The sequence below is a fragment of the Oncorhynchus mykiss genome, chromosome 13 (genome assembly GCF_057628025.1).
Source record: "Oncorhynchus mykiss isolate SJ-2025 chromosome 13, ASM5762802v1, whole genome shotgun sequence".
Lineage (NCBI taxonomy): Eukaryota > Metazoa > Chordata > Actinopteri > Salmoniformes > Salmonidae > Oncorhynchus > Oncorhynchus mykiss.
In genome coordinates this window covers 54,216,950-54,285,895 of record NC_143034.1, presented here as the reverse complement: position 1 = coordinate 54,285,895, position 68,946 = coordinate 54,216,950, and the positions used below count along the sequence as shown (strand labels likewise).

At 42.7% G+C, this 68,946-nt stretch overlaps 6 protein-coding genes and 1 pseudogene across 20 annotated transcripts; 6 read left to right on the top strand and 1 right to left on the bottom strand.

The window, feature by feature from the left end:
* The first annotated feature begins 8,771 nt into the window (after positions 1-8,771).
* pik3r6b (phosphoinositide-3-kinase, regulatory subunit 6b) lies at positions 8,772-22,934 on the top strand. 12 transcript variants are annotated; one of them, XM_090196749.1, is made up of 20 exons: positions 8,772-8,884; positions 10,883-10,971; positions 11,182-11,268; positions 11,428-11,519; positions 11,651-11,719; positions 12,002-12,137; positions 12,297-12,366; positions 12,650-12,827; positions 12,973-13,117; positions 15,915-16,001; positions 16,116-16,479; positions 16,759-16,852; positions 16,981-17,100; positions 17,281-17,391; positions 18,091-18,196; positions 18,309-18,382; positions 18,621-18,711; positions 18,809-18,861; positions 19,163-19,263; positions 19,416-22,934. In XM_090196749.1, the coding sequence occupies exons 2-20, from the start codon at positions 10,935-10,937 to the stop codon at positions 19,564-19,566; spliced, it is 2,166 nt and encodes a 721-aa protein (XP_090052875.1). In that variant the 5' UTR covers positions 8,772-8,884; positions 10,883-10,934; the 3' UTR covers positions 19,567-22,934. The 12 variants fall into 12 exon arrangements, with proteins under 12 accessions (XP_090052875.1, XP_021413897.3, XP_090052878.1 ...); XM_021558222.3 differs by having other exon boundaries at positions 11,999-12,137; XM_090196752.1 differs by having other exon boundaries at positions 8,801-8,884; positions 10,883-10,967.
* Positions 22,935-23,110: 176 nt separating this feature from the next.
* Positions 23,111-26,873, top strand: LOC110485191 (major facilitator superfamily domain-containing protein 6-like; annotated as a pseudogene).
* A 1,457-nt stretch (positions 26,874-28,330) lies between these two features.
* Positions 28,331-38,990, top strand: zgc:171844 (bMERB domain-containing protein 1). Its single transcript, XM_021558217.3, has 6 exons — positions 28,331-28,596; positions 32,846-32,969; positions 35,413-35,486; positions 36,239-36,353; positions 37,228-37,298; positions 37,454-38,990. Exons 1-6 carry the CDS (start codon positions 28,518-28,520, stop codon positions 37,573-37,575), a joined length of 585 nt encoding a protein of 194 aa, XP_021413892.2. The 5' UTR covers positions 28,331-28,517; the 3' UTR covers positions 37,576-38,990.
* Positions 38,991-46,377: 7,387 nt separating this feature from the next.
* On the top strand, positions 46,378-53,548 carry tom1 (target of myb1 membrane trafficking protein). 4 transcript variants are annotated; one of them, XM_021558212.3, is made up of 16 exons: positions 46,378-46,875; positions 48,202-48,286; positions 48,388-48,466; positions 48,578-48,727; positions 48,843-48,977; positions 49,133-49,261; positions 49,513-49,629; positions 49,778-49,911; positions 49,995-50,022; positions 50,132-50,255; positions 50,342-50,405; positions 50,943-51,012; positions 51,335-51,403; positions 52,086-52,145; positions 52,379-52,418; positions 52,575-53,548. In XM_021558212.3, the coding sequence occupies exons 1-16, from the start codon at positions 46,824-46,826 to the stop codon at positions 52,670-52,672; spliced, it is 1,434 nt and encodes a 477-aa protein (XP_021413887.2). In that variant the 5' UTR covers positions 46,378-46,823; the 3' UTR covers positions 52,673-53,548. The 4 variants fall into 4 exon arrangements, with proteins under 4 accessions (XP_021413887.2, XP_021413890.2, XP_021413889.2 ...); XM_021558215.3 differs by lacking the exon at positions 49,133-49,261; XM_021558214.3 differs by lacking the exon at positions 51,335-51,403.
* Positions 53,549-55,337: 1,789 nt separating this feature from the next.
* gcat (glycine C-acetyltransferase) lies at positions 55,338-60,845 on the top strand. The gene is made up of 9 exons (XM_021558211.3): positions 55,338-55,659; positions 56,375-56,505; positions 56,612-56,713; positions 56,846-56,992; positions 57,368-57,522; positions 57,674-57,756; positions 59,210-59,381; positions 59,909-60,030; positions 60,465-60,845. Exons 1-9 carry the CDS (start codon positions 55,440-55,442, stop codon positions 60,614-60,616), a joined length of 1,284 nt encoding a protein of 427 aa, XP_021413886.1. The 5' UTR covers positions 55,338-55,439; the 3' UTR covers positions 60,617-60,845.
* A 314-nt stretch (positions 60,846-61,159) lies between these two features.
* LOC110486535 (DNA replication licensing factor mcm5) lies at positions 61,160-66,002 on the top strand. Its single transcript, XM_021558209.3, has 14 exons — positions 61,160-61,528; positions 61,831-61,957; positions 62,162-62,290; positions 62,430-62,602; positions 62,740-62,895; positions 63,038-63,207; positions 63,305-63,476; positions 63,579-63,690; positions 63,921-64,064; positions 64,154-64,396; positions 64,520-64,632; positions 64,789-64,917; positions 65,024-65,294; positions 65,487-66,002. Exons 1-14 carry the CDS (start codon positions 61,359-61,361, stop codon positions 65,586-65,588), a joined length of 2,211 nt encoding a protein of 736 aa, XP_021413884.3. The 5' UTR covers positions 61,160-61,358; the 3' UTR covers positions 65,589-66,002.
* Positions 65,995-68,644, bottom strand: hmox1a (heme oxygenase 1a). Its single transcript, XM_021558210.3, has 7 exons — positions 68,432-68,644; positions 68,274-68,325; positions 67,977-68,088; positions 67,587-67,802; positions 67,220-67,492; positions 66,418-66,466; positions 65,995-66,331 (listed from the first exon to the last, which is right to left on the bottom strand). Exons 2-7 carry the CDS (start codon positions 68,321-68,323, stop codon positions 66,216-66,218), a joined length of 816 nt encoding a protein of 271 aa, XP_021413885.2. The 5' UTR covers positions 68,324-68,325; positions 68,432-68,644; the 3' UTR covers positions 65,995-66,215.
* Positions 68,645-68,946: the final 302 nt, after the last annotated feature.

Here is a 68,946-nt window from a genome sequence, read left to right as displayed (position 1 = left end):
TCAGCACAATAACTGTTCGTCGGGAGCTTCATGAAATGGGTTTCCATGGCTGAGCAGCCGCACACAAGCCTAAGATCACCATGCGTAATGCCAAAAGTCGGCTGGAGTGGTGTAAAGCTCACCGTCATTAGACTCCGGAGCAGTGGAAATGCGTTCTCTGGCGTTATGAATCACTCTTCACCATCTGGCAACCGACGGACTAATTGGCTTGGCGGATGGCAGGAGAACACTACCTTCCCCAATGCACGATACAAACTGTAAAGTTTGGTGGAGGAAGAAAAATGGTCTGGGGCTGTTTTTCATGGTTCGGGTTAGGCCCCTTAGTGCCAATGAAGGTAAATCTTAATGCTACAGCATACAATGACATTCTAGACGATTATTTGCTTCCAACTTTGTGGCAACAGTTTGGGGAAGGTCCTTTCCAGTTTCAGCATGACAATTCCCCCGTGCACAAAACAAGGTCCATACAGAAATGTTTTGTCGACATCGGTGTGGAAGAACTTGACTGGCCTGCACAGAGCCCTGACCTCAACCCCATCGAACACCTAATCGCCCTATAGCAGTGCCAGAGCTCACTAATGCTCTTGTAGCTGGATGGAAGAAATTCCCCGCAGCAATGTTCCAACATCTAGTGGAAAGCCTTCGCAGAAGAGTGGAGGCTGTTATAGCAGCAGAGGGGGGACCAACTCTATAATAATGCCCATGATTTTGGAATGAGATGTTTGATGAGCAGGTGGCCACATACTTTTGGTGATGTAATATACGTGAAAGCTACCATCAAGTTCACACAACACAACTGTAAATATGGTACGTGTGCACAGGAAAGGTTTCGGTGAGTAGGGCAATGTATTTTAATTATTCCATGTCATCACATTCCTGCCTTAAAGATGCACTTCCGGGATCTTAAGCACAACAAATATGTAACATATTGCACAAATTGGATTTGTAACACATCACAGAAATTGCTAAATTCGTATGATACTGTATCATACAAATTGCACAATTCCTAACATCACACGAAATAGATGATGTCGTACACAATTGGATGACATAGTACACAAAAAACAGGGACCCGTTTTGGTTCGTTAGCATCATTTTCAAAACTACTGGCTGAAATTATACAACAGTTTCAGAGTGATCTTGAACTGCCATTACATCTAAATATCTCCTCATCTCATGTAGGGTATGAACTTTACCCTCGGAGTGCTTCCTTAGTCACGTTCCAAGTAGTCATAATAGGGAGGCTCTTTTCCTGTTTGCTCTGCCACAGGTGACCCTCAGTTTCCTATTTACATCTCAGTCCCTGTTGCATGGCAACAGTGACAGGGCTGTCTTTGGACCCCAGCTGTACTTCACAATGACATCTTCCTGTCTGCACACATGAAGAAAGAGACCCTCCAGGCTAAATATAGAGCCCCATGGGGACCCAGGTCTGTGTGGGAGGTCACAGCAGCTTTACTCTGGGCCTAAGGCTCTTATTTAATATATGCCCAATCTGATCATCAGTCTGTGGATTAACAAAGAGCCAGGGGAGTTCACACTGCTAAAACATGGAAGTGTTCTTTTCTGATAGACTTCTCCATCACCATTTATTTATTACAGCTTTTAGTCATCCACAGAACAAACACTTGTGGTTGCAAATAATTAAGAAAAAAATGCCAATGTTGTTCAACTACTGAAAATCCTGTGATGCTTCTGCAGGAAATGATCTAAGATGGAGCACACCTCGTGCATAGAGGACCGTATGCACCACGCCGTGGACAGGTGCCTTTATGGCCTGGGCCACAGCTCTCCCAACACATAGCCCTGGAACGGTAAACCTCATCACTTAGATTTACTGATCTAATGGTCTTTGAAAAGCACATCTCTTAAGAAGGAAGTTCAGTCATCTCAAAATCCAAATGTAATCTCCGGATATGATTAATCAGTGTGAAATTTCACCACTTTCACGTCTGAATTGTAATGAATGTGGTGCATTGGTTATGTAGTCAATCATCTGTATTTTCATTCATAAAAAATACTCCCATTGTTGTGAAACAGTGTTAAAATGTTGGGTCATCTAGTTTCGCCATGAGTCAAACGGGAAAGGAAAGAGGTGACACAGAGGTCACACGTCAAACAGGAAATTTAGATAATTTCTAGGGAATTTCTAGGGCCTAAGTCACTCAAAATGAACAAATCTATGAAGCATCAGGCTCTATCACAGCACTCCTGAGTGACAATCAAGCAATAAGGCACGAGGGGGTGTGGTACAGTGCCTTGCAAAAGTATTCACCCCCCTTGGCGTTTTTCCTATTTTGTTGCATTACAACCTGTAATTTAAATGGATTTTTATTTGGATTTCATGCAATGGACATACACAAAATAATCCAAATTGGTGAAGTGAAATTTTAAAAATAACTTGTTTAAAATTTTTAAAAAAAAATTAAAATGGAAAAGTTGTTTGTGCATATGTGTTCACCCCCTTTGCTAAGTAGCCCGAAAATAAGATCTGGTACAACCAATTAACTGCAGAAGTCACATAATTAGTTCAATAAAGTCCACCTGTGTGCAATCTAAGTGTCACATGATCTCAGTGTGTTTTTCTGTGTGTTTAGCTGCCCTGTGCATAAACCGCTGTAGTTTAGAGGAACCAGTGAAGAGAGATCCACGAAACTTCATCATCAAGCTGCAGCAGATTCTGAGGAAAACACGGGAGGTATGGCTCTCCATGTAATGAACTGTTCTACATCTGTGTAATTTACTGTAGCTGTAATGTAGCTGTAATGTAGCTGTAATGTAGCTGTAATGTAACTGTAATGTAGCTGTAATGGAGCTGTAATGGAGCTGTAATGTAGCTGTAATGTAACTGTAATGTAGCTGTAATGTAGCTGTAATGGAGCTGTAATGTAACTGTAATGTAGCTGTAATGGAGCTGTAATGGAGCTGTAATGGAGCTGTAATGTAACTGTAATGTAGCTGTAATGGAGCTGTAATGGAGCTGTAATGTATTTCTATATTCTGTAGGTTTTTGAACAGTCCCAGGATGAGCTGGTGGTCCCACTGGCTCTCCTGTTCTCTTCCACTCTTCTGCAGGTGAGCCCAGATACAGTAGACCGCCACACCACAGAAACTCATCATCACCACCAACCATGACCAGAAACCCACGTGAGGACAGACTCAGTCCAGTCCAATGTACCGTAGTTCTCAGATGATCCAGTAAGTATCTCTCCTCTGTTTCAGACCCCTCACTTCTCCTCTGACTCTGGGGTGCTGCAGGAGGCCTGTGAGGTGTTCCACTGTTTCCTGTCCTGGCCAGAGCCCTGCTGCAGCGCCAGCCGACACCTGCTCTCCCTCATCCAGCAGGAGCTCAGGGTGCCAGGTATTGAACCCTAGACTCTATACAGCCTTCCTGTTGGTCTGGGTCTCATTTCATCTGTCACTTGTCACTGTCCTGATTCAAGTTCCATTTTCTTCCACATGGAGGCACTGTTGTTTAAACCAGATCTCTCCAACACTACCATCCTGTAGGTTTTCACTCCAACCCTAATCTAGCACACCTGATTATAATAATCAGCTGGTTGATAAACTGAATCAGGATAGTTACTGGAGTTGGATCAAAAACCTACAGGAGGGTAGTTCTCCAGGGACAGGGTTGGAGAGCCCTGGTTTAAACAATACAAAAGGTAACACCATCACTTATACTGTATTTCCACCAAGTATCTCATTTCAAAGACTAGTGAGAGAAGAACAAGGATTGACCACCACCACCAATCACTCCAAAACTATGTACGTCAACACAGACCATCCGTGATTAAATCATTCAACATTGCTCCAACTTGATACATTTAAACACAAACCACTGTTCTCCTCTTTGTTGTGTGTGTGCTCATAATGTATGTGTGTGTTCATAATGTGTGTGTGTGACTGTATTAGGACGGTATTGTTAATGAGCCTAGTTGAGGATGTCCCTCCCGAGCTCATGTCTGTCTCTGAGCAGCTGAGTGGTGTCTGTCACTCCCAGAGGGACACCTCCATCACCCTGATCAAACATGCCTTCCAGGCTGCCCTGGGGACCAAGTACCCCCTCCAGATACTGCATCATGCACTGCAGGTATGTCCTATTATATGTGATTCCTAAATGATGTGTTCACAGTGTCACGTCTGCTCCTGCTCTTCCCACCCTTGGCGCTTGAGGATGCCAGGCTGCCCTGCATCACGCACTCCTGCCATCTATTATGCACACCTGTCTTTCCTCGTCACGCGCATCAGCGATATTGGACTCACCTGTTTATTACCTCCCCTATATTTATCAGTTCCCCTACTCTGTTCCCTGCTGCTGCATTCCTTTTTATTTTTTTCCCTGTGTTACTCGTTTGCTGATGCTGTTCCTGTCTCGTTCCATGTCTGTTCCTTGTTAAATGTTTGACTCACCGTACCTGCTTCATCTGGAGCAGCTTGTGACTGCAGTAACAGAGGCCATGGAGACAGCAGCCTCTACATGGGACACAGCCAGAGAGAGTCCACTGCAGAGGCTGAAGGGGCTGGTGGAAAGAATTTGCATGCCCCCTCCAGACTGCCATACAGGCCCTGGTGAGAGAATTTTACTACATGCTTCATCATAGTCTCACCATCTGAGGGGTTCCTGGAACAGATAAGCTGGTCAACTTTGGGCAAACAGGACTGACTGGAGATGATTAGAGAGAGATGAGGAAGTCAAATGTTGAGTAATGAGAAACTCAGTGGCACGTACAATGCTTGATCCTACTTGATCTGATTTAGTCTTGGTTCTTTCTCTTATTATTAGGAAATGCCCATACACTGACGCTGCCCTTAGCCAAATGTCACATGTACTCCTGGGATAAGGACAACTTCGGTAATGAGCTTTTCCCATTGCTTCTTTCTCCATATTCAAGACAGTAAATTTCAAACCCATACTGTAAAATCTGTATAGCCTTTGTGTCTGTGGATTGTCAATGATGTAATTCTGTGTATTCGTTCAGACATTTTAAAAGACATTCTTCAGAGTGAGCTGGACCGGCTCCCAGTCTTTAACCTTTACAGAGACAAGGGAGAGGAGGATGATGAAGATGAGGAAACAGAGGAGGAAAACAATAAAGAACCGATACACAGAGCACCGGATCTCCACTGTGTCCACCTGCTCCAAAGACTATGTTCTCCAGCTACTCCCTGACCTCCAGCTTGTCTGTGCCCTCCACCCTGTCTGTATGTGTGAAAAACATCAATCATGTTGACTCAATCATCCATTTACTGGTGTAGACAGATGTGCCTGTATTGAATTTCCTTGTATCCTACAATGTTTCACAGTGTATCTGAATACAGTGTTGAGATGTAGTACCAGTCAAAAGTTGACACACCTACACATTCAAAGGTTTTTCTTAATTTGTACTATTTCATACATTGTAGAATAATAGTGAAGACATCACAACTATTAAATAACACATCATCGAACCCTGGAATGAGTAGGTGTGTCCAAACTTAGAATACACAAGGTGCAATACCGAAATTTGGTCGTGCATCAGCTATTTCTCTTGGTACTGTATATCTATCAGTCACTCAATTTGATTGATAAATTTGTCTAGCCATCTATCTAAACTTGTAGTAATCATGGTCAAATTCCGACCCTTTACTCAGGGGCCCCATTGGTTCTGACTTAGCATATATGGACAACTACAAATGCCTAGGTGTCTGGCTAGACTATAAACTCTCCTTCCAGACTCATATTAAGCATCTCCAATCCAAAATTAAATCTAGAATCGGCTTCCTATTTCGCAATAAAGCCTCCTTCACTCACGTTTCCAAACATACCCTCTTAAAACTGACTATCCTACCGATCCTCGACTTCAGCGATGTCATTTACAAAATAGCCTCCAACACTCTACTCAGAAAACTGGATGCAATCTATCGCAGTGCCATCCATTTTGTCACCAAAAGCCCCATATACCACCCACCACTACTAACAAATTGATATCGTTGGTCACTCTAACTCAGATATCATATTAACAGGTGAGTGAGTGAGTGGTGGCAGTGGGACCACCTTCCCTGTGTGTCTAGACCAGGATTAGAAGAAGATCATCCAAAGTGTCATCAGGTACAGTATCAATTAAACCAACCACAGGCCTGATCATGTGCTGCCAATATACAGTATATTACAGAATTATTTTACGTGACATGTTGCTGACCCAATAATTATTCTGTTGTTGTACAGGTGTGAGGTGTCATTGTGCTGTAAACCAGGCAGCGGTTTTGACTGGAGGTCTCACAGGAGCCGGCCTGGTCAGGTCCAGCCACTGCACCCCTCCTTCTGCTCCCTGCTCTGCCTGCCCATCACCTCCTTCTGCTCCCTGCTCTGCCTGCCCATCACATCATTCTGCTCCCTGCTCTGCCTGCCCATCACCTCCTGTGGCGCTCAACCGTCATAAAACACTGGACTAGGCTACTCTCTCTCCTAAACCACTCAGACATGAACACCCACATGTCCTAATAATAATGTATTCCATTTAGCATGAAGCTTTTATCCAAAGCAACATGTATGTGTACATACAGTTGAAGTTATAAATTGACATACACCTTAGCCAAATACATTTCCACTCAGTTTTACAAAATTCTTGACATTTAATCCTAGTAAAAATGCCCTGTCTTAGGTCAGTTAGGATCACCACTTTATTTTAAGAATGTGAAAAGTCAGAATAATAGTAGAGAGAATAACTTATTTCAGCCTTTATTCATTTCATCACATTCCCAGTGGGTCATAAGTTTACATGCACTCAAGTAGTATTTGGTAGCATTGCCTTTAAATTGTTTAACTTGGGTCAAATGTTTTGGGTAGCCTTCCACAAGCTTCCCACAATAAGCTGGGTGCATTTTGGCCCATTCCTCCTGACAGAGCTGGTGTAACTGAGTCAGGTTTGTAGGCCTCCTTGCTCGCACATGCTTTTTCAGTTCTGCTCACACATTTTCTATAGGATTGAGGTCAGGGCTTTGTGATGGCCACTCCAATACCTTGACATTGTTGTCCTTAAGCAATTTTACCACAACTTTGGAAGTATGCTTAGGGTCATTGTCCATTTGGAAGACCCATTTGCAACCAGGCTTTAACTTCCTGACTGATATCTTGAGATGTTACTTCAATATATCCACATAATTTTCCTTCCTCATGAGGCCATGTATTTTGTGAAGTGTACCAGTGCCTCCTGCAGCAAGCACCCCCTCAACATGATGCTGCCACCCCCATGCTTCACGGTTGGGATGGTGTTCTTTAGCTTGCAAGCATTCCCTTTTTCCTCCAAACATAACAATGGTCATTATGGCCAAACAGTTCTATTTTTGATTCATCAGGCCAGAGGACATTTCTCCAAAAAGTACGATCTTTGACCCCATGTGCAGTTGCAAACCGTAGTCTGGCTTTTTTTTTATGGCGGTTTTGGAGCAGTGGCTTCTTCCTTGTTGAGGGGCCTTTCAGGTTATGTAAATATAGAACTCATTTTACTGTTGATATAGATATTTTGTACCTGTTTCCTCCAGCATCTTCACAAGGTCCTTTGCTGTTGTTCTGGAAATTATTTGCACTTTTCGCACCAAAGTACGTTCATCTCTAGGAGACAGAACATGTCTCCTTCCTGAGCGGTATAATGGCTGCATGGTCCCATGGTGTTTATACTTGCGTACTATTGTTTGTACAGATGGACATGGTACCTTCAGGCATTTGGAAATTGCTCCCAAGGATGAACCAGACTTGTGGAGGTCTACAATTTTTTATTCTGAGGTCTTGGCTGATTTCTTTTGATTTTCCCATGATGTCAAGCAAAGAGGTACTGAGTTCGAAGGTAGGCCTTGAAATACATCCACATGTACACCTCCAATTGACTCAAATAATGTCAATTAGCCTATCAGAAGCTTCTAAAGCCATGACATAATGTTCTGTAATGTTCCAAGCTGTTTAAAGGCACAGTAAACTTAGTGTATGTAAACTTGACCCACTGGAATTGTGACACAATGAATTATAAGTGAAATAATCTGTAAACAATTGTTGGAAAAATGACTTCTGTCATGCACAAAGTAGATGTCCTAACCGACTTTCCAAAACTATAGTTTGTTAACAAGACATTTCTGGAGTGGTTGGAAAACAAGTTTTAATGACTCCAACCTAAGTGTATGCAAACTTCTGACTTCAACTGTACATTTTATGTATGGTCCTGGGAATCAAGCCCACTACCCTAGCATTACAAGTGCCCTGCTCTACCAACTGAGCTACAGAGAAAGTTGTATTATTTTGCTAATTTGGTGTTCTGTGTACTGTAATAGTCAACTCAGTCAAAAATATTTGGGCTGCATTATCTTTTCTCCTGTTTTATTTTTTGCCAACCTTGAGTGGATGCCTTGTGATGCATTGTACTTGTGTGATGATGTCTAGACTAAACAAAAGGGATTTTACTGTTGTGGTGCTGTGAGAAAATGTGTTTCACTCAAGATATTGTTCAGTCCTCATGGGCTTCCATGGGCATTGCTAGCAGTGCACTGTACATTTCTTATCATGTCTGAAGATTCATTAATTGAAATGTTCTCTATGCTATAGTGTCAACATTTAACTTTTCAACTATGAATGGCCCTGTAGACTCCTCAGTCCTCATTGACAAGTGTACAACTTGAATAAATACATATATTTAAATAAAGAAATCATATTTAACAGGATTCCAGACTGTTTAATTTATTTCAGCTAAGCAATAACATAAAGGAAGTGAACATTGTGTCGCGCGTCAACCTGCCTACATATTACAAAGAAGGTGTGGCCAAATATATTGTTTACGTTTCTGTAGCCAACTCGATTAGCCAGGAGGGCTGACGTGCGATCCACGTACCTAAAGGGGCTACTTGATAGAATGTGGTTAGTGAATTGTCTTTTTTACCAAACGTCCATCTTCGAAAACAACTGTGTACCGTGTAGCTGCTGCTGTTCATCAGTCAATTCGTCCACATCCAGTGTCAGCGTACAGTGACAAAATGCAAGGCAGGTGCGTCTCTGTAGGATTGCTACTGTATCATTGTATTATAGGCTATACTGTAATAGTAAAGTGTATTTGCACCACCTGTAAAGCAGACTTTTGCGATAGTGTTGTAATAGTGATTGCTGCAATGTAGAGTTTTCTGTTTTTACATCTAGAACTCTAATACATATATGTTACTTTTAATGATCTCAGTCATAGATCACTGCACATTGATATCAATGTCACTGTTGCTTATGACAAGTTTTTTGTAAATAGCCTAGGTCAGCAATGGTTTACATGTAGGCTTATGCTGAGGTAGTCAACTGGGTTCCCTAGGGAGTTTTTCACGCTAGGCTTACACTTTTGAAAGTTCACTTCAGTGACAAATTACTTAAAATGTATATACAATTAGACTAGGATGAATTGAAAGAAACAAACTTTGAGTCTACTTTGAAAGTAGGAAGCATTACTAGCGCAATGGCAGTGAATGACACTAAACTTGTATCTGGAATTTGGTGGAAGGAGGACTGATTGATTGTAATTTCTCATGCGTTCAGTATTCACATGTGCATTGTGTCAATTGCATAGAGAACTCAATAATTCTGAAAATATTTGTCATAGCAGAAGAGGAAGTCTCGCATTAATCCAGAAATCATTCTGATCTGTGTAGTTAATAAATATTTTCATTATTGGTCTTTCTGCCTTTCAATTTGTCAGAGAGTACTTCTCAGTTTATAACTAGTCGTAATGCTCTCTACACCCACACATTTCTGTAGACAGGAAACAAGGTTTCTGTAGACAAGGTTAATTCTGGCCTCGGAAGTGTGAGCAGAGGAGGCTAACTCTACTGTACGCTGTGTGTTGATGCGGAACTGCAGCATTAGACCGTTTGAGTTTGTATGAATGTAATAGGGTTTTCATGTACGTTTGTAAATTACATCAATTCATCAATTACTATTTGTTTATATATTTATATTTCTCCCAAACTTTCCCTGTATGTATCGACTTTGGTGTCTGATAGGTTAGGTGTCTCTTATCAAGTGAATTATCAGAAAGTCTTCATGTTTTTATGAGTTGAGAAGTCCCCCCACCTTCTGTTCCTTGGTTGTCTTAGAGTGCATTTGGAAAATATTCAGACCCCTTTACTTTTTTCCACATTTTGTTACATTACAGCCTTATTCTAAAATTGATTAAATCGATTTTTCCCTCATCGATCTACACACAATATCCCAGAATGACAAAGCAAAAATAGTTTTTTTTAAATGTTTGCAAATGTATTGTAAATGTGAAATATCACATTTACACAAGACCCTTTACTCAGTCTTTTTTTGTGTTGCCTTTACCTTATCTCACCTCATTTGCTCACATCATATATAGACTTATTTTTCTACTGTATTATTGACTGTATGTTTGTTTTACTCCATGTGTAACTCTGTGTTGTTGTATGTGTCAAACTGCTTTGCTTTATCTTGGCCAGGTCGCAATTGTAAATGAGAACTTGTTCTCAACTAGCCTACCTGGTTAAATAAAGGTGAAATAAATGTAAAAAAATGTTTTTGTTGAAGCACCTTTGGCAGCGATTACAGCATCATGTCTTCTTGGGTGTGACGTTACAAGCTTGGCACATCTGTATTTGGGATCCTCTCAAGCTCTGTCAGGTTGGATGGGGAGCGTCGCGGCACAGCTATTTTCAGGTCTTTCCAGAGATGTTCAATCGTGTTCAAGTCCGGGCTCTGGCTGGGCCACTCAAGGACATTCAGAGACTTGTCCCAAAGCCACTCCTGCATTGCCTTGGCTGTGTAGAATTTTAGTCAAGGGGTCTGAATACTTTCCAAAAGTACTGTAAATCCACTGTATACAGTACATGTGGTGTCATCAACCTCTGCTCCATTATCTAGGTGGGAACCCATGATGCTGAAATGTGATGTTTGACCTCCAAATTCTCTTGGGATGAATAAGAAAACAACCCCATGGAACCCTCCAGTAGGTAAACGCTCACTTACTCAGTCTTTGAACTCATACAGTATTTAAATGTTTATGTATACTTTGCTCTTTACTGTTGTTTGTCCCTTTTAATTACTTGGGTAGACTGACGTCTAGTAGTAAGAATCTCCACACATAGGACCACTGTGTTTTTAAACAGAGCTGCTATCTTGTCTAAATATGACATTTGATGTTAATAACTCTATTATTGTAGCTTCCACTATGTCGTCAGCAGTGGAGGCCAGTATGTACAACAGTATCCAGGCCATCCTCAGACAGGCTGCCTCCTCATGCAACAAAGGTACATTATCAGTGCATACAACAATAAAAAGTCAACGATTATCACATTTATCATTATGTGGCATAATTATCTATTATACAATATTAATAGTATTACACAATTTAATAGACTTGAGGACATTATGTGGTCAATTCAGCAGCCTTGTTTGACTTCCTGAAGGTATGCTGAGGTGGACTCTTCATAAGAAGGTGGAGACCCATCCATCTAACAGTGTCTCACTGGTCAGGGTTCTGGTCAAAGAGCTAGAGAAGGTTGGTCTGACACTACTAGAGTATTCTGTTCTTGCAGAATGACACATGGCATGCCCTTTGTCTTCAGAAGTATATGTGGCCATTTTAATTGTCAGTTTTATGATGAAAGCTTCTTTCATTTGTTGATTCAGGTGGAGAGGCTTGACTATAAGATGCATGTCATTCCATTGCTTCACACTCTCAACTACGTTATTATTCAGGTCAGATTAATTTATCCTACCTTCATCTGAAATAACCTTGATCAGAAAGTAGCTGTCCTGTATTACTGACGTATTGTTTACTGTGTTATTTCCAGGTATCATATTTCTTGTGTTGATTTCCTGGTTATCTTTATCCTGCTTAGAATAATTGTATTGTTCCTTGTTTGTTTTATTTTTGGATGCCCTATTCAAACTACGTGATGTTTGTTTTTACTTTCCAATCAGCTCTGATGTATGTATCTGATTGTGAAGGCTGCTCTTTTTATTCCTGTGTATCAGCAGCAGTCTAGCCACATTCCATGTAAGCTGTTTCAGAGAGTGTATGAGTGCTTCAAAAGGCTCCTAACACTTCCAGAGCCCTACTGTACTATCGCACTGAGATACGTGAGAGGCATAAAGATGGAGCAGATCACACCAGGTACTCATCACTAGCACTTTACACTTAACATAGTGGCATGTAATGTAGCACAAGCACATTTTAATCATATGAATACAGTATTCAGTTCTCCCAACATTTATTTACCTTACTCCATTTGTTCTGCTAAAGCTCCCTCCCCGACAATAACTTCCTCCACAGGAGCTTTGTATCAGAGAAGGGTGATTGCTGAGCAGAGCCTAAGGAACAAACATTTCCCCCAGCAGGAAAGGTGAGTTTAAAACACCCACGAACACATCTGCCATCAGAATATATTTTACACTTCCCACTGAAGTCAGTTTGTAAGTCACCAGCAAAAGCTGACTAATTTAATCATGGTCATTTCTCATAAGGTGAGGGTGGGGGGTTGTTTGCTATGTGTGAGCTGTGGTGTCACTTTCCCTTTCACAAACTGATGCTTGTAAATGAGGACTTTCCCGTCAGCTACTCTGAGGTTGTGCTGTATCCACAATAGCTGTGCTGACTGGCTGCCCCTCTGACTGTGTCCACTGTAGGGTATTTGTGTTTGCAGACCCGGCTGTGTTCTCAGGGTCCCTGTGGCAGGCGGTGAGGGCAGACCTGGTGCTGGCCGGCCACCAAAGTGACACACTGGCAAGACTGGTGCTACTGCACACTCTGCAGGCTGGACTGGGGAAGGCCTGTCATGGTTCCATACTGACTCAAGCTCTGGAGGTGAGGGAGGTCAATGGGCTGTGATGATATGAGACGTTTGGATTAATTGATTTCATATCTTGGTATTTGTGTGCATCAGATGGATAATGAAATCACGTGTGTGCCTGCGTGTGTGCGGGCGTGCATGTGTGTGTGTGTGCCGCAGGATCTAGGAGAAGATGTGGAAAAGTACTTCCAGGAGGTGGTGTTAGCTGTAGAGCAGAGTATAGAGAACGGCGAGGCAGGCCGTGACCAGCACAAAACCAGGCTACAGCACATCTACAGTGACATCCTGACCTCTGCTAACCAAGGTGTGTGTAAAGGAGGATAGGGTTGGGCGGTATCCAGATTTTCCTATCGGCATACCGTCCTTACGGTATTACAGGTTTAGTACACAAGGGGGCACCAGAAAAACCATTGGGCGTCTATTACCATAATGCTAACTAAATTAGCACAAGTCATAGTGAATTTCCATGAAGGCTGCAAGCTAAATATGCTAACAAACGCAAACGAAAATAAACAAATTGCAAAGACAGGCAATCCAGCTCATAAAGTTATACGTACAGTACCAGTCAAAAGTTTGGATACCTGCTTATTCCAAGGTTTTTCTTTATTTTTACTATTTTCTACATTGTAGAATAGTAGTGAAGACCTCAGAACTATGAAATAACACATATGGAATCATGTAATAACCAAAAAGGTGTTAAACAAATCTCAATGTATTTTATATTTGAGATTCTTCAAAGTAGCCATCCTTTGCCTTGATGACAGCTTTGCACACTTTTGGCATTCTCTCAACCAGCTTCATAAGGTAGTCACCTGGAATGCATTTAAATTAACAGGTGTGCCTTGTTAAAAGCTATAATGAAACTGTCTCTCATGAGGACCGCCACAGGAAAGGAAGACCCAGAGTTACCTCTGGTGCAGAGGATAAGCCCAAATAAATGCTTCACAGAGTTCAAGTAACAGACACATCTCAACATCAACTGTTCAAAGGAGACTGCGTGAATCAGGCCTTCATGGTCAAATGCCTGCAAAGAAACCACCACTAAAGGACACCAATAAGAAGAAGAGACTTGCTTGGGCCAAGAAACATGAGCATTGGACATTGGACCAGTGGAAATCTGTCCTTTGGTCTGATTAGTCCTAATTTGAGAGCTTTGTTTCCAACCGATGTGTCTTTGTGAGACACAGAGTAGGTGAACAGATGATCTCTGCATGTGTGGTTCACACCGTGAAGCATGGAGGAGGAGGTGTGAAGGTGTGGGGGTGCTTTGCTGGTGACACTGTCAATGATTAATTTAGAATTCAAGGCACACTTAACCAGCAGGGCTACCACAGCATTCTGCAGCAATACGCCATCCCATCTGGTTTTAACTTAGTGGGACTATCATTTGTTTTTCAACAGGACAATGACCAAACTCTCCTCCAAGCTGTGTAAGGCCTATTTGACCAAGAAGGAGAGTGATGGAATGCTGCATCAGATGACATGGCCTCCACAATCACCCAACCTCAACCCAATTGAGATGGTTTGGGATGAGTTGGACCGCAGAGTGAAGGAAAAGCAGCCAACAAGTGCTAAGCATAGAGTGGCTACTTCGAAGAATCTCGCAAATATAAAATATATATTGATTTGTTTAACACTTCTTTGGTTACTACATGATTCCATATGTGTTATTTCATAGTTTTGATGTCTTCACCGTTATTCTACAATGTAGAAAATAGTAAAAATAAAGAAAAACCCTTGAATGAGTAGGTGTGTCCAAACTTTTGACTAGTACTGTATATAGGTAGGAGCTACCGAATGTCATTTTCGTGAGTTTGGACATTTTACAAGTGAATGTGAATGAGAGACATTGTACAAATGAACAAAGTTTTGATGCATGCTTGTTTGAAGGAAGAACAGTTCTGGCTCTGGAGTAGCATGTGTACACACTGTGTCTGTGTGGAGTCTGGAATCGCTAGGGCAATGGGCCTGCCTGCTCTGCTCGGAGAAGAGGGAAGGACTAGTAGACAGCCAAGAACATAGAGGAGAAAAAACGCAAGGAAATCACGATAGCATTGGCAGCTGTACAGGTTTCTCAAACACGGCAGAAAGCTAACACCATATGATGCCCTGTCACCTTATTAATTCAGCCACTTACTTAGATAACTAGCGAGTTAAACTTAGGGGTCGGGTTAATGAAGAATTCTGCGTTTTTCACAAAGAAAATAAATAGCGCATGAGAAATACCTTGATGCGTTTTATAAATGCAGATATAAAATGCCTCAATGTCATTTCTGCTCGGCATCAGACAAATTTTGTGCTTCAGTTGCACTTCTCCACTCGGATGAGAATTCACAAAAGGGCATTCTATCAGCAGACAACCTGGTACTTTTCATTTTAGCCTACATTCCTCAGGTAAAAATGCTAGATTAACTTTAGTCAAAACATTAGGAAATGTAGCTGGCTACATTCTTTCTATGATAAACATTAGAAATATGTTTTAAAATACCTTGATTTTTCATAGTAAGCTCATTTAGTTGTGTGGCTGCCAGCCAAATAGTGTTGCACTTCCATTGTCTTTTGATTAAAAATCCACCTATTTTCTTACACTAATGCATTTTCTGTGAAGGAAAACTATAGTTGCACGCCCCTGATCACTATTTTGAAGCAAAAACACTGTTGCCTTTCAAAGTGAAATATAATACCCTTGTCAATACACAGATGGACTCACCTGCTCCCTATTTCACCCTTTGTGCCTTTTACAAACAACCACGTGACTGGCTTAACTGTTCTGGGGAACTACAGTAAGCTTCATAATGTAAAATAGTGTGACAGGTGAAATGAAGAACACGATCTGCTTTATCTCCTAAGGTATTGCACAAGTTTACTGCAGGTATTTACTTAAAAGAATTGCTACAAATATTAAAATGTATTGAAAACCTTCAAAGAAATAGTTTTGACGGTATTGAAAAACCATCCCGTGGCCATTTCTAAATACCCCGGCATACGGTGTTTATTGTATACCACCGAAGGCTAAAGGAGAATAATGAAAGAGATTTGCTGACTGTGACAAATAGGATATTCACTGTTTATTGTGTTATGTTTACTCTCTCTCTGTTCAGACCCAAAGGCCCGTGGCTCTCTTTCTAACACTCCATTGCCCTCGCCAGAGATTCACTTCCACCTGTGGACAAACGAAGAGGAGCTGTGTGAGTCAACATTAGAGAACCTTAGTTTCTAGAGTATTATAAGGACTTAAAAATTCTGTCAAATCAGACTAATAGATAGTGTGGCAATCTTGAATCTTTCATATTTTTCTATAGGGAATGAGCTGGTGAACTTCACCCTAAACGTTTCCACCTCTGAGCGGAACTCTATGTACCAGGAGGAGGAAGAGGAGGATGTTTCTAAGAGGGTTTCCCTCCTGTCTGTTGATAGTGGAATAGAGAAGGACCTGTCTGACATGGAGGAGCGGGAACAGAGGAATCCATTCACCCGGTCACGGTCACCGTGTTTCAGAGGGAGAATGAAGCCAGAAGACAAAATGGCTCTGGTACAGGAAAACATCAAGGGGCCCGCCTGTAGCACCCCTCTCCCTAAAGAGGAGGGGAACCTTACTGCACGCATAGTGATGATGGGAGATGACAGGGTGCTGGGGAGACTGGCCAAGGCGTATCACTCCATCAGGTAGGAAGTACTTCTACTCTCCCTTAATGTCCCTTAATACCTAGTTTCATCCTCATACATGTGAAATTCAGTTTTTATCCAAAGTGACTTACAGTCATGCGTGCATACATTTTTATGTATAGGTAGTGCTGGAAGTTGAACCCACTATCCTGGCGTTGCAAACACCATGCTCTACCAACTGAGATACAGAGGACTACTGTACACTGTAATTACACTGTAATTCTGTTATTTAGAAATGTGTGTGAACTGTTTTACAATGTGCATTGCTTTTGTGTGCAGAAAAAGGGAGGCAAAACATCTCATCTTGACCAAGAGAGTGAACCTACAGATATACTACATCCCTGTCACTGATGAGCCTATCGTCAATTCACCTGTGAGCAATAATCCATTCCAAAATCCAATAATACCAATCATGTAAAATAAACATCCATGTCATGCTGCACATGTACAGTAACCGGTATGATTTGCTAGGTTATGGAACCAGTCTTTTCTCTTTTTCAGGAAAGCACATCACAAGTTGGAGACAGGTTGTCTCTAGCCTCGTTCTTAGGAAGGGTCGATCCCTGGTACGAAAGCAACATCAACAGTTTGGGAGCCATGATTCCAAAGCTGGCAGGAACGGTAATGAGTACTAATACATGCATTGTTTTATAAAGTCATCTAATTCTGATCATGATTGTCCAGAAAGATCCATCAAATGGGTTCAAGGCTACCTAAATAGAAAGGGATTTTAAGAGAGAAATAGACATCCAGTCATGTCACAGTGAGACCTAATACTGTGTCTACTATGTGCCATTGCAGCAGTCCAGTCACAGCAGGTCATCAGAACCCAACCACTTCCTTGTGGACGTCCTCTCCTACTACCTTCGCTGTGGCATACAGCCTGTCCACTTCACACTCTACTCTGTCAAGGTCAGCTCCCTGAGATACATCCACATGTCATAGTCACGTGTGTGATAGCAGCAAGATGATACACAAACAGATGGCAGCCCATGAATAGTTCATACCGAAGAGTTCATAGCCCAGTATAGCATAATGATTACGGTTATCATCAGGGGTTCAATTGGGAATTTGGAGGTTGGAAAGCCCTACTTGATGAAGGGGGGGTTGAAGTTAGGGTTACAGCTAGAGCTAGGGTTAAGTTTGTGGTTGGGGCTAGGGTTAGGGTTGAACCAGAATGTGGATGTAAGGCTTAGGGTTGTCGTTGAGGCTTGGTTTAGGGTTGAACCGGGATGTGGACATGAAGCTAGCATTATGGTTAGGGTTGAGGCTAGATTAAGGGTTGAACTGGAATGTGGACATGAATCTAGGGTTAGGGTTGTGGTTGAGGGTTAGGGTTTAACAAGGATGTGGACATAAAGCTAGGGTTAGGGATGCTGTCATCCTAGGATACCCAAGCCTTTATCCTAACCTTCTTTTATCATACGTTTTATCCTACCTTCTTCTTTGGACCCGTAGATTGCTGGAGCTTGGCTTTCCCTGTGACCCAAGGTGCAGGAGCCCTGCTTCGAGTAGCTCCGGCTCAATTTAACCACTTGTTATCATTAAGAAAAAAACAACACAATTTCTCCCTAATTTGAGCTTGTTCTTGTTGCCCTGTTGTGTTTTTAGATCTCTGTCTCTGGCCAGACTGGCAGCCCTGTGAACGAGGTGTTTGTGTCCCACCTGGATGCTGAGTTCCCGGAGTTCAAAACACTCAGAGAAAATCTAAAACAAGGTACTGTTGTCACAACTGTGAATGCAGCATGAACCGTGTTGTCAGGACAGGGACAGAAACTAGATTGTCCTGTTACTGAATCTGTTGGTGATTGCATAATGTCTCTCTGCAGAGAGATCTAGTCTGCGACGAACAAGGAAGACACATGGAACCTGTGGAGCGGTGGTTTCTATGAATTACACTAAGGTACTTTCTGAAGGCTTTCTTCCCTATTTGTGTTATAGAGTATTTGATTCGTGGTTAGTGAATGTGTTCATGCTTGGTTAGTGTAGTCACAGTATCATTGTAATAATTTAGGAACAAGTAGTACACTTTTAAATGAAAAGTAACAACTATGGAAATATCTAGATATCCTTTAAATCCGTATGGCATAATGTCTTAACTACAGTACCAAATGTGTCTGTGTCTCAAATGCTTTCTGCAGGTCTCCTTGAGCAAACAAGAGGTTGTCCAGGGAATGTCAGTCATGACATGTGGAGTGGGCATCAGTGCAATATCACCCAATGAAACAGAAGGTTTGCATTAAAACATGCAGTAACTACCTAGCGGTTCTCAATAGCAACTTGTTTTCATTACCTCAAATCAGCAATTTGTCATCCCTACTTTCCCTAGGTCTTGATTCCCTAACTGTCCATTTTGACAGTACAAATCCAAGATGCTGCACGGTAAGGATATTTCTGAATGAATGATAATAAATCATTGAGACCCCAGTAACACCATATGGAAAGTACTAAAACTGTCAGTCAGGCAACACACTGCCAGATGTGGTTTCTTGATCTTATCCTCATGTCTCACCTCCAAAGTAGATTATTGGTTAAGGCAATTATATATAATGGTAGAGGTTTGATTTGAGCCCATAAATGCAAAGAGGGTAGGCATACAGTACTGCAGTTTGGAGTCACATCTCGCAATGATTTTTGCTCCTAACCTATCAGGATATTTAATTTGACCATGCTGTGTTGACAGGAGATCAGAACCCAAAACATTAAAATCAGAATCCTGGAGGATAAGACCTTCACTGTCTGTCTGGACAAAGACTGTCGCAGGAAATACACACATGTGCAAAGGTCAGAGATCATACTCATCAGCAATATAATGCCATGATGCTCTACCATCTCTACTGTTGATGAATGCTATATAGTAGTTATTTAGTTGTCTTTTACAGAGAATTTCCCTGGGCTTACACTGTAATAACTAAGTAATTAACACTCTTCTACAGCATTGAGATCTCTCCATGTTTGGATCCAGGCTATTGCCTCCAGACAAGTTCCAAGTTCAGCGTGGGAGAGGAGAGGGAGGCGGGGCTGAGCAAATACATGTGCAAGATCCTGCCTCTGCCAATCAACACCTTCACTGGCATCAACCACTGAGGGGATTTGATTATTAAGCCCGGGCTCTGTCCCAGGCGTGAGCCAGGTGCTCCGCTCTGGCCAACGGCGAAGTAAGCTCAAAACAAAAGTGACATCGGTTATGCCCGTGGAGTAATGAGTAGGATTCTGTGTTTTGACATGCGAAAGGGATTTATTTTGATTAAAAAAGTGTTTTATCTGCCTTCCCAATGAAATCTAGTTTGAAAATTCTATCATATATTTTATGAAAAGAGCTGTATGTATTTTTTAAATATTTTTATTATGATCCCCATTAGCTGTTGCAAAAGCAGCAGCTACTTTTCCTGGGTTCCACTCAAAACATGAAACATGACATAATACAGAATATTAATAGACAAGAACAGCTCAAGCACAGAACTACATAAAAAAAACTTTTTGGAATACACACGTAGCCTACATATCAGTACATACACGCAAACTATCTAGGTGAAATAGGGGGGAGGTGTTGTGCCGTGAGGGGTTACTTTATCTGTTTTTTTTAAACCAGGTTTGCTGTATATTTGAGCAGTATAAGATAATGGCTCAATATAATAGTGTACGCTTTCTCAAATTTGTTCTGGGTTTGGAGGCTGTGAAAAGACCCCTGTTGGCATGTCTGGTGGGGTACGCGTGTGTGTCAGTTGTGTGTAGATTGACGATGCAAACAATTTGGGATTTTCAACACAATGTTTCTTATAAAAAGAAGAAGTGATGCAGTCGGTCTCTCCTTTATATCAGCCCTCTGTGTCACGCCTGCTCCCACTCTTACCTCCTGGCACTCGAAGGTGCCAGGCTCTCCAGCAAAGCACACTCCTGCCATCATCATTACACACACCTGCCTTTCCCCCGTCACGCGCGTCAGAGATTTTTGGATTCAGCTGGACTCAATCACCTCTGTCATTACCTTCCCTATATTTGTCTGGTTCCCCGCTCTGTTCCCTGCTTCTGCATTAATTGTTGTTTGTCTTTGTTTACCCGTGTGCTGACACTGTTCCTGATTAAATGTTTGACTCCCCGTACCTGCTTCTCATCTCCAGCATTGGTCATTACACTGACTACAATGATAAGCAAGACGTGCCGCTCTGTTCTGGGCCATGTGTTTTGACCATGACAGTTGACAATCTAAGATAACGCAAAGTAATTTAGTCTCCTCAACTTGTTCAAAAGCCACACCATTCATTACCAGAGGTTTAGAACTTAGGGAATGATTTGTACCAAATACAATGCTCTTAGTTTTAAACATGTTCACTACCAGTTTATTACTGACCACCCAACAGACTGCAACTCTTTGTTTAGGGTTTCAGTGACTTCATTAGCTGTGGTTGCTGATGTGTATATGGTTGAATCATCAGCATGGACACACATGCTTTGCTTAATGCCAGTGGCAGGTCATTGGTAAAAATAGAAAAGAGTGGAGGGCCTAGAGAGCTGCCCTGCGGTACAACACACTTTTACAGATTTGACATTAGAGAAGCTTCCATTAAAGAAACCCCTTTGAGTTATATTAGATAGATAGCTCTGAATCCACAATATGGCAGAGGTTGAAAAGCCATAACACATATGTTTTTTTTCAACAACAGGTTATGGTCAATAATATCAAAGGCTGCACTGAAATCTAACAGTACAGCTCCCACAATCTTCTTATTCATTTCTTTCAACCAATCATCTGTAATTTGTGTCAGTGCAGTGCATGTTGAGTGCCCTTCTCTATAAGCATGCTGCTTGTCTGTTGTTAATTTGTTTACAGAGAAATAGCATTGTATTTGGTTAAACCCATTTTTCCCCCAACAGTTTGCTAAGAGCTGGTAGCAAGTTTATAAGTTTGCTGTTAGAACCAGTAAAGGCAACTTTACCACTCTTGGGTATCTGAATGACCTTGGCTTCCCTCCAAGCCTGAGGACAAAGAATTTCCTCTAGGCTCAGATTAAAGTGATGAAAGTGGCTATAGAGTCAGCTAGCATCCTCAGTAGCTTTCCATCTAAGTTGTCATTGCCAGGAGGTTGGTCATTATTGATCGATAAAAATTATTTCCCCACCTCCCCCACACTAACTTTACAAAATTCAAACTTCCAATGCTTTTCATTATTTTTTATTTTTTATGCATGAATATGATGGCTCACTGTTCATTGTTGGCATTTCCTGCCTAAGTTTGCCCACTTTGCCAATGAAGTAATCATTAAAATAATTACCAACATCGAATGGTTTTGTGCTGAATAAGCCATCTGATTCAATGAAAGATGGGGTTGAATTTGTCTTTCTGCCCATAATTTCAGTCCTACAAAATGTTTCATATAATTGATCTTGGCTTCATAATACAGTTTATTCTTCTTTTTGATGCGTTTAGTCACATAATTTCTCAGTTTGCAGTAAGTCAGCCAGTCAATAAGCCAGACTTATTAACCACTCCTTTTTCCTCATCTCTTTCAACCATACAGTTTTTCAATTCTTCATCAATCCATGGAGCCTTAACAGTTCTAACAGTCAGTTTCTTAATTAACAGGGACATGTTTATCAATAATTGGAAGAAGCAGTATCATAAATTCATCAAGTGCAATGTCATTAACCATATAAGACAAAAAAAATGTTTTTGCATCATCCACATTAAAGTCACAGCAAAATATTTTGTATTATCTCTTATATGCTATTTTAGGCCCAGCTTTTGGAACTTTAGCTTTCCTGGATATAGCCACTATATTGTGATCACTACATCCAATGGGTACGGATACAGCTTTAGAACAAAGTTGTACAGTATTAGTAAAAGTGTGATCATTACATGTGGATGATCTTGTTCCTGTAGTGTTTGTAAACACCCTGGTTGTTTGTTTCTGAGTGATGCAACATGTGCCTAGTAGACAACATGACAGAGCAGATTACTGTTCAATTTGAGAATTGCGCTCATTCCCTCACCACTTTTGCCCATTCACGTCATGGGCCATAGACAGGTGCTTAATCGATGCCAATGCCTAGTAGTGTGGGTGGGGTTCAACAGGCACAGTACATTATTTCGAGCTGTCACTCCTGTCTAAAAAGTGCAGAGATATTCTTGAAACACAACTAACTTCTGTAATCTTCTGTAACACAGCATACTGACTGTATAAAGACATGTTTATCAGTTGTATATTTCCTTGCAAATTCCTGATGGACAGTCCAGTGAATTGTTGATGTTTTGAATGTATTTCATTTGGATTGCTTTCTACAGTGCTTGTTTGCAATAAATGTTCTGTTTACACTATGCTATTAAAGGAAGGCACTGTGTTGGTAAACACAGAGGAAATTACTTCTTACATCTTACCCGATTTAAATGTTTAGAATGAATAACATAGTTTTGACTGTGTGGATATTTTGTATTAATAAACTTTGAGTTCATTTAATCATGTGGCGCTGGACAAACTCACTACCTGAGCTGTTTCTATTTTATTTTACCTGTCTCGCGTAGTTGTCATCCTCACGCCCTGATGGCGCTGCAGACAAACAGCTTAATGCAAGGTGCACGACAACTGCTTTAACAACGGCTTTTTCAACTACGGAGAGGTGAAATCAGGTGGTCATGACAACTGCTTTAATTAACAACGGCCTTTTCAACTACGGAGAGGTGATATCAGGTGGTCATGACAACTGCTTTAACAACGGCCTTTTCAACTACGGAGAGGTGATATCAGGTGGTCATGACAACTGTCCAGAACCATATAAGAGATGTAAAAAGTCAGAGACAAAATGACCGAGCACAAAGAATAACCGTACGTTAATTAAAGTACTTTCAAAAAGCACAAGTTGTGTAAAACAGTTTACTGTAAAAGATAACGTGGATGGAGTGGACATGCTTCGGTTGAAACAGGTGCATTGACTAGCCTCTAACACACCAGCTGCGCTGAAAATTTGATTAATCGTTTTGACGGTTAACCATTGTAGCCTACTGATGTTAGTGGTTGTTTTTGGCTCTATTGAATTAGCTTACAGTTTTTTATTGTAGGTTTGTTCGGGGGCACATACATTATATCTTTATTTTCAGTGATTTCAGTAATTCTTTGAATATAGGCATTCATTAGTTAAATAAAAACAAATATGATTACATCCTCAATGTTAAATATGATTGCTATTTACCTATTCTTGATTTTAAGCTACACTGCTCAACAAATAAAGGTAACACTAAAATAACACATCCTAGATCTGAATGAATGAAATATTCTTATTGAATACTTTTTTCTTTACATAGTTGAATGTGCTGACAACAAAATCACACAAAAAGTATCAATGGAAATCAAATCTATCAACCCATGGAGGTTTGGATTTGGAGTCACACTCAAAATTAAAGTGGAAAACCACACTAGGCTGATCCAACTTTGATGTAATGTCCTTAAAACAAGTCAAAATGAGGCTCAGTAGTGTGTGTGGCCTCCACGTGCCTGTATGACCTCCCTACAACGCCTGGGCATGCTCCTGATGAGGTGGCGGATGGTCTCCTGAGGGATCTCCCCCCAGACCTGGACTAAAGCATCCGCCAACTCCTGGACAGTCTGTGGATGGAGCGAGACATGATGTCCCAGATGTGCTCAATTGGATTCAGGTCTGGGGAACGGGCGGGCCAGTCCATAGCATCAATGCCTTCCTCTTGCAGGAACTGCTGACACACTCCAGCCACATGAGGTCTAGCATTGTCTTGCTTTAGGAGGAACCCAGGGCCAACCGCACCAGCATATGGTCTCACAAGGGGTCTGAGGATCTCATCTCGGTACCTAATGGCAGTCAGGCTACCTCTGGCGAGCACATGGAAGGCTGTGCGGGCCCCCAAAGAAATGCCACCCCACACCATGACTGACCCACCGCCAAACCGGTCATGCTGGAGGATGTTGCAGGCAGCAGAACGTTCTCCACGGCGTCTCCAGACTCTGTCACGTCTGTCACATGTGCTCAGTGTGAACCTGCTTTCATCTGTGAAGAGCACAGGGCGCCAGTGGCGAATTTGCCAATCTTGGTGTTCTCTGGCAAATGCCAAACGTCCTGCACGGTGTTGGGCTGTAAGCACAACCCCCACCTGTGGACGTCGGGACGTCGAGTCTGTTTCTGACCGTTTGAGCAGACACATGCACATTTGTGGCCTGCTGGAGGTCATTTTGCAGGGCACTGGCAGTGCTCCTCCTGCTCCTCCTTGCACAAAGGCAGAGGTAGCGGTCCTGCTGCTGGGTTGTTGCCCTCCTACGGCCTCCACGTCTCCTGATGTACTGGCCTGTCTCCTGGTAGCGCCTCCATGCTCTGGACACTACGCTGACAGACACAGCAAACCTTCTTGCCACAGCTCGCATTGATGTGCCATCCTGGATGAGCTGCACTACCTGAGCCACTTGTGTGGGTTGTAGACTCTGTCTCATGCTATCACTAGACACTAGAGTGAAAGCACCGCCAGCATTCAAAAGTGACCAAAACATCAGCCAGGAAGCATAGGAACTGAGAAGTGGTCTGTGGTCACCAACTGCAGAACCACTCCTTTATTGGGGGTTTCTTGCTAATTGCCTATAATTTCCACCTGTTGTCTATTCTATTTGCATAACAGCATGTGAAATGTATTGTCAATCAGTGTTGCTTCCTAAGTGGACAGTTTGATTTCACAGAAGTGTGATTGACTTGGAGTTACATTGTGTTGTTTAAGTGTTCCCTTTATTTGTTTGAGCAGTGTATATTGCATTATTTACCAGGTATTCAAACATTAACCAAATAGTAAATGTACATGTTAGCTACTGTTTGAAATATGTTTATAAGGATTTCTATACATATTATTTATAATTATTCACAGTGCGTGCTCTGTATGAAGATAGTCTGTGAGACAGTGAGTTCACTTGGCTGGTGTAACGGATGTGAAACGGCTAGCTTAGTTAGCGGTGCGCGCTAAATAGCGTTTCAATCGGTGACGTCACTTGCTCTGAGACCTTGAAGTAGTGGTTCCCCTTGCTCTGCTTCGTGGGTGACTGTTGTTGATGTGTGCAAACACTACAACAAGAGGAGGGCAGTGATTACAAGGTCTCTGGTCTGTTCAGCAGGGGCAGCCCTCATCCTCCTCCTGCTTATCCCATCCACAGGCATCGAGACGCTGACATGTCACTGCAACAGCTCTCACCTCAGTGTGAGCTCCACTGAAGAGCTGAGTGACTGTGTGAGTGTTGTTGGCAGTGTAATGTCTACCACCCACACTACCATTGTGTCCCAGTCAGCAACACATGAATCTTCACCTACAGAGACAACCATTGACACTGTGTCTTCCGCTGTTTCAATGAGCAAAGCCACAACCTACACACTTCAGTTGCAACATTCCAACAATGTGACTTCTCAGTGGTCACACGTGAATGTATCTGTGGCCAACCACAGTAAAGGAGGGAAGGGAAATGTCTTAGAGTCCCACCACGGTGCCTCCAATACTTTGCCCACAGTGAGGAGGGTTAGCAGGTCAGCAGAAAAGGAGAAGCAGAGGGAGAAGGATGAGGCCCGCTTAGAGTTCCTGGGCAACCTCAAAGTTATGGACGTCCAGCACCAGCTCTTCTTCATGCTCCTCATCGTGGTGTCAATATGGGAGCTGATGGCCGCCCCTCTGGAATGGACCGTGGACGATGGGCTCTATGAGTATTTGGATTTTGTGGATGGGTCTGATCGCTATAGTAGTACAGGAGTGTGGGGGTTGCTTGGGGCTGTGTGTGGGGTGAGTGGTGCAGGACTGCTGGTGAGCCACCTGGACTGCCTCATTGGCTCACACACACCCAGGGTAGCGTTGCTCTCCCGGGCCGCCTTCCCTCTGCTGAGTGGTCAGGTGTCGAAGCTCCTGAGCCCAGGCAGGGTGCTGCTGGTGGGGACGGCCTGCCTGGCCCTGCAGAGCCTCTATTACTCCTTCCTGTGGGGCCCATGGGCTGCAATACCTGTCCAGGTGCTGAGCTGCTTCAGCAGTGGCGCCCTCTGGTGGGCAGTGCAAGTGCAGTACGAGGACGTGACCACGCCGGGCACAGAGAGGAGCGTGAGGAGGGTCTACCAGGCCCTCTCTCTGGACCTGGGGGCAGGGCTGGGCAACATGGCCGGGGGGTTTGTTGTCCACATGTTTGGGGTATCTGTGCTATTCAGAGGGGTAGCGGTGATTCTGCTCCTGTGGTGCCTGTTTCTACCCCTGCTCCAGTGGCAAGCCCCACCCCAACGCAGGATCAACTACTCCCGCCTCCTCGCTGCTGACACCAGTGAAGTGAGCGAATCAGAGTCGGAGCAGGAGACCGACTGGCTGGAGAAAGCCATGGAGGATGACGAGCAATAATAACATGGGTTGGAGTATAAATCTTTAGACCTAAGGAACAATATGCAACATAATGGAAGGATGACAGTATCAATTCTCCTCCTGGAGGATTCCACCACCACTTACGGACATGTCACTCTTCATTTAGTCTGCCTTCTTGCTGCTCCACAAACTGCTAAGTGAATCTGTGGCAGGCTGGTTTAATTGAAAACCCAGTATTGCTTTTTAATTCTCTTTACTGCAGCTTTATTCATTTAGTGCTAATGCTCTAGCATTCCCCACCTGCCCAGAAGGTGTTTAGCATTCTTCAGTTAAACTAAACACATGGACTGCAAGCCTCACTATTGCACTGGAGGTAGATCCACTGTGAATGCAGAGTGATGATAAACTGTTATTTGCATAAGTTATCAAGAAACTCTGGAAAGCAAATAACGGAGAAGAATTAGGTGTGGGCAGGTGACTGTGGTTGATATACATGTCCAATGACTAGTAGTAAATCAATAAAAATCTTAGTATTATTGTGCCTTGAAGACATTCTCAAATATTGATGACTGGCATTACAATACATTTTGTTTATCTGATGTTTATAGTATATTTATTGATACATTGTAAGTCAATGCAGTGGACAGTATATGTCAATACCTCACAACAGCATAGTGTCAAACATCAGAAAATGTCTTGTAGTGTTTTTGAAGAACACAAGCAGGAAACCCAATGCCTCTTGTGTCAATATCAATACTCCTCTTAATGTAACAAAGCAAAGGTCAGCAGTATGTGGAACTCCTCTTGAATCTTTGTATTTGGCCTTGTCTGTCATGACTCATGACTGTGGAGAACAGTCAGTTGAGTGAAAAGGAGCTGTCAGCCTGAGCAGGCGCCGGACGGTGGTCCTTCTGTTCACGTCCACCTCATACTGTTGACTTACTCACGCACTATCCTGACCGTATCAGCCAGAGAGGTGAATTGTCACCTCATGAAATTGACTGAACTCTTTTCTATTTTTATCTGTCTGTGCACTGTAGACCTATAGGATACTGCTCTCTACTGATGACTTTAGTCTGAAGTCCCTGTGTGTACACAGCTGCTGGATCAGTTTATAGGGTAAGTGATGTTGCCCTGGGCTTGGAGTGCTTCCACCTACTGGCCAGAGGCAGCACCTGCTACCAGCCCATTCTCTCCAGGCCAGACAGAGCTGGCTGACAGCCCCATTCAGTGAACACAGATGAGGCTTCCAATACAGCAGCAGCATCTGCTCCCTCCTCACCAGTCAGTCCTCAAGGGCCCTGCAGGATGAAATCATGTCAGCTCCAGCATAAACTCAATCCGGCATGGAAAATTAATGATGGAAGCTGATATCACATGTGAATGTTATTCATTCTTTCATTTTTTTGAGGTGGGGGAATATTGATCCCCTCCTAACCTTACCTTTGCAAGTCACAAGGTGGCGCTTCACGTTCAACTTCAGTCATTTGACTCGAGCTGTGTCCGTGGTGCTGAAATCACACTGTATTCTGCAAATACATAGCCGACGTTCAACATGTATTCTCCACGTGGTGATGGTGTTTCCTTATGGCCACGTAAATAAATAGGCTGCGCCGTGTAATTACATTTTCAAATAGGCTAAAGTAGGCTAAGGGTATTTATCTGCTACTGATTTATCATTATCAAGCCTGAAGTCGTTCAAACCGAAGAAATGGAAAAGGAGCGAAAATCCTCCAAACAATATGGGTCTTTGGAACGAAGCAAATTGGATGGAAAAGCTGATAAGAAGGGTGAGCCTTTGCAAAATGCTTAATTATATACAGTACATAGCATAGAAAGTTGTATATATGCGGGCTGCCTTTTTATCTATTCTACTGTGAGTTTGTTTTGCATGAGGATAAATTGAGTTTGATAGAACATGGTGCTGAAATCTTAACGTTTAAGTCTATTTTCTGTACAAAAATCCAATATGTTTTGTGATTTGGAGACTTTATGAAGATTATATTTGATACTCGAAATGAGCTCCATCTATACATTGAATACTTGCAGTAATTCAGATGAGATGCAATTGTTGTCATATTCTTAATGGCTATAAGGCTCAAAATGTTACTCTGGTCCATGTGCTGATCATAAAATGAAACACTCGACTGGGTTAATGACACTCATTGGTGAGTGAAGAATCTGATATTCTTGTGTAATGTCTGTTTTCTTCTTCTGTACTAGTAGAATCATTACATGAACATAGACCATGGATACTGTTACTGCATTTAGGAGTGAAAGCCATAACGGGAAGACAGATAGATAGATCGATTCGATCTGAGAGTGAGAATTATTTTCTGAAAAGAGAACTTGGTGCAACAAGGCATAGAACAGAGCGTGCAGGAGGCAGGGAGTACACTTTAAAATGACATCTGGAGGCTGGGGGCAGCAAGGCGAACTAAAGAGCGACTTTGCTTGGAATTAGTAGGCAAAATGATGGAAATTCAGAGTGTTTGAACTGAGGTTGAGGAAGTCTTTGTTTTACTTCCTCTTAGTGTTTTCGGTATGCAGAGGGGCTCAGTAGAGTGGACTGGTATCCTAAAAGAAGACGTGAAACTGCTGTTCTGACTCATTGTGTTACTCTGTCTGTACAGGTGCAGTGTGAGGATGTGACTCACCTTTGCCTCTAGCTGTGACTCTTCACAGGCGACACAGGGAGAGACAGTGATGAGTCTCTAAAAAGGTGAACAGGAACGGAGTATAGCCAGCCACACACAGAGCCCTGGTAAAGCTCTGGTAATCCAAAATGACATTTTGAAATCCAATTGTGAGGAGCAATTTTCACAATAGGGGCAGAATATTGCCTCCGGGGAAAGGCACACACAGCAGGCAACCCACGATTAAAACGTCAATCTTGAACTGAGGATTTCTTCAAAATGCGTAATTAGTGAAGATCCATTGGGGAAAAAAACTAGCAGGAGCTGCTAAAACGTAAATGATGAAATGTGTGTGTTAGATGGCATTAGCCTTGTTATCCCTGGTGACTTGGCCTCTGTTTTCACCTAATGTTGTCTTTTCTGACAAGGTGAAGTAATTAAGAGCCAATTGCAGCACTGTTGGAGGAGTCATAACTGATCTGTGAGGAGGCTGCAGGATGAACAGCAATGATGCATTACTGGGCTTTCAGTGGATTGCAGGATTACATAGTGGTGAGGAGTCTACCTGGGCGCCTGGAGGTCAGAGGGAGTTGTTGACTCTTCAGGGCAGTTCACTATGGGAGGTGTCCTGAGTTGTCTCATTAAACTAATGTTAACTAAGAACACAATAGCATTGGATCAGAAAAGCCCCTCTGTAACAATAGACTAAAGAAGGACATCTCAGCCTTTTAATCCAAAACTGAGATCCGAGTCATTTGTCATTTGCCTCAAATTCCCCTCGCCATCATATTCAATTCTTTCACTCATCCCCAGCCAGTGTAGCGCAAGTCTGTAGAGCTTTACACTGAGCAATGGATGGTTTATTCCAATTATCCAACCCATCCTCTGTTGTAGGATGGAACATTTCTAGACCAAATGAAGAGGAATCTACATGATTATCAGTTATTGTAAACTAGTCCTAATTCCAAATTATATATTGTTTTAGTTGCCCAATATACGTTCATGCACCAGTTAGTGTATGCGTTGTTTATATATGTATAGTGTTTGGCAGTGTATGCGTTGTTTACGTATGTATAGTGTTTGACAGTGTATGCGTTGTTTACGTATGTATAGTGTTTGACAGTGTATGCGTTGTTTACGTATGTATAGTGTTTGACAGTGTATGCGTTGTTTACATATGTATAGTGTTTGACAGTGTATGCGTTGTTTACATATGTATAGTGTTTGACAGTTCTATGCCACTGCAGGTTGAGATGACTATAATGTAGATGATTATATTCAGTGTGTCATATCATCTTGGTAAACTAGGATCTCCTCACGGATAGCAATCACAGCGCTTCACAGACTATGACCAATGAAACAGACCGGCCCCCTCCGAGGCACCACTGCCAAATTAGGAAATGTTAATGAGACTGCATGAGTCTACTCAACTGATGACCTTAACCAGTTCATTATAGATTCTAGAAATGTATTAGTTCATGGGTGCTCAGCATCTCTTTCCTACTTTAATTGTCACTGATTCTGTCTTCTTTCTCATTGTCTGAGATTATTTCTCATTGTTCATGAAACTCAGGCATGTATCAATATCCTGAAGTCAACTGTTCAGCGAGAGCTGCCGTCATGCCATCCCAATCTCAGCACCACTGAGTCTCTGCCCAGCCTGGCAGTGTGCCACTCAGAAAGGCACGTTCCCTCCATGCTGTCCCACTGGGGGAGGAAATCCAGGAAGCGTGCTGCACACATGCTGTAATTAAGGCAGGCTGAAGACACACACTCACCACCATGCACACACCCACTCACCACTTATGTTGCTGCCATACTTTTTACTATTGTTGTTGTTATTATTATTTATCCTGGTACCAGTCACTTTCTCATAATCTCTGCCTACATGTACATATCCAACTCAATACTCCAGTATCCCTGTACATTGTACATTTGGTGCTGGCACTGACCCTGTATATAGCTTATTTATTTTTTCTCATGTTTTGTTTTAGTTTTTTCTTAGTTATACTATTTTGATATTGAATACTTCACTGTTGGGTAGGGTTTGCAAGTTAAGCATTTCACTGTACTTGGGCATGTGACAAATTAAACTTCTATGACACGATCATGTTGTGCTAGGATAGGTGGCGCGAGCAGAATAAGCAGTCATTTGTTCCCATTTTTGTGCTGATGCACAGTACTATGTCAATGTAGCAGTAGAATAACTTGCTAATACACTAAATGACCAAAAGTATGTGGACACCTGCTGGTCGAACATCTCATTCCATTCCATCTCATTAATATGGAGTTGGTCCTCCTTTGCTGCTATAACAGCCTCCACTCTTCTGGGAAGGCTTTCCACTAGATGTTGGAACACTGTTGCAGGGACTTGCTTCCATTCAGCCACAAGGGCATTAGTGAGGTCGAGCACTGATTTTTGGCCGATTAGGCCTGTTTGATGGGGTTGAGGTCAGGGCTCTGTGTAGGCCAGTCAAGTTCTTCCACACCTCAACAAACCATTTCTGTATGGACATCGCTTTGTGCTGAAACAGGAAACTGTTGCCATAAAGCTGAAAGCACAGAATCATCGATAATGTCATTGTATGCTGTAGCATTAAGATTTCCCTTCACTGGAACTAAGGGGCTTAGCTGAACCATGAAAATCAGCCACAGACACATTATTCCTCCTCCACCAAAGTTTACAGTTGGAACTATGCATTGGAGCAGGTAGTGTTCTCCTGGCATCCGCCAAACCCAGTTTTGTCCGTCAGACTGCCAGATGGTGAAGTGTGATTCATCACTTCCGAGAACTCGTTTCCACTGCTCCAGAGTCCAATGGCAGCGAGCTTTACACCACTCCAGCCGATGCTTGGCATTACGCATGGAGATCTTAGGCTTGTGTGCGGCTGCTCAGCCATGAAACCCCATATCATGAAGATCCCAACAAACAGTTATTGTGCTGACGTTGCTTCCAGAGGCAGTTTGGAACTCGGTAGTGAGTGCTGCAACCGAGGACAGACGATTTCTGCGCGTTATGAGCTTCAGCACTCGCCGGTCCTGTTCTGTGAGCCTGTGTGGCCTACCACTTCGCGGCTGAGGCGTTGTTGCTCCTAGACGTTTCCACTTCACAATAACAGCACTTGAGGTTGACTGGAGCAGCTCTAGCAGGGCAGAAATTTGACGAACTGACTCGTTGGAAAAGTGGCATCCTATGACGGTGCCACGTTGTAAGTCACTGAGCTCTTCAGTATGGGCCATTCTACTGCCAATGTTTGTCTATGGAGATTCTATGGCTGTGTGCTCGATTTTATACACCTGTCAGCAGTGGGTGTGGCTGAAATATCCTAATCCACTCATTTGAAGGGGTGTACACATACTTTTTTATATACAGTGTATCTTTGTTTTCTTGTTTCCCTTCCAGCAGAGGAAGACATTGTCTCAATGGCGGACTCCACCATCACAATAGATCACATTGAAGGGGAGCTTTTCAGAATCGAGCGGATACGTGATGTTCTAGTACGGAGGGAATCAGAACTAAGATACATGTGAGCATTTTTTTAAATAACTATCCAATCACACCAACACTCAGTTTCTGACTCTTTTGGTGATTTATCAAAGCCCTCTAGTATGAGGTAGAAGAACAGGATACACATGTTGGTCCTTTTCAGTCACACATAACATCCATGCCCTGGCTCCTTGTGGAATGGGTTGTGGTTGAACTGTAGCAGGTTTTCACAGGGCTCATTAGAGTTGATCCCCTCGGACTTGGTGACGCTCCACATATGACAGCATCTAGCGATTGTACATGAAGGCGAATACTGTGTAGAGGACAGCAGCCTGCTGTCCTATTAGTCTACCCGCTCAGCTCGTACACTTGTCTCAACACTGCACATGGACTTTGTTCTAAGAACAAACGGTTTTATACTCCTCTCTTTCCGATCCCCTTGGCTGTAATGTTTCTTCTTCATTATTGTGACGTGCAGGGGAAAGAGGGGAGAGACACAGAGAAAGGATAATGATGCTGGGTATGGGGAGGTCCAGTTGCTGGGGAGATGTGCACCGATGCGTACATTAGCCTACATTCTCACTGTTCCTCCTCAAGACCTTAACTTTCTGGGTTGGAGCTTACATATAAGAAACCCTCGAAGTAAAACATCCTATGGGATTTCTGTGAGAATCAGTATGATTACTGAACACTAACCCTGCTTTACACTAACAATAATCACTATTGGCCTGGTAAACAACCGCACTTCCGCTCACCATTAAGTAGATGAGCACAGCGGCACAGAGAGCTTTTCTCACTTCTTACTGTATCTGTGATTCCTCGTCTTTCATCTCCAGGGACAGGAGCATATTGACCCCAGTCGCTGCAGAGCTCAAGGTCTTTTCAAGGCTGACCACAGCTCTAACAGAGAGAAACTGAACAGTGATAGCATAATACCTTTGTTCATGTGGAAAGGTAATTACTGTTAGGTTTCTGATGTGTAAATTAGCTTGTTTCCTTATCTACTTAGGTGGAAGTGAAATTAAAAACGAATAACATGACATGGTTTACTTATGGAATTAAATGCGAACTCTCACTTGCATGCAGTGCATTAGGTGTATGCAGTTCAGTGTGTATTCTTTAATGCTGTAGGCACCACGAGGTGCTTTATTGTGAACGTGTAATGTCGGGATGCAGCTTCAGACACAATGACAGGGCAACACAAAGGGAATCCATATTAAAGCACGTACACAATTTCCATGCAAATAAGCTGTGATGCAGGTACTGTATTGGTCACTCCTATGAAGTGGCTTGAAAATAACACATTTCCTGTGTTTAAAGGGCTTGGGGCATGTTTATCTAGGAGTTAATTTTCCTCTTATTGTCTGACGGAAAAGCCCAGTTATCCAGAGCCTCAGTGTCTGACCAGTATTGTTTACTTAAACCTCCCTACCTGAGTCAATTAGTGAAATGAGATATGATGCAGCTGCAGCTCCGATAGATGGGGAGTGACTCATTCTCAGAGGCCCTGTGGCATCCGAGTTAATTCAGCTAATAAACCCTCAGCCAACAATAATTTCAGTCCACCTGGGAAGAGGAGAAAGTTAATTTAGTTCGCCATTTCCACTGAAGTGGTTTCTGTCTGTAGGATAGGCTAATATGGTTATTGCTATCATGTCTATGTTTACCAATCTGAAATGGGAAATCGCTTAAATTCTATAGCGTTACATTCTACTATGCATTTGTCCATTTAAATGTACTGTGTTCGAATCGCTTGTGGAGTCACAAAATTGTATTTTTAAATACAAGTAATTATCTCTACACTCATCTAGAGTATCTCTCCCAGTCTCCTAGCTCTGCCTGTCAGGCAGTTTTTTCAGTCGGCAGCAATTATGTTTTAATCGCTATAATTCGCTGTTGTTATATTGACCACGTTCTAATAGAGGAGTTATTGCAGAAGCTGAGAGCTTTAGGAAAGTTATGCCTCAGTAGACCGGACACCTGCAGGGTTCTCTGGCACATTGTGGTCCCAGGGGAAGGGTGATCACATCAGAAGGTCCTCTATGTCACAACCCTTATTACTGCCCAGCAGGATCTGTCTGACTGTAGTGACTGTCTGTCCTTAAGTGTTAACCCTAGTGTGGGGTTATACATGCAAGCCACAGTGTCTTCAGAGAGACCACTCAACACTGGAGCCAGCATCATTGTATCTTTAAGACTACAATCTCTCCGTCCTCTGTATTGAAGCATTCTGTATGGGCTTCAATTGTTCTGTCAGTAAGAGCAATTAGGATCGATTCCTGAGTGTCAGACTAAGTGTAGTACAGGGAGAAGAACAGCGACTGTATTGACAGTCAATACGTGACAGGATCCGATTCTCACCTAGTCCTGGTTTCTCTTCCTCTGGGTCATACTAAACGGCTGTGAAGAAAGATTGCCTTTGAAGTATATCAATGTGGTTTATGATTGAGAATGAAATAGATTCCTACATGTTTTTCCCTCAGGATGGACGACATTCAGCTTTGCAAGGAAATCACACGGCTGAAAAAAGAACTTCAGAAGCTGGTGTCTGTTTCAGGTATGCTACCATACACTCTTAGAAAAAAGTGTTCCAAAAAGGTTATTTGACTGTTCCCTTAATTAAGAGAACCCTTTCTGGTTCCAGGTAGAAGCCTTTTTGGTTCCAGGTATAACCGTTTTGATTTCCAAGTAGAACCCTCTGTGGAAAAGGTTCTACATGGAACACAAAAGGGTTATTATACCTGTGACCAAAAGGGTTCTATCTGGAACCAAAAAGGTTTCTTCAAACCCTTTTGGTTTCTAGATGGCATATTTTTTATGTGAGGTGACTCTCTCTCTGTGTGAGGTGAGGTGTTCAATTCACATTATAGAGAGCACACACTCGCTGTGCCAGAAAATGAGGAAATATCTGCATCAAAAGGGCGTATGGTCCAGCTAGTGCTCTAGGAAAACTAATAATAAAAGATTTGCAGGACAGACAAGCAGAAGATTTGGAGCACAACGTCCTCATTATCTCAGCTTATCATTTCAATGTTTAAGCCCCAGCCTCTCTCTGGTTTATCTCACATTTGGTAGGTTAGATCCAGTGGTAATGCTATCCACGCCACTTTCTCAGTATTATAACAGGAACACCATGCACAGTCATCTGGTGGTTACAGATCCATCAGCCTAAGATTCATTTGCCTGGGTCTTAATCTTGAACTGGAGCTGTATCAATGCTTAATGATTCCTAACATCTATGATTACTATATGAACTGTCTGTGACTGCTGTATGATCACTCCATGACTATACTGTCTGTATGACTCCAGACACAGACAAATCCAACGAGGACCGGCAGAGGGAGGAGGAGTTGCTGCAGCAGATCCACAAGCTGGTAGAGACCAGGGACTTCCTGGTGGATGACGTGGAGTTTGAGAGGCTCAGGTGAGTGCTGCCATGATCTTAAAGGCAAGGAGGGTTGGGCCATCATGTTCTTAAAGGCAAGGGCTACCGTAACTATCCATGTTGCCGAAGTAGCATCTAGTGACTATTAATATTGGTGACACAGTCATTGTCACCTCTGAGCCATACTGTAACTGAGCCAGTTGGGGAACATTCTTCCATGCCGCTGTCAATGTGAATTAAACCCACGCGATCGATCTGTTGAGGTGGATTTAAAAGGGTATTTTTCACTTCTGTGGTTTATAGAGTATTGTATTCTCTCTAGAGGCTGGGCTGAGCGTTGTGTGTTGCTCAGTGTATATTTAGTGTAAATGACAGTGAGTCACACAAAGGAAGCAAGCCCCTTCCACATTGCATTTGTTTACAGTGCTAAATTAGCTATCTTGCATGTCAGGCATCCCTGCTTCTCTGACTACAAGTCTGAGTGACACTTTTGACAGCTCTCAGAAAGGTGGGTGTACGTGGGAAGCAGATACTTAATAATTTACAGTAAAGTGATGTTGACAGTAGAAAATCATGAAGAGAAAATGATGCATTGTTAAGGTGAATTCACACCATCCACACATATGAACAAATGTCAGAGGTGTTCTTTTATGCCTCTGTCTCTATCCAGTTGTTTGGTTGGTTATTTGTTTATTTTGTGTGTGTGTGTGTATGTGTGTGTGTGTGTGTGTGTGTGTGTGTGTGTGTGTGTGTGTGTGTGTGTGTGTGTGTGTGTGTGTGTGTGTGTGTGTGTGTGTGTGTGTGTGTTTGTGCCTATGTATGACTGTGTTTTATGGCAACAGGGGCTGTGAAAGATATAGGAAGATTTTACCCTTTGTTAACTGTGCTCATACCACTAAATCTCCTTCAACAGGGAGAGAGAGGAGGACAAAGAAATGGCTGATTTCTTGCAGTCTAAATTCTCAAAGACCTCAAAGAAAAAAGGTATGTGCAAATGTGTTACCATAGTGCTGTTAGTCAAGGCTCAAATATGAAGCTTCCTTTTGTGCAGTTAGTCCAAGATGCATTGAATGAACCAAGTTAAAATATGATAACAACATTAACAATGCTGATGATAATGATGTCTCTTTTTTCCCCAGATGTCACAGAGGACCGAAGGATGACCTCCAAAGCCCAGCAGACTTCGTCCACTCCCTTCGTCACCAAAACTGGTCTCACCCTTCTGAAGGAGTGTTGCGGCTTCACATGCTCTGTCATGTAGACTCCCTGCCCTGTGGAGAGACGGAGACACGTTGTTGGTTTCTGGATGGGGTTATTTGTGTTGAGTGGGCAGACAGAGCTCTCATACTTCGACTATAACCCTAAACATATGTACAGTGACGGTTGGGACTGTGTTCCCATCAATTAATGTATTGCTGGGTCATTGCACCAATTTAGTACATTTTGAGAAGTGTAACAAAAAAAACTTTAGATTTCAGCAAATATTTACATTCTGTAATATATATATATGTCATATATATGACTGAGCCAAATAGGCTATAGATATGTCATATATATGACTGAGTCAAATAGGCTATATATATGTCATACATATGACTGAGTCAAATAGGCTACATACAGTGGGGAGAACAAGTATTTGATACACTGCTGATTTTGCAGGTTATCTTACTTACAAAGCATGTAGAGGTCTGTCATTTTTATCATAGGTACCACTTCAACTGTGAGAGACGGAATCTAAAACAAAATCCAGAAAATCACATTGTTTGATTTTTAAGTAATTAATTTGCATTTTATTGCATGACATAAGTATTTTATACATTAGAAAAGCAGAGCTTAATATTTGGTACAGAAACCTTTGTTTGCAATTACAGAGATCATACGTTTCCTGTACTTCTTGACCAGGTTTGCACATACTGCAGCAGGGATTTTGGCCCATTCCAGGACCTTGAGATGCTTCTTATGGAGCCACTCCTTATTTGCCCTGGCTGTGTGTTTCGGGTTGTTGTCATTCTGGAAGACCCAGTCACGACCCATCTTCAATGCTCTTACTCAGGGAAGAAGGTTGTTGGCCAAGATCTCGCGATACATGGCCCCATCCATCCTCCCCTCAATACGGTGCAGTCGTCCTGTCCCCTTTGCAGAAAAGCATCCCCAAAGAATGATGTTTCCACCTCCATGCTTCACGGTTGGGATGGTGTTCTTGGGGTTGTACTCATCCTTCTTCCTCCAAACACGGCGAGTGGAGTTTAGACCAAAAAGCTCTATTTTTGTCTCATCAGACCACATGACCTTCTCCCATTCCTCCTCTGGGTCATCCAGATGGTCATTGGCAAACTTCAGACGGGCCTGGACATGCGCTGGCTTGAGCAGGGGGACCTTGCGTGCACTGCAGGATTTTAATCCATGACGGCGTAGTGTGTTACTAAAGGTTTTCTTTGAGACTGTGGTCCCAGCTCTCTTCAGGTCATTGACCAGGTGTACAGCTGCCGTGTAGTTCTGGGCTGATCCCTCACCTTCCTCATGATCATTGATGCCCCACGAGGTGAGATCTTGCATGGAGCCCCAGACCGAGGGTGATTGACCGTCATCTTGAACTTCTTCCATTTTCTAATAATTGCGCCAACAGTTGTTGCCTTCTCACCAAGCTGCTTGCCTATTGTCCTGTAGGCCATCCCAGCCTTGTGCAGGTCTACAATTTGATCCCTGATGTCCTTACACAGCTCTCTGGTCTTGGCCATTGTGGAGAGGTTGGAGTCTGTTTGATTGAGTGTGTGGACAGGTGTCTTTTATACAGGTAACGAGTTCAAACAGGTGCAGTTAATACAGGTAATGAGTGGAGAACAGGAGGGCTTCTTAAAGAAAAACTAACAGGTCTGTGTGAGCCGGAATTCTTACTGGTTGGTAGGTGATCAAATACTTATGTCATGCAATAAAATACAAATTAATTACTTAAAAATCATACAAAGTGATTTTCTGGATTTTTGTTTTAGATTCCGTCTCTCACAGTTGAAGTGTACCTATAATAAAAAATTACAGACCTTTACATGCTTTGTAAGTAGGAAAATCTGCAAAATCGGCAGTGTATCAAATACTTGTTCTCCCCACTGTATATGTCATATATATGACTGAGACAAATAGGCTATAGATATGTCATATATATGATTGAGTCAAATAGGCTATAGATATGTCATATATATGACTGAGTCAAATAGGCCATATATATGTCATGTATATATGACTGAGTCAAATAGGCCATATATATGTCATGTATATATGACTGAGTCAAATAGGCTATATATATGTCATGTATATATGACTGAGTCAAATAGGCCATATATATGTCATGTATATATGACTGAGTCAAATAGGCCATATATATGTCATGTATATATGACTGAGTCAAATAGGCTATATATATACATATGTCAGCCAAGTCCATAAATCAACACATATCTTCTTCATCGCCATGGTCAAAATAAGTATTCTGGTCTGTGACCATGTTTCAATTAACAAACAGAGGTACTATCCTTTGGACAGAGTGAAAATGACAACGGAACGTTTCCATTCTGATACATTCTTTTAATCTGTAGCAAATGTGGGTCATCTCCTGGAAATGACTATCTGGCCACCCTTGGATGGTTGGTGTATATTTGTGGACGTACAAATGAGGAAAGCTGTCTGTAAAACCTGTAGTGTGATTTGACACGGTGAGTGACTACGTTTAAAAGCTCTGCAGCAGGAGAGTCATTGAGCACCAGGTTAATGGCAATTATCTTATTCAAATAGACCCTGTCCAATTAAAGTAATTAGACAGTATTATGTGTTGCTATGACTGCAATTATCTCTCTTTAATGCATTAGAGCTTGACACTTCATTCCCATGGGCATTGTCTACACAGCAATGACTAGCAAACCTCACTCTGTCTCTTGGTGACATTTTACATGGTCACGACTAACTATGACACTGCGTAACCTTGCTAAAGGCCACTGCTTGCTTGGCTTCCATGCCAGGTGAAGAAAGGAGCTAAAAATGATCCTCCTCTCGGCTCCTTGGTATCTCCCCTCTGGACTAGCTGCTTTACTTTGGTACCTACCCTGTCATTAGCTGTGTCTGATTCCTGGAAAGTCACCAGAATTACATTCAGCTCTCTGCTTTCACAATTCTAATATTGTTTCAATTTCAGTTTCAAATGCCATGTTTTGCTTTTTTTGTTCCCCATGACCTTCTATTACGCTGATTGGTCTGACAGGGATTGCTGTTGTTGCCAATTTGCGATACTTGTACTTTTTTTGTGACAGTAGAGATAAATGTGTGATAGTGAAAACCATGTACTGTGAATGTGGCTTTGACAAATATCTCAGAGTATCAAGGACAACTTTCCAAGCATAATGGAGATCAGAATGTCTCCCCTTTGAATGAGATAATATGCCTTGAAATACACTGTCTGCTGCTTATTCTATTACAAAACACTCTTTAACCTGACATCTATCAATGAGAACAGTCTGCTCAATGTAACAGCTCATTCACAATGCTCTGTATGTTTATGTTTAATTCTCTACAATGGTTTAATCCAAACTGACTGGCACATTATATGGGTGGAGAACTGAACATTTATTTTCACATTTATGATCCTAATGGCCATGGGAGTTGATTGTGATTAGGCTACTTGTTATTGTGTTTTGTGGCTTAGAATGTCAGAACTTCTGGTTGTACATATTGTATCGGTTTAGCGTGCTTGTCTAATTAAAGAGTTGTAATGTAGGTTTATTCTTCATTATTAAAACATAATTATTAAATAACTGTTTCAATCTGGACAGTATTACCACCAAACCAGGTAAAAGCTTGTGCAAGGATATTGTAAGCTGGTTATAAGGAGCTAAATTGATTTATTTCAAGATCATGTACATCTTTACCCTAATTGAATCTTATGCTTTCTATACTCTCATCTCTATGAATCACTGCGCCAACAAATGCTTTGTGTTATCAAGTGAGTGTGATAATCAGGCAGTTTTCTTCCTTCTCTTCCACGCTCTCATCTCAGAGACGTGGGTGGGCGTCGAGAGCATGGGAAACAAAGACACAGGAGCCAGCGGAGGCTGCTGAGGGGAGAACGGCTCATAATAATGGCCGGGACAGAGCAAATGGAATGGCATCAAACACTTGGAAACCATGTGTTTGATGTATTTGATACCATCCCACTGATTGCGCTCCAGTTATTACCACTAGCCCATTCTCCCCCGTTAAGGTGCCACCAACCTCCTGTGACAGGAGCGTCACTGAACTGTCACTGAACTGGCTTTAACATCTAACCTATCACAAAGAGCATTCTGCCACATGCGTGTGCAACTGTCATGACAACGGCCCATGATGGGAGCGATGGTGTTGCTCTACACTGGTAGGAACCAACTGTTTGTATTTTCGCCCCAGAGCCCGTTTCTCCTCACCTCAGCCCCCCTGCGCTGCTCACACAGATGACTCATCCAAGGATTGTGATCCACTGGCTTTTTCTTTCTCTGAAATCCTTCACTCCATAGCAAGTCCACCCCTGGGGGACCATCTGCAAAGGAAAGCTGATCATAACAAATAATAATACACACTGCTTCAGAATGGAAAACTATAAATTGACAACACAGTAGCCTATACCCTGTTCAAGAGTTTGGTTTACTGGACCTAATGATATGGGTGTTTTAGACGTAATTATTGTTTTGCAAGATATTGTTATGGATTGAAGATACTTGAAGACTCAATCATTTCTGTGGCATTTACCTGACAGCTGAGAGAAAAGCACAGCGGGTTGCAAATTACCAGACTGCGTCAGTGAAGACACCTCACTGCATTTCATTTGCAGGCCAAAAAAAACATATAATCTAGCAGCTGCACAGAGAGAATTCAGACACATTACTTCCAACCCACCCTAATTGGAAGCTGCTGATTCTCAGCTAGCTCGTTCTCATATGCGGCGTGGGCAGAGACATTAAACAATCCCTGCACAGAAGATAACACGCCTCACCAATTAGGGACCATTTCTGGCAAACACATTTTTCTCTTTTTCTTTCTTCCTCCTGCCCTCCTCTCCCCACCTGGACTTCCCCTCTGGTTGTGAGTTGTTATGACCGAAAAGCTCAAAGCAGGTTCAGACAAATCAATTCCTTGTAAATACAACCCCATAGTCAGGGCTGTATGCTCCCCTGCTGTATGTATTTAGTTCCCTTGACAAATGATTTTGACATTTACACCAGTGAAACTAAAGAAGAGATCTCAGTGTGCATGTCAGATATGGAGAGAGTTGGCACATTGGGAGGGATCAGGAGGCTGCCCACTGGAAGCTGTTGGTGGAGTGGAGGAATATCTCAGGCCTCTCACAGAGGGCCAGAAGAATAACCCAGCATGCCTTAATAACATGCGTCCTGCTCCAACTGGATGCAGTCACTCTTCACAGTTTTGTTCCCTAGCAACATGTCTTTCAATGTAATGTTGTTGTTACTGACGAATGTAGAAATGAAGGCTGTGAGATGATTATTTTTATAATTGAAAGCATGGTGTTAGAGATAGCATGCTGAGGTGAGGGGGTTTAAGTTAACAATATAGGTGTTAGAATCTAAGTCAACATCACATCAAATTCATATGCTTTACAACGTTTAGTGACATGAAATAAATTAAGTATAGGTTCATAATGGCATCTCAATTATACATAAAGGGCATTTAAAATCATGTGGTTTTGCAAATTTGCCTAGGAAGCATAGGTGAACACAAGTTGCAAGAGATGGCCTTTCCAACCTTGCATGTTGCTGCCTGTCTTTCTACTGTGTCTCCATTGACCTGTGCTCTGTGACTGTGACTGGTCTAATTGAATTCATTAGTGGAGGATTAGAAAACTGTTGAAGTGTGACAATGAGAGATTGAATCAATACTGGTTGATAGAGCTGTAAAATAATACTTCTATGGAATTGTGTTATCTGACTCAGAGGAAGAGTTGATGAGAGTTGAGACCCTTTCCTCCATCACATTCTATGCATTTCTGCAACCTTTTCTTGATCAACTTGAACAGTATTTACATTTATAACACAATGTATTCTGAAAAGAATCTAACAATTGGATGATCTAGTGTACAACAGCTAAATAATGATCTTCAATGTATCAAGTTACTGTCGATTATGTCTCAGTTCCCAGTTCAATATGTGATATGCAAGATCTTGTAAACCATTGGCTCAATAACCGGAGATAGGAGAAATTGACATTGACTTGCTTCCAAATTGCATGGAGTCTGTTTATATTTTCTATTCATCTTTATCACATTGACAGTGATGATGTGACCTAATTTTCTGTGACATTTCTGTCTATTGGCTCAGAGCTGGGCTCAGTATTGGTGACCACTGGCATTTTGCAGTCCCTATATTGAACCCATGAGCTTCCTCTGAGAGAACAAATCACCCTGTGCCAGCGACTGTCTTTCAGTTGTGGATTGGACAGGTCCATGTAGGCTGGCTATTGGTTCACTGCAGTGGTCACCAAGACTTAGCATTGGAACACACTGGTACCCTTCCTTACCAGAAAGACCATTTCTCACACCCATTGTTCAACATAAGATAGCATGGGCCACCATGATTCAAGGGCTTATCACTCCCTAAACATTTTTATACCAACATGTCCTAATAAGAATTCCACAGTGCATTATGACTATGGTATACATAGGCCATAATGGTTCATTCTCTCTGTAATCATCCAGATACTTTTTGTTAGCGTTAATTTCATGGGTACAGATCTGTGGAGGCTGCTGAGGGGAGGGGGGGGGGGGGGTGGCTCATAATAATGGCTGGACAGCAAATGGAATGGCATCAAACACATGTAAACCATGTATTTAATGTATGTGATACCATTCCACTCATTCCGTTCGAGTTCTTACCAGGAGCATGTCCGCCCCAATTAAGGTGATACTACCAACCTCCTTTGCTACAGTTGAAAAACACTTGGAATCAGATTGACAATTGAATGCCATTGAAATACACATCCTGTACGTGGAGCAAAATGTCACAGTGAATGGCCAGTGCCTTTTCAGTCTCTGTGCTGTGGAACCCAGTGATGTCAGAAAGCCCCTGGGTGTGACAGGCCAGCAGCAGAGAAGAGCACAGTGATGGTTACCCTGATTCTCTCTTTACTCCCAGACTCATGAGACCATTAATGAACAAAATAAACATTCCAGGTGCAACACAGCAACTCACATCTGATGACCACAGACAGTGACCATCTCTCAAACACTATCTTCTGCATGTTCAATATTCACACTCACACTCACACACACACACACATCACACTCACACTCTGAAACACTCTCGCAACCTCAAAGCACCTGCAACCAAATCAGTCACACACAGGAAGATATGACATTTTTATTAGTGATATAATGGCAGCATATCTGTGAGGTACAGAACAGTAAAGGCAGAGACGGTGAGAGTAACACCTCTAAAGTGTTTTCATTTTCATCTCACGTGAGTCATTCTGAGTCACTCCTAGCAACTTTGCGGCATAACAAGTCAATTATTGTGCTTTTCTCCTGTATATCTCAGCCTCTTTGAGGAAGAAAACAACATTTAAGGAATGTAATTTGCAGGTTATTTAGTTTAAATGCACAAACTATTCAATATTCTAGCTATGCTATGACATTACAATGTCATAGCATCCACACTACATATTATTTGTTCTTTTGCTGCACATTTTGTCTTTACTATCTAAAAATACTTGAATAAAATAATATAGACGTGTCTATAACTCCTTATAGTGCACAGTAAATGAAGTGAAATAGCCTATATGAAATAGAAACCATATCATGACATAACTAGTGACTGACTGACTAGTAAATCTAACATCTCTGCCATAACCCTAACATGTACATGATCTATTAAGAAACAGTGCGACCTGGTGGCAGAAAACTGAATTAGTTGAAATTGCTGTAAAGCACAGAGCCGACAATATTGTTACTTTAAAGTTTACGGCACTCAAGAAAACAATAACACAATTAGTAGATTCGGATATTTCAGCCACACCCGTTGCTGACAGGTATAAAATTGAGCGCACATCCATGCAATCTCCATATGCAAACATTGGCAGTAGAAAGGCCTTAAAGAAGAGCTCAGTGACTTTCAACATGGCACCGTCAATGTATGCCACCTTTCCAACAAGTCAGTTTGTTAAATTTCTGCCCTGCTAGAGCTGCCCCGGTCAACTGTAAGTGCTGTTATTGTGAAGTGGAAATGTCTAGGAGCAACAACGGCTCAGCCGCAAAGTGGTAGGCCACATAAGTTCACAGAACAGGACCGCAGAGTGTTGAAGCGCGTAACGTGTAAAAATGGCCTGTTCTCGGTTGCAACACTCACTACATAGTTCCAAACTGCCTCTGGAAGCAATGTCAGCACAATAACTGTTCATCGGGAGCTTCATGAAATAGGTTTACATGGGCGAGCAGCAGCACACAAGCCTAAGATCATAATGCGTAATGCCAAGCGTTGCCGCCAATGGACTCAGGAGAAGTCGAAACGCGTTCTCTGGAGTGATGAATCACGTTTCACCATCTGGCAGTCCGACGGACGAATCTGGGTTTGGTGGGTGCCAGTAGAACGTTACCTGCCCCAATGCATACTGTCAATTGTAAAGTTTGGCGGAGGAGGAATAATGGTCTGGGGCTGTTTTTCATGGTTCAGGCCCCTTTAGTTCCAGTGAAGGGAAATCTTAACGCTACAGGATACAATGACATCCTGGACAATTCTGTGCTTCCAACTTTTTGGCAACAATTTGAGGATGGTTGTTTCCTGTTTCAGCATGACAATGCCCCCGTGCACAAAGCGAGGTCCATAGAGAAATGGTTTCTCAAGGTCGGTGTGGAAGAACTTGACTGGCCTGCACAGCACCCTGACCTCAACCCATTGAACACATTTGGAATGAATTGGAACGCCGACTGTGAGCCAGGCCTAATTGCCCAACATCAGTGCCTGACCTCACTAATGCTCTTGTGCCTGTATGGAAGCAAGTTCCAGCAGCAATGTTCCAACATCTAGTGGAAAGCCTTCCCAGAAGAGTGGAGGCTGTTATAGCAGCAAAGGGGGGACCAACTCCACATTAATGCCCATGATTTTGGAACGAGATGTTCGACGAGCAGGTGTCCACATACTTTTTGTCATGTAGTTTAACTTCATAGTCCGCGTATTTTGATGGCTGGGGTAGAATGTGAAGATGGTTTATCGTTTTGTCCATAGCTAAATCGTTTTTTTTTTGTCCCTTTCTGTGCAAATGTAGGCTACCCTATCATTCTGAATGTATTAATATTGTCTTATTTTATGCAACGTATAAATTCCCAATTAGTAGACAATAGTCCAGTGAATGTAACTTTCACTTTAACAGATGACGTACCTAATTTAATTTAATTTGTGCTGCTTCAGTTTTTTTTGCGAGAACTCCTCTGCTGTGGAAACGACTGAAGCGCAGTTCTGGATTTTGGTTTGACTGGTAGAAAAAAGGATGGAGTTTCTGACAGGGAACCCGTTTACTACACCGGTGGGCCAGCGAATAGGTAATTGTTACATTTTAACTAATAAAGTAGGTTTATAGTGGTTTGGCAGGTGAGTTTGTAGATAATTTACATTGTTGCATCGGACATGACTCACTTCAAGACATTGGTAGGCTACTGTTGGAAAACAGACCCTATAAAACGACACTAGATAATCGGTAGGCTATCGAAAGGGAAATTGGCGTTATTGGTTATGTATTTAATAAGAAACGAAACTGACAATTGCTTGTTTATAGTTAGTTAATTGATCAAGATTGACAGTGGAAGAAGAGATTAGATTATGCTATTACTTGACTGACACTTGCACCGCACAATAATACCCTAGAGGCGGGTTTACAGTGTTTTAATCCTCAATTTAATTGGCCAGTTTGGGTATTCTTGGTGGTCTATAGACCAATCGTTTGGCAAGCTCTGGGTGGGGCGGTGAAAAGTTGTTCCTTTCCTTCGTGACCTAATTTTAAGAAACGGGAATTTAATAAAGTTCCAATGCAGCCATTTTTATCTCGATATCAAATAATTTCCGTGTAACCATGCAGTACCTTACTGTGAATGTTTTTATATTAAAATTGTCAAAAATAAACAATTTACTTCTTAACAATAAGAAATTGCTCTATCAATAATTTTGCTAGGACTGTGAGTGGGAGAGGAAAACTGAAAACTAGCTGTTATTTGCAGAGGTTTGGAACTCTTTCTTATATATATATATATATATATATATATATAGTAACTCATTTACCAGGTAGACCAAAACGCCATCCCACCAAAACAGGCAACTATTTCAGTTAGACTTTTCAAACATCTCTTACACTAAAAGGTCAATACCATTTTCACAATAGTACACTGTATTATTTCCACCTAATAGTGTGAAAATATATATCAAACACAGAAAAATCACATTTTTGACTGCACTGTGCCTTTAAGAAATAATAGAATAACATGCATACTGTCGATGTTTCATAGTGAGTAACATTGCTGATTTAATAATGAATCTGCTTGCCAACTTGTTTTTATGTAGACTTACAAGTGGCCTACTATTTTATCTTTTAACCTTGAAAACTCCCCCGTGATGTAATTATAGATGGAAAAACAATCTGCCTATTTTAATGTATATGACCACAATGAGACAGTACAAGTAGGAGAGGTTGTTCTACTTTCTCGACTGAGCTAAATCCTGTTTCTATCCCCTCCTATTCAGAGGAATGAAGACAGAACATTTAAATGGTTTAATAAGCGTCTGCCAAGGAACCTAATGCCGTTTCACAGTGATTATGTCTTCCAGGTAATTTTATGCAAAATAAAGTGCAATGTCTCAATTGTTTTTGTTCTCAGAATATGCAACCAGCTCCAGTCTCCAGTCGGAGGACTGGGCCCTCAACATGGACATCTGTGACATCATCAACGAGACAGAGGAGGGGTGTGTATCCTCTGACATAATGGACCATTTTTTTCCTTTGACGGCTTACTGTATTGTGCTCTTGTTGTTTGAAGTTGATTGTTTACCTACAATGATTACAGGCCTAGAGATGCATACAAAGCAATAAAGAAGAGGATTGTTGGAAACAAGAACTTCAGAGAGGTCATGCTGGCATTGACTGTGAGTGTCACATTTACCTCTCTCATTCACCATACTTTTTCCTTTTCTTCATGAACTTGTAACCTAACTTTCTTTCTCTCTCCATCTCTCTTATGTCATGTTGGTTCTCAGGTGCTGGAAGCGTGTGTGAAGAACTGTGGCCACAGGTTCCATGTGCTAGTCTCAACCAGGGAGTTTGTTGAGGGGGTTCTTGTCAGGTCCATCTTACCCAAGAACAATCCCCCTCTGGTCCTGCATGACAGAGTGCTCAGCCTTATACAGGTGAGAGATAGCATTGGTACTCATACCTTCAGTAAGTCACAGAGCTGTGTTGGAATTGAAAGCTAGCTATTGTCGGGTGTGTGCTGTTTATGATGTGTGTCTGTCTATTGTTCAGGCATGGGCAGACGCATTCCGCAGCTCACCAGCTCTGACGGGCGTGGTCTATGTGTACGAGGACCTGAGACGGAAAGGACTGGAGTTCCCCATGACTGAACTAGACGGATACTCCCCCATTCACACTCCAAATAGGGTATATCTTCAAACAATGACTGGTGAAAATGCATGCATTTCCTCACTGACAAATACAGAGTACAACTTTCTGCTAAACCTCTCTAAAGTTGTTTTAACTCCCTACTCCCTAACACTAGTCTCTAACTCAAATGGTCCCTGTGCTCTGTCCACCAGACTGTGCCTGATAACGGGCCTGTCACTGTATCTGCTGCACCCTCATCCCCCAGGCCTGTCCCCATATCACCACAGCTTCCTGCATCCCAACAGAGCGAGCAGGGACCCCTCACCTTCACACCTTATCAGGTGATTGGAATGCTCCTGTCATACGCCTCTAAAATGGCATGGCTTTTCTTTTAGTAACACAACAATCTTTTGCATGCAGGCTGAATTCACTCCAGGGCATTACTTTAAAATCCAATGACCTTGTGCACTGTGGATGTTTCACAGTTACTTGTTTCACATTCAGAATTTATAATAAAAGTTGATGCTACAGTATTATGCCAACCCAACACAATTTAGCATATGAGTGCTGATGCCATTGACTCCTATTCCAGGTTAAAAAGTTGAAGACCGACCTGGGAGTGGTTCGAGGTAACCTGACAGTGATGTCAGATATGATGTCTCAACTGGATCCAGCAACAGCCAAGCATTCAGACACAGAGCTGCTTCAGGTTAGTTGGTTCACTCGCTGGGCTCTCTCTATGGCTGTCCATCCATGGCTGTGACACATGTCATCTGTTTGTATCCATCTCTCTTTTGTCCATTGCTGTCTTTTTGCTGACTCTCTGTATCTCCTGCTCTCTCTCGCTCTGTCAGTAGGAGTTGTATGCAGCATGTAAAGACATGCAGGATAAGATAATGGAGCTAGTCCCAAGACTCAGTGAGGAGAAACTGACCGAGGAGCTGCTGGTTGCAAATGATGAAATCAATGCCACATTTACTCGCTACCAGAGGTATTGTCCTAAATGATCAACATCAGATACAGTCAATAATTCTTGCTATGATAGCAGTATGATTTTCATTATGTCCTTTCCAGGTTTCAGAGACAAAGAGCTACACAGCAGGTAAGTGCTTTTTCTTAAGCATCTGTGGTCCTTTACCCTTATCACAAATGCATGTTTGGATGAGAAATATGTACTGTTCAAGTTCTTCACATTTTTCCCAATCGCCTAGAGCCCAACCTACGTCAACCTTATTGACCTCAGCGCAGCAATCAAGCCTGTTGTTACAGCTCCCACCCACAGCCATCTCAGCCGATCAACAGTGGACACAGTGTCTAGTCAGATGACAGGACTCAGTAAGTAACTACAGTGTTCCTCTGATAGAGGTTCTCAATGTGTCTCTATAGTTCAATTCATTCTCTTACCCTGTTTTCCCCCATAGGTATGAGGGAATTCGATGAATTTGCACAGAACAGGAGCATCTCACAGACACAACTGAGACCGAGGTAATGGACAGCTCCAACAAAAGTCCATGTTTAGTTTTCATGGTAGAATGGATTGTTCAGACTTATAGCAAGAGTGAGAGGGAGCTTACTAAAGCAGGTCTCTAAAGCAGGTCTCAAGACTTATTCCTGTCTTAGTACTGTATGACAAATAGACTAGTGCTGTGGTTGTCTTGTCAGTCCCTGGCTTGTTTAGGTTATAACAGTCCTGCTCCAGCTAAGGTGGTGCACTAGTCTAGACCGGAAGTGAACCTGACTGGCTCAGGATGGCTGCTTATCTCTCTCAAGATATTTGTGCCCTTCATTCTGTCAATAAGGATTATGAATGGAGACTGACATGAACTGCAAGCTTACATGGCTAGTGAGAGAATTGCAAACATTTTCAATCCAAATGTTGAAGGAATGTTCCTCTGTATTTGGTTTTCCAATAAAGTTGTTCATACTTTGGCCAATGGTTACTTGTGGAGATGGCTATTATTCTACTACTGTATGTACACTGTAAACTGCATCATTTTCTAAGCAGTGAAATATGTGTTTCAGTGAGCGGAATGAAGGTGTTGCCGACAGTCTGGCTCAAGCACAGAACACCAGATTACAGAACACTGGAACGGTCAGTAACCCCAGAATTATTTAACCCAGTACAGATTTGAAAGGATGTTTGTTTAGGAAGGGCATTGCTTGTGTCCATGGAGTCCTTATGCCCTGTGGAGTGTTACTAAGTGTCACTAATATGTACAATAACCCTGTGTCTTAGTTAATGTGTTGGTCTGCTATGTGTAAACAATGTTCTCTGTGTCCTGCCACAATTTTGTTAGTGCTATAAGATTCTGTCTCTGTTTTGTCTCCTTGTTCATAACCCAATGGTTTTGTGTTATGGCATGCATGTCTACCGGTATCTATGTTCATAAATAAAAATGTATATCTGTGTAAAGGGTGACAGCCCAGACATCACCCCCCTCAGCTCCTCGACACAGTTTGATTGGATGATGGAAAAGGGAATGGTGGGTCTGATTGGCTGGCACAGTGCCATTCCATTTGCATTCTACCCCTGGGGCTTATGTTGGGATGTTTTGCATTCAAGCATGTTTAGTGTGTATTTTAATGAATGATTGTTTCCTTCCGTCTTTGTACTGAGATGGTTGTATGATCTTTTTTCCGGTGTGCCTGATCTGGTTATTTTTAGCTTACTTTGATTTTTGCATTCATGTGTTGAGTGTAATAAGTGTTCATTTCTGAAACTGATAGATGGTGTGTATTGGCACATCTTAAAGGGATACTTCTGGATTTTGGCAATGAGGCCCTTTATCTACTTCCCCAGAGCCATATGAACTCACTAACACCATTTTTTTGTCTGTGTCCAAAATGGCGGCATTGCCAAAATCTCCAAGTATCCCCTTTTTAAATCATAACTCTTCTGAATCATTACTATACTTGCTAATTTACTCCCACTCTCTTCTGTTTTCCCTGCCGTACCTTTGGTGTGGTGGATGGATCCCTTGTTTCCCCTGTCTAAAATAAACTGGTTTCAATCAGAATACTAGGGGTCAGCATGCTTGAATGGTGGTTATGTGTAGATTGCCAAAGAAAAAATTTAACGGTAATGGTACTCTAGAGTCTGGCGGTCACAAGAAAACAGTGGCTTACAGTACATCCTGACAGTAACCCCTTGCCTAACTCCCCCAGATCCCTGTGAGTCAGACGTCTGTGATGGATGACATTGAGAAGTGGCTGGATGTGGACGAGGTGGGTCACTGTTAGCATTCACTCAATGTCATGGTATACAAGCAGAGTCCAACTTGGTTCCATGTTATGCCAGTCCTTGCACCCCCTCTCTAATTTGGTTTTATGGACTTTATGCTTTACCCCAGCAAATGTAACATTCCTGAATTCTTGAACATATTAAATTTTGTTTGGACATGTGACTTTTGACGTGAACACATCAGTCATGGCTTTCATGTGTGTTATGTGTATCACAGGAGGACGACATGGCTGATTCAGAGGGTGTGACAAGTGAGGGTGAGCGTCTATTTCTCATCCACTCCCTGGGTATCGCTATGTAGATACAACAACAGTTTAGTTTGCGTCCTTGTACTATTACAAAGTCCTGAGTAATCCCTCTTTGAGACCAACAAAGCCCGCCTAAGGCAACTTCTCCTTCTCCCTCCTTTTTAGAGTTTGACAGGTTTCTGGCAGAAAGAGTGAGAGCAGCGGAGCGACTCCCGTCCCTGAAAGCTTTTTCTCGTGACGACAACAACCACTCAGAAAAATAGGCCAAGCCGCAACCTGTCACATAACCAATGCCATTTTCCCAAATAGTGTGAGAGGACTGAACTGGATGAATGTATGATTGGCACATACAGTGAGTAAATGACTGGTGGGAACAACAACTCCTGACAATAGGGTTGTGCTACTGACACTCAGGTACACTACAGAACTACTTTATGTTCAACTCTCCTGGGTTAAGGTCTTCATCTAGTACGTTTAATGTATATTTTTATGTTAAGGCTAAATTAACTTGGACCAAGTGTTTTTAACTTACACTAAGAGTGTTTTATGATAAGAACTTAAGTCGTCCAGTGCCACTATAAATATGGATATCCAGTTGAGGAGGCTGGTGGGAGGAGCTATAGGAGGATTGGCTTATTATAATGAATGGAATGTAGTCGAACATGTGGTTTCCTTATGTTTGGTACGGTTCCATTTATTCCATTCTAGACATTATAATGAGCCTGTCCTCCTATAGCTCCTCCCACCAGCCTCTGGTATGGCTGCGGATACAAACATTTGCACAATGATTGAGTTTAATTCCTGTTATGTTTCTTAGAAGAGAATGGAATATGCCCAATATTTTCAGATGAACATTGAATGGTGTGCATTCCAGAAAATGCAGGCATGATAAACACAATGTTAGTAGATTGCCATATAATATAATTAGGGGAAATGTATTATGTGATGCTCATGATGAATCCCATTTTTAATACAGAACACTTTTGGGAAGAGCAATACGAACCTAATTGTTTCTGGAGTACTTGAAGTTTATCAAATGTTACACAATGTCAGTCAAGAACTTGGTTCTCAACTGGCCTACCTGGTTAAATAAAGGTGAAATAAAATATGTTAACATTAAACACAGATGAAGTCTTAAAGATAGTTTGCTTTTATTCACTCTGGGAGATGAGGAGCTCAGCGTGTGGTCTGATTTCATGGTTCTGCAAATTTGACTGTTTTCTGTGTTTAGTGGAATTATGGTATACCAATTTTACAGTCTGTGACTGTGAATAACACAGGTTTTGCAGTTTCCAATGTCATTTAGAAAAGCATGTTGAATCTGTCAAGTACTTACAGGAGTGATAATGCTTTTGTCATATCAACTTTTTAAAGGTGTCTGAAGAAACTGGGATGCCATAACTTTTACAAGGAACAGCGAAGTGCTGAGAGGAGTTCCAAACAGCTGGGGCAAGGGGAAGTTGAGCTATGTATTTTTTCCTGATATAAGGAACGTGCCTAAAACCAAAGTATGGAAGAGGCAATTTAGAAATGCGTTGTGAAGCATAAACTAGGCCACTGTTTGGTTCTCTGAAATACTGCATTTTGATCTGTAAATCTCTATTCTGCATGGTATCTAAACTATACTGAACTAAAATATAATTGAAAATTTCAATGATTTTACTGAGTTACAATTCATATGGAAATCAGTAAATTGAATTAAATGTTATCAGGCCCTAATCTATGGATATCACATGAATGGGCAGGGGCGCAATCATGGGTGGGCCTAGGAAATGGGTGGGCCTGGGAAGGCTTGGGAGCCAGGCCCAGCCAATCAGCATGCCCCCCACACACACACAAAAGGTCTTGATTACAGACAGAAATACTCCTCAGTTTCATCAGGTGGCTGGTGTCAGACAATCCCACAGGTGAAGACAACGGATGTGGAGGTCCTGGGCTGGCGTGGTTACACTTGTCTGCAGTTGTGAGGCCCTTTCACGTACTGCCAAATGCTCTCAAATTATCTTGGAAGTGTCTTATGGTAGTGAAATGAACATTCAATTATCTGGCAACAGCTCTGGTGGACATTCCTGCAGTAAGCATGCAAAGGAGAAATGCTCACTAATAGGGATGTGAACCAATTTGTGCTTTTATTTCAGTTCATAAAACATGGGACCAACACGTTACGACGTGTTTATATTTTTGTTCAGTATAAATCAAATTGCTGTCTTGGCCTCTTTAAGAATAAGCTGTTTACCTCCATCTCTGTATCCTATGTACAAGTTGTTTTATTTATTTCACCGTTATTTAACTAGGCAAGTTAAGAAATTCTTATTTACAATGACTGCCTACCCCGGCCAAATCTGAATGACACTGGGCCAATTGTGCGCTGCCCTATGGGACTCCCAATCACGGACTTAGAGACTGCTTTGTTTAGTTGGTTGCTAATCTTTTATATCAGTGGTTTGGTTTTCTACAGGTTTAATTGAAAATGTAAATGTTTTATTTGAAGTAGGTTACTTTCTGTTACTTGCAAATTAAATGTGCGAACCCCGCTTAACCGACAACTGGCCATGTGAAACGAACTCGCCCAGAGTCTGGTTACACCACAGAGTTTCTAAACCCATAAGTGAAACATCGCGAGACTTCCAGCCCGGGATTTGGGTTTTGAGAAGTAAAACATTATTCCTTAGTTGTACATTTTCTCGAAATCTAAAGGCAACCTAGATTCGAGCCAATGTCTTAAGTAATTTAACATGTTATTACTCCAACCTCGTGAAAATGACAAACTGAACGTCGCCTACAAGTGTGATCAGGGATAGGATAAACTATCTTCATACTGTACTGTCTTTGGCTATATGTTTTGAGACGTGGTTAGATTCAGAAAGCATCTCTTATACTCCCATTGCTTCTGATTGGTGCTCCATGATACGCCCAAGTGCGTTACATACCACTGACGTCACTCACAGTATTTTTGGCCACGCCTTACGTTGTTATCCTGTCTAGTCGCAACCTGTTAACTGCTTGGAAAGATTTTGACAGAAATTCATCATGCCTATTCGAACAGCTGTCCGTTATATTAGTGCCCCAATAAGATATATTTTGAGACCCTCAACTACCACCTCAAACCGGGGCTATGCAGCTATCGCCGAGGCTAGAACGGTGCTGGAGCATGAACTTGAAACGATCCGAACTGGTGGAACGTGGAAAGGAGAAAGAATAATCACGTCCAAGCAGGGTCCTCATATCAACGTGGACGGCAGTCATGGCGGTGAGTAGCCTGACGTTATAGTTAGGGGTCAGCTCACCAACTTTCAATGATATTGATTTGCCTACCTATGCTTTGCTGTCCTCAAGTGACATGAAAAACATGGCAGAAGTTGGCACCGTGGAATTTAAGTCTAGCCTACCCACGTTGTCTAACCAGGTCGAATTTGTTGCATACAGCTAAGAGTTGTAGCAAGCTAAGTTAGCTAGCAAATTTACCTAATAGCTTAGTCTTGTTCGCCCCCATCTGAACTTCGCGGAAATTCATCTCAGCCTGGTGGTGTTGGGGAAGCTAGCTACATGACCGAGACTTGCCCTACTTGGCAACTGGAAGTTATAACGTTACGTGTGCTTAGTGTTATCGTGATTTGTGGTGGCTGCTGGTGTTGCTAAACCCATATTTCTGCCACCAACGTAACTACTAAATTGTTACTGTTCACTTTTGTGTACCAGAGAAAGACTGACCCCTAGTGCTGATTTATGAATGGCTTATGCCTCTCGTGTACAGCTGGCACTCTTCTGTATTTGCCAGTAAGTACACAATGGTAGAAATCCCTCACTCATACTCCCTCCAGCAGTCATGCAAGGTCACTGTGGTAATTGTTACGGGTAAATCAAGCTTTCTCTGGTAGTTGGGTCAGTATTGTTATAGTGTGCATGTCCTCTGGAGAACCTGGCTTATATATGCTTACTTATTGGTTCTCTCTCTCCCCATACAGACATATTGAATTTCTGCGCAAACAACTATCTGGGCCTCTCCAGCCATCCCCAGGTAGTGGAGGCAGGGATTGAGGCCTTGAAGAAGTATGGTGCTGGGCTGAGCTCAGTGAGATTCATCTGTGGCACACAGGTAACCTAAAGACTGCTTGCTCAAGTGTTTCTGGTGGTTCTGTGTGAGTCCACATGACTCTGTGATTGTGTCTCCTCTCATTCTCGTATTACCATATGATCCACAGGACATTCACAAAGATCTGGAGCAGAAGCTGGCTCAGTTCCATGAGCGTGAGGACTGCATCCTGTATGCCAGCTGTTTTGATGCCAACGCAGGGCTATTTGAGGTTTGTGATTCTTGAATACATTAACATGTGATTAACTGTTTTATACATTCTGTTGCATGGTCTGTCTTTACACTTTCTGTGCCACTGTATTAAACAATCGTAAAGTAGTAATGCACTCTTTTTCTACGTCAGGTTCTGTTGGGCCCTGACGATGCAGTTCTTTCTGATGAGCTGAATCATGCCTCTATTATTGATGGGATCAGATTGTGTCGGGCCAAGAGGTTCAGATATAAACACATGGACCTGAATGACTTGGAGACCCAGCTGAAAGAGTCCCAGGTAAAGAGGGTGCTATACACGCATTGAAATAATAATCTCCTTGAGGTGATTATGTGCCATAATGACAGCGGGGTAAGGAGTAAGACAGGCATCATCTGCTGTCCATCTTCCAGCTAGAGGATTTCTAAACCCTGTCTTCCCCATCATAATACCTGCACTACCTTCAGCCATTACACATATTTCTTAGAATATGATTGCACAGTATCTTTTTTAAATTAAGGGCTCCACCTTTCATGAAGCTTATTATGCTGAATCATCTTGAAATCCATGAAGCTTGAAACCATAGTGATGGGTAAATAAAGGTTGCTGAATTGATTTTAGTGTTAATGGGCTGTGTTTGCGTCACTGGTCATCATGGCTCCCTGTCCTCCTCAGTCATCTCGTCTACGCCTCGTTGTCACGGATGGTGTGTTCTCCATGGATGGTGACATGGCTCCATTGAAGGGGATCTGTGACCTGGCAGAGCAGTATGGAGCCATGGTCTTCATTGATGAATGCCATGCTACAGGCTTCATGGGCCCACGAGGCAGGTGAGTGAAGGTCCGGGTGGAGAGAAAAAAGGACAGATGGAGAAATGATGCTAGAACTTTACTGATGTAATTATGCCTAGGAAAACTAAAAAGGATGATCGTTTCGTAGCCAATTATGTGGACCAATAGTGTTATTACATTTTGTTTGCAGAGGCACAGATGAGCTCCTGGGAGTGATGGACAGGGTTCACATTGTCAACTCTACTTTGGGAAAAGCACTGGGAGGTGCAGCTGGTAGGTTTCCCTTTGTTTCGACTCATATATGGAGTTGCATAACGGTACTGAATGTTCTCAATAGTTATGAAATGTCACTATTGACAATGTAGGCTGTGTAATTGAACTCCATAAATGGATGACAAAACTAACTTGAAAATGTACATTGATACAGGGCATTTGGAAAGTATTCAGACCCCTTGACTTTTCCCATATTTTGTTGTGTTACTGCCTTATTCTAAAATGGTTAAAAAAAACTGTAGTAAATTCATTTGATTGGACATGATTTGGAAAGGCACACACCTGTCTATATAAGGTCCCACAGTTGACATTGAATGTCAGAGCAAAAACGAAGCCTTGCGGGCGAAGTAATTGTCCGTAGAGCTCAGAGACAGGATTATGTCGAGGCACAGATCTGGGGAAGGCTACCAAAAAATGTCTGCAGCATTTAAGGTCCCCAAGAACTCAGTGGCCTCCATCATATCATTAAATAGAAAACGTTTAGAACCACCAAGACTCTTCCTAGAGCTGGTCTCCTGGCCAAACTGAGCAATCAGGGGAGAAGGGCCTTGGTCAGGGAGGTGACCAAGAACCTGATGGTCACTCTGACAGAGCTCCAGAGTTCCTCTGTGGAGATGGGAAAACCTTCCAGAAGGACAACCATCTCTGCTGCTCTCCACCAATCAGGTCTTTATGGTAGAGTGGCCAGACAGAAGCCACTCCTCAGTAAAAGGCGCATGACCGCCCGCTTGGAGTTTGCCAAAAGGCACCTAAAGACTCTCAGATCATGAGAAGCAAGATTCTCTGGTCTGATGACACCAAGATGGCCTGAATGCCAAGTGTCATGTCTGGAGCAAACCTGTCACCATCCCTACGGTGAAGCATGGTGGTGGAAGCATCATGCTGTGGGGATGTTTTTCAGCGGCAGAGACTAGTCAGGATCGAGGGAAAGGTGAACGGAGCAAAGTACAGTGAGATCCTTGATGAAAACCTGCTCCAGAGCGCTCAGGACCTCCGACTGGACAACGACCCAAAGCACACAGCCAAGACAATGCAGGAGTGGCTTTGGGACAAGTCTCTAAATGTCCTTGAGTGGCCCAGCATGAGCCCGGACCTGAACCCGATCAAACATCTCTGGAGAGACCTGAAAATAGCTGTGCAGCGACCCTCCCCTTCCAACCTGACAGAGCTTGAGAGCATCTGCAGAGAAAAATGGGAGAAACCCCCCAAATACAGGTGTGCCAAGTTTGTAGCATCATACCCAAGAAGACTCAATGCTGTAATCGCTGCCAAATATGCTTCAAGTGTACTGAGTGAAGGGTCTGAATACTTATGCAAATATGATATTTCAGACTTTTGGGGGGGGGGGGGGGGGGCTGTAACGTAACAAAATGTGGAAGAAGTCAAGGGGTCTGAATACTTTCCGAATGCACTGTTTAAGGTGGATATGGGTTTTCTATCTGTTTTCTCTCAGGTGGGTACACAGTGGGTCCTAAACCTCTGATTGACTTGCTGAGGCAGCGCTCTCGTCCGTACCTGTTCTCCAACTCCCTACCCCCTCCTGTCGTGGGCTGCGCTACCCGGGCTGTCGAGCTGCTCCTCGCTTCCAATGAGATTGCCCAGAGTGTCGGGGACAAAACCATGAGGTGGGAATCGGGGCCTCTGTTTTGGTGAATGTGGTAGACACCATCTAAGCTTATGGAATGGTTAACATAGGAGCACGGACAAAAACAGATAAACCTTTTTGTGTTGGTCTTTGTGAAAAATACGTATGAGCGCAATTGAATGACCATGAGATGAACTAGTCTTGTGCTGAAAAAGTGACAAGATCTGTGTTTATTCTGCATTCAACACTTTTGCTTATTTCATCTTTCATCTCTACTGTATCCTTCACAGGAGGTTGGTGGCACATTTAATTGGGGAGGATGGGCTCGTGGTAATGGCTGGAGTGGAATAGTATCAACCGTTCCATTTGCTCCGTTCCAGACATTATTATGAGCTGTCCTCTGCTTAGCAGCCTCCACTGGTGTCCTTCCACACATGTTTACAGTTTCAAGAGCACTACCTGTTTCCCAGATAACCCAGTTAGCAACCATGACAGTTGAAGGCATTGATACTGTATAAGTAACGATGGCTATTTCTGTAATGTCTTTATTCACTCCCCCTCTCGTAGGTTCAGAAACAAAATGACCGAGGCTGGGTTCACCATCTCAGGCTCTGACCACCCCATCTGTCCTGTGATGCTGGGGGATGCCAGACTAGCCTCTCTGATGGCTGATGACATGCTGAAACTAGGTGAGGCAACTGTTCAGGCTGAATATGAATGGAGCACAAGCACATTTCAAGCATTATCAAACATTACAACACAATCTGTATATTGGTCGGAAATACTCTGGATTTTTTGTCCACTCATTTTATAGAATTTAACTATTTTTGAAAAGCTTGATCCAAAAGATTTCTGTGGAATTACAAATGAATGGAAACACATCAACCTGTAGAGGGAGACAGAGATATTCTCATTGGTATTTTGTATTCAACAATTTTGTCTCACAAAATGGGAGCTGACAACAATCAGAGACCTAAGAGTTTATTAGCAGCAAACTACACTGCTTGAATTCTAGGGCTGGAAAAAAATACTAATTTGAATTAGTCTGGCCTTTTCTTGAAGAACCGTAGTCTTCAGTGTTATGTCTATCTACTACAAGTACCCATTATTCTTTCTCCCACAGGAGTGTATGTGATTGGGTTCTCCTACCCAGTGGTACCAAAGGGCAAAGCCAGAATCCGGGTCCAGATCTCAGCGGCCCACACTGACCAGGACATTGACCGAGCTGTGGATGCTTTCATACAGACAGGCAGGAAGCATGGAGTTGTGTCTTAAATAGAACAACTTGTGGATCATTTTGCTGCCAATAAGCAAGTTAAAAGACAAGCAGCTTGCAGAGTTTGGACTGAGGTTACAGGTTACACAGGAGGCCTATGAGTGACAGTGTGACAAAGATAATTTATTACATACAGGGTAATGTATTACAGATGATGCTCAATTGTGGTCAATGCTATTTGTGTTGCTTTTGTGTTGAAGTTGAATGAATAAAATACTTTTAACAAAACGTTGGTATTTTCCAATGGCGCTAGCTAGATATGGTTGTAATACTGGGTAAGCTAGAAGATATATTAAAGTCTTGTCTTCATTTAGAGCAATAAACGTGTGCTTGCATCAACAGTAACTTTGTAAACACAACGAACGGGGTTGTTGTTCCAGTTTGTTGTAGCACCACAATGTCCCTGGCTTGGTGTGTATATATATATATATATATATATATATATATATATATTTCCTTGTTCTTTTCCCGCCACAAACTCTTGCAAGTCCCACCCTTCTACAATCAGGACACGCCTCCTGCAATATATTCAGCCAATCATTATCACTCGTTGATCATATCTCCCAATGGCAAAGCGTCACTGTTCGACTTCGCGGGAAAGTGACGAATTTTATTTGCCGCGAAAGAGTCAGCGTGGAATTCATTGTCCACAGAAGATCATTGACGTCAATCACCAAAAACGGTTGCTTTTAGGATTATTAAACATAATCTATAGCACTTTGTAGATATAATCGGTGCATTATGTCTGGTTTCGACGACCCTGGAGTTTATTACAGTGACAGCTTCGGCGGTGGAGATGGACCCGGGGATGAAGGTGGAGTGAAACGGAGCCAGATCAAGAAACGATTCCGTGAATTTCTTCGGCAATTCAGAGTTGGGACCGACCGCACCGGTTTCACCTATAAATACAGGTAAACTAGAGATTGTATTAAGTGCCACGAAGTCATTGTCGATGGCTACCGCCTGTTGGTATGATGTTCCACAAATGCCCAACGTTAAGTTAGCTAACAGTTAGTTAGCCAGTTACTGTAACGTTAGCTAACTACCACTGATCACCACAATGGTCTTGAAGGAATAAAGTTAGATTCTTCAAGGTCCTGTGATTGAGTTTGTATTTCGTTTGTTTTACCCTATGATTATATTCGCATTCTGTTTTAAGCGATTTATATATCTTATTGTTCATGTTGTATTGTTGACATTTTCTGCTGTGTAGAGATGACCTTAAGAGACACTACACCCTGGGGGAGTACTGGGTGGAGGTGGAGATGGAAGACCTGGCCAGCTTTGACGAGGACCTGTCAGACTGCCTGTACAAGCTGCCCTCTGAGAACCTGCCGCTGGTGAGAAGATTGAATAGACTAATAACAGACAAATAATTTGAGGAGTTTTAATTGGAGAAATTGCAGGTTGAATAATTCATGGATTTGATGGATTCCTATATTTTCTGTTGCTGATCTTATCATGCTGATCTTGTATTCTATTTGGCCAATAATTATATCTGAAAATTATCCCTTTAAACTGAGCCCTCACATTATGATTGACAGCTGGAGGAGGCTGCCCAGGAGGTGGCTGATGAGGTGACCCGTCCCAGGCCCCTGGGAGAGGAGACAGTGCAGGAAATCCAGGTCATGCTGAAGAGTGATGCCCATCCTGCCTCCATCCGCAACCTCAAGGTAGGTCTCTGAGGATGCAATGCTGGGCCTTTCATCTTTCAGTTGGTTCATGTAGAAGGTGGCATGAAAGATGTCCCTCAATTTCCCATCCATGTAAAATGCCATGACTCTGAACTCTCCATCTCTTTCTCTCTGGTAGTCGGAGCAGGTGTCCAGGCTGGTGAAAGTCCCTGGGATTGTCATCTCTGCCACGGCTGTGCGGGCCAAGGCCACCAGGGTGTGTTTGCAGTGTCGTGGCTGTCGTTCCGTCATCAGTAACATCTTCATGCCCCCAGGCCTGCAGGGCTACGCTCTTCCCCGAAAGTGCAACACGTGAGTGCAACCCTCTGAGTTGGGTGTTTGTGTACACTCCAGTGCATGAAAAAAATGCATTAAGTCATTGTGTGTGTGAAATCATCTGCTTTATCATCGTGTGTGATTTCATTCTTTAACATCTCTCTCTCTCTCAGTGAGCAGGCAGGCAGGGTGAGGTGTCCTATAGATCCCTACTTCATCATTCCAGACCGTTGTGTCTGTGTGGACTTCCAGACCCTCCGTTTGCAGGAGTCTCCAGATGCTGTGCCACACGGAGAGATGCCCCGCCACCTGCAGCTCTACTGTGACAGGTAACACACACACACACAGCATTGTCTGTGTGCCTCAATATTCTCAATTAAATACAATTAACACATGCCCAATATACACACAGTGCAAAGTGAGACCGACGAGTACATACCACATTACAGCTCATGTTCTGCCTCCCCTCAGGTACCTGTGTGACCGTGTGGTCCCTGGGAACAGAGTGACCATTATGGGGATCTACTCCATCAAGAAGGTGGCCCAAGCTAAGGGCAAGGGCAGAGATAAAAGTGCAGGTGTGGGCATCCGCTCCTCCTACCTCCGTGTGGTGGGCATTCAGCAGGACACAGAGGGAGCAGGTAGGCACGATAAGGCTACTAGAGGTTAGATTACTTATCCAACATTATGTCCTATGTGGAATAGTACTATAGATATAATGCTATCTTTGTCTCTCAGGTCGTGGGGCCACAGGGTCAGTCTCCCCTCAGGAAGAGGAGGAGCTGAGAGCGTTGGCCTCCTCCCCCGACGTCTACGGCTCCCTCGCCCGTTCCCTCGCTCCTTCCATCTACGGCAGTGATGACCTGAAAAAGGCCATCGCCTGCCTGCTGTTCGGCGGCTCCAGGAAGAGGTGAGTCATAACCATTGGAAATGGCATGTGGAATTCGAATAGATTTTTGATGTGCGTACATTTTTCTCCAGTGTGTATGTATAATGACCTTTCCTGTCTCAGGCTGCCTGACGGGCTGACCCGTAGAGGAGACATCAACTTGCTAATGCTGGGAGACCCCGGTACTGCTAAGTCTCAGCTGCTCAAGTTTGTGGAGAGGTGCTCTCCCATTGGGGTAAGGATGGGCTTGATGACTGAATATATAATTGATATAAATTGAAAAATATATATATATTTCAGAGCAGTCATGACACTCCCTCAACAAAGATTTAAACCAGAATTACAAAGATGAATTCCAGAATTACAAAGATGAATGTCATTTGCTGACAATTTATCAGCATGCTAGTGACCCCTATCGAAAGCGCTAACCTGTATCTTCCCTCTCTCTCTCTCTTCCTCTGTCAGGTGTATACCTCAGGTAAAGGCAGCAGTGCTGCTGGTCTGACGGCCTCTGTCCTGAAGGACCCCGTCACCCGTGGCTTCATCATGGAGGGAGGAGCCATGGTGCTGGCTGACGGTGGGGTGGTGTGCATCGATGAGTTTGACAAGGTAAGGAAACATGGACAGAAGTACATCAATTGCTGAATACTTGACTAGTTTGTTTGCAGACGCTTAACTGTGTCTCTCCTTCCTCTCAGATGAGAGAGGATGACCGAGTAGCCATCCATGAAGCCATGGAGCAACAGACCATCTCCATTGCCAAGGCTGGCATCACCACCACCCTGAACTCCCGCTGCTCGGTGCTGGCCGCTGCTAACTCTGTGTTTGGCCGTTGGGACGACACCAAGGGAGAGGACAACATCGACTTCATGCCTACCATCTTGTCCCGTTTTGACATGATCTTTATCATCAAGGACATTCACGACCATCAGAGAGACATGGTGAGGGAACACACTTTAGTCTGTTCTGTGTGTGTGTGTGGGAGGAAGGTTTATGCACAGGGATTGCGAGCACGGCCCAGGCTAGCACAGTGTTAACACTATTGACCTTCTTTTCTCTCTCAGACTCTGGCCCGCCACGTGATGAACGTCCATCTCAGTGCTCATACTCAGACGGAGGGTGTGGAGGGAGAGATCACACTGGCCACACTGAAGAAGTACATTGCCTATGCCAGAACGTGAGTCTTAAACTCCTTTATATCAGCAGATTTATTCTGTGTATGTTAGATTCTGTTGATGGAGTTCATGAACTCTACTTGCAGAGAAACAATACTACACACTAGTATGTACACATTGAGGGATTTGGTTTGTAACGGTCAAATGTGCCCTGACAGGAAATGCGGCCCACGTCTGTCTGCGGCGGCAGCTGAAAAGCTGAAGAACAGATACGTGGTGATGAGGAGTGGAGCGAGGGAACATGAGAGGGAGAGCGACAGGAGAGCCTCCATCCCCATCACTATCAGGTACGGTGATGTTGGTGATATGGTACTTCACCTGCCAACGTCATTACCAGTCAGGATACTGTCCATATTCAGTGTCATAATTCTTGGTTCTCGTGGTCCCCTGCAGGCAGCTGGAGGCGGTGGTGCGCATCTCTGAGTCCCTGGCCAAGATGAAGCTGCAGGCCGTGGCTGGAGAGGAGGAGGTGGACGAGGCCCTGCGGCTCTTCCAGGTGTCCACACTGGACGCTGCGCTGTCCGGCAGCCTCTCGGGTGTGGAGGGCTTCACCACTCAGGAGGACCAGGAGATGATTTCCCGTGTTGAGAAGCAGCTGAAGAGACGCTTTGCCATTGGCTCCCAGGTGTCCGAGCACAGCATCGTCCAGGACTTCACCAAGCAGGTCAGTTACACTAGTCTACTTTGAACAGAGACGGGACCACTTGGTCAAATACATAAAAGTACTTTGGGCATTGGAATGTTTGGCCCTTTGTCTATATGATTCAGTGCTGTCCTCAGTTGGCCTACGTGTTGCCCTGTAGCCTGTTTACCTGTCCACTGACCAGAATCTCTCTCTACCCTTTCCCATATACAGAAGTATCCAGAGCAGGCCATCTACAAGGTCCTTCACCTGATGATGAGGAGGGGAGAGCTTCAGCACCGCATGCAGAGGAAGGTGCTCTACAGAGTCAAGTAGTCTCTCAAAAAGATGCATACGCACTAAGATTAAGTCACGATGGGCTTTGTAAATAGTTGAAGGGACAGGCGTCTCCTCAATTCACTCTTCCTCACAAGCCAGTGGACGTCTTCATGAAGTTACGTCGATACGTCTTCATCTTAGACCACAGAGCCACTGATGTCTACCTTTTCATGTGTTGCTTTGCCAAGTTATGCCAACAACCGTTATTTACTGTTCTATTGCTCTCATAAGTATTTTGGGGTCTATTCTTTTTAGTCTTAACAAATTATGGAGGCAATTTGGATGAACTGTATTGTTGAATTGTTTGGGGCAAGAGAAGCGTTATGAGACTGTCCTAAAGATTGTTAATGTTAAATCATTACTTGTGGAAGGTATTTTGTATTGAAAATAAATGGCAAACTTCTTTATTTAGACATTTCTTATGTTGAAATGGTGTGCATCATCTTTAATGAAATGTACTATGTACACAGAATTGCAATTAATACAGCATGTCGATTGTCATTTTAAGATTGCCTTAAGCATGTAAAAGTACAGTCATGACAAGTGCTGTAAATGCACACACCCTTAGGTGGTTATGACTAGTGAAGTGATTCTGTCAACTACATTAAGACTTATTTCAAGGCTTTAGAATACATAGATACCCATTCCGACTGTTGCTAAAGCAACACAAATACCCAGTGACAACTGCACGATGGACAAAGAGGGGATGGTAGCTGGCGTCTCGGCCTTTTCTTGGTCCCCTGCAAAAGCAAAGTAATACTTTCTTATAACAAAAAAGGAAGGTGAAAGATCACATTTCCAATCAGCATACGAGCTTGTACTTTACCATAAGCTTCCTCTGTGACACTCAACATTTTCTGTAGATCATTGAAGACCTGTACGAGAAAGAACACAGGACGTCTTCATTGAACAAGACGTACACAATCTGCTATGGCGATGGCACCCAGTAACACATTGACTAGACCTTCCCAGTTTCACTTCCTCTGCACAGTTATGTTTATCTAGTTTTAATGTCACATGCACGAGCACAGTGAAATGCCTTTCTTGTAAGCTCTAAACCCAACAATGCAGTAATAAATAAGAATGTAATACTAAAAATAAAGTAGACCAAAAACAAGAACACGAGAAAGCATACTATATACAGGATCAGTCGGTTCCAGAACCATATCTAAAATGTGCATGGATACTGGAGTGATATCGGTAGATATGTGTAGGTATATATGATAAACAGAGTAGCAGCAGTGTATATGATTGCATTTGAGTGCGTGTGTGTAGAGTCAGTATAAATGTATGTGCATATTATTTGTGTGAGCAAATTATGAAGTGAGTGTTTGTGTCTGTGTTGGAGTGTCAGTGAGTGTGAGTGTGCATAGAGGTGGTGCAAAAATGAAATACAAGGGTCAACTCAGTCTGTGTATCCATTTTGTTAGCTATTTAGTTAGCTATTTAGCAGTCTTATGGCTTGGGGTTAGAAGCTGTTCAGGAGCCTGTTGGTGTCAAACTCGATGCACCGGTACCCCTTGCAGTGCAGAAGCAGAGAGAACAGTATATGACTTGGGTGGCTGGAGTCTTAACAATTTTCTATATTCTTACCCAGTTTGCTTCCACTCTTCTTCCCTTTCACTCACCTGGATGTTGAGTTCGAAGGCCATGATAGCCTCCTCCAGCACCCCATCCCTCTCCTCCTTGGTCAGCTCGATGCTGTTCATTCTGCTCCTGTACAGCTGCTTGAAGCGGTTAGGGCTTGACACTCCGGGGAAGGAGAAAAACGACAGTCCCTCTCCGCTGCTTAACCCAATTGACTTCTGGGTAATCTTCCCCAAAATTTGTCCTCCTGACAGGTCACCTAGGTAACGGGTGTAGGCGTGGGCCACCAGCAATTTAGGATTGCTTTCACCAATCTGAAGAGGGAAACAAATAAATTGTTATTACTAAGCAGGTACACAATTAAGATAGTGTGCCTACCCTGCATGTTGGTATATCTATAGCCTGTACCTTGCGAAGTCTCTGTGTATATCTGTGTGTTGCAGCAGGAATGATGACTCTCTTTTGCCACTCCTGTCCAAAGAAGTGTTCCAGATCTCTCTCTAGTGTCTCCAGTCGGGCCAGTTCCTGGGGGAAGTATATTGGTGCGACACCTGGGTGGGAAGCATTTCTATCCATCTCCTCTTCCAGTGCTTTGTAGATCTCATAGAGGGAACACAGAAGAAGCTGCCATGGAAAAGAGGGGTTACAGATTAATACTTAGTACACAGTGAGTGCTCATTTTCCATGACTATGTAGAAAGTTAAACAAAAGGCATTCTAGGTAGTTCATATTATGAAAACCACTGTAAATTATTTTGGCAAGTGATATTTAATTCACTCTCAGATGGGCTTTTCTCACCTTGTACTGCGGAAGAGTTATCTGTCCCTTCTGATAGCTCAGCATCAGTTGGGTGTTTTCTGCCCTGACATGGATCTCTTTAGTCGCTGCTTTTATCTGTTCTGACAAATCCCTGAGGAGAGATGGAGAACATTAGAAGGAGGACATCCTGATTTACCTGAGTACAGTCAATGTGAGCAGTTAGTAATTGTGTTCTGTATGTTCAATACCTTTACTTTACCATATATCAGCCCTGACCTGGTCTGAAATACAATAATCTAGTTAACATATCGAACATTCATTACAAAATTACTGTACCTGCCAAGGTTCTGCATATCATCTTTCTGTCCCGAGTTGACTGTCTCCATGTCTGTAATCCAGAATTTTTTATATGGTGGTTATAACATTATTACCCAAATGTGACCAACTGTTACAGTTTATTAAAAAACAAGTCAGTGAAAGAGGTGATAATTTACCTGTGGGGTATTTCCTTGTTGATGTCTTGTTATACAGCTGGTAAATGAAAGCTGCCTCCTTCTCAAACGAGTTTAGAGTTGCTGTGTCCTCTTTAACCTGTGTCCCAGTCTTTATATTTGACTCCCTTGCCTTCTCTCCCAATGTTTGTCAGCTAAATCAAATGGGAAGTGAGAGTGTTGACTCATTTCCCTTATGCTGAAGCTTAACATGACAGGGCAGATTTACCAGTGAGGGGAGAGCATGAGTGAGCAGATGGGATGGTAGAAATCATTAAACACAGAGTCACATGAACTACAGGAAGTGAATGTGTTCCTTCTGCTATTGAGGGAGAGTATGTTGACTACAGGTGAGAACAAAGTTATAAACACTGAGTGTACAAAACATTAGGAACACCTTCCTAATATTGAGTTGCACCCCCTTTTGCCCTGAGAACAGCCTCAATTCTACAAGGTGTTGAAAGCGTTCCACAGGGATGCTGGCCCATGTTGATTCCAATGCTTCCCACAGTTGTGTC

Excerpts from the sequence above, each read along its gene's own strand:
- pik3r6b (XM_021558222.3), top strand. The coding sequence starts at position 10,935 with ATGAATAAGAAAACAACCCCATGGAACCCTCCAGTAG. Across the intron at positions 12,367-12,649 it reads CATTTCCCCCAGCAGGAAAG|GGTATTTGTGTTTGCAGACC; the intron begins GTGAGTTTAAAA and ends TGTCCACTGTAG. Across the intron at positions 16,002-16,115 it reads GACAAACGAAGAGGAGCTGT|GGAATGAGCTGGTGAACTTC; the intron begins GTGAGTCAACAT and ends ATTTTTCTATAG.
- zgc:171844 (XM_021558217.3), top strand. The coding sequence starts at position 28,518 with ATGGAAAAGGAGCGAAAATCCTCCAAACAATATGGGTCTTTGGAACGA. Across the intron at positions 35,487-36,238 it reads GAAGCTGGTGTCTGTTTCAG|ACACAGACAAATCCAACGAG; the intron begins GTATGCTACCAT and ends GTATGACTCCAG. Across the intron at positions 37,299-37,453 it reads AAAGACCTCAAAGAAAAAAG|ATGTCACAGAGGACCGAAGG; the intron begins GTATGTGCAAAT and ends TTTTTTCCCCAG.
- tom1 (XM_021558212.3), top strand. The coding sequence starts at position 46,824 with ATGGAGTTTCTGACAGGGAACCCGTTTACTACACCGGTGGGCCAGCGA. Across the intron at positions 49,630-49,777 it reads CAGACACAGAGCTGCTTCAG|GAGTTGTATGCAGCATGTAA; the intron begins GTTAGTTGGTTC and ends CTCTGTCAGTAG. Across the intron at positions 51,013-51,334 it reads GATTACAGAACACTGGAACG|GGTGACAGCCCAGACATCAC; the intron begins GTCAGTAACCCC and ends ATCTGTGTAAAG.
- gcat (XM_021558211.3), top strand. The coding sequence starts at position 55,440 with ATGCCTATTCGAACAGCTGTCCGTTATATTAGTGCCCCAATAAGATAT. Across the intron at positions 57,523-57,673 it reads TTCATGGGCCCACGAGGCAG|AGGCACAGATGAGCTCCTGG; the intron begins GTGAGTGAAGGT and ends TTTTGTTTGCAG. Across the intron at positions 59,382-59,908 it reads GTCGGGGACAAAACCATGAG|GTTCAGAAACAAAATGACCG; the intron begins GTGGGAATCGGG and ends CCCCTCTCGTAG.
- LOC110486535 (XM_021558209.3), top strand. The coding sequence starts at position 61,359 with ATGTCTGGTTTCGACGACCCTGGAGTTTATTACAGTGACAGCTTCGGC. Across the intron at positions 63,208-63,304 it reads GCAGGACACAGAGGGAGCAG|GTCGTGGGGCCACAGGGTCA; the intron begins GTAGGCACGATA and ends TTTGTCTCTCAG. Across the intron at positions 64,065-64,153 it reads GCATCGATGAGTTTGACAAG|ATGAGAGAGGATGACCGAGT; the intron begins GTAAGGAAACAT and ends CCTTCCTCTCAG.
- hmox1a (XM_021558210.3), bottom strand. The coding sequence starts at position 68,323 with ATGGAGACAGTCAACTCGGGACAGAAAGATGATATGCAGAACCTTGGC. Across the intron at positions 68,089-68,273 it reads GATATGCAGAACCTTGGCAG|GGATTTGTCAGAACAGATAA; the intron begins GTACAGTAATTT and ends ATCTCTCCTCAG. Across the intron at positions 66,332-66,417 it reads TGTCACAGAGGAAGCTTATG|GGGACCAAGAAAAGGCCGAG; the intron begins GTAAAGTACAAG and ends TTGCTTTTGCAG.